At 41.7% G+C, this 72,089-nt stretch overlaps 2 protein-coding genes across 3 annotated transcripts; one reads left to right on the top strand and one right to left on the bottom strand.

The window, feature by feature from the left end:
* The first annotated feature begins 24,678 nt into the window (after positions 1 to 24,678).
* On the top strand, positions 24,679 to 42,909 carry LOC147891982 (uncharacterized). Of its 2 annotated transcripts, XM_087388836.1 has the most exons (4): positions 24,679 to 25,164; positions 42,178 to 42,307; positions 42,468 to 42,523; positions 42,700 to 42,907. In XM_087388836.1, the coding sequence occupies exons 1-4, from the start codon at positions 24,766 to 24,768 to the stop codon at positions 42,724 to 42,726; spliced, it is 612 nt and encodes a 203-aa protein (XP_087244962.1). In that variant the 5' UTR covers positions 24,679 to 24,765; the 3' UTR covers positions 42,727 to 42,907. The 2 variants fall into 2 exon arrangements, with proteins under 2 accessions (XP_087244962.1, XP_087244961.1); XM_087388835.1 differs by having other exon boundaries at positions 42,468 to 42,909.
* An 18,465-nt stretch (positions 42,910 to 61,374) lies between these two features.
* LOC147891981 (basic blue protein-like) lies at positions 61,375 to 62,720 on the bottom strand. The gene is made up of 2 exons (XM_087388610.1): positions 62,460 to 62,720; positions 61,375 to 62,174 (listed from the first exon to the last, which is right to left on the bottom strand). Exons 1-2 carry the CDS (start codon positions 62,650 to 62,652, stop codon positions 61,621 to 61,623), a joined length of 747 nt encoding a protein of 248 aa, XP_087244736.1. The 5' UTR covers positions 62,653 to 62,720; the 3' UTR covers positions 61,375 to 61,620.
* Between the last annotated feature and the right edge of the window lie 9,369 nt (positions 62,721 to 72,089).

Below are 72,089 nucleotides of genomic sequence, written 5' to 3'. Positions count from 1 at the left end.
AAACAAGCCAAGAGGGTGCGTGGGAATGCCCTCTAATTTTTCTCTTTGAACAGAGCTTCCATGTCTCATCGCAAGGAGCCTAAACTGTATACGGATGATGGAACTGTTGAAACATCTATTGTTCATTGCGGTAGTTTGGAGATGCCCCGTCTCAGCTTTCTCTTAGCCTACATCTTCCTGGCATATTCTTAGCTCATGTCTACTAACTGCTTAAAAGAACATTCCAAAGTTTTCACAGACATTGAGACTTACCTTAGATCGCTCGTCAGTTTTGATCTAACAAGATTGAAGCTCGTCAATGATCCAACAAGATTGTCACTCCTCAACAATTGAAGCTGCTCAATTATCCAGCAAGATTCAATCCATAAAATCAGTGCCATGTCGCTTAATGCATGGAAGGCAAGGCAAAATGAATCATACTCATCTAGTCTAGATCATGCATGGAAGGCAATGCAAGACATCGAGAGTTCTCTTGGATCGCTCCTTCAGCTCCCTTGGACCACTTGTTAGCTCCTTCAGCAAGATAAGTGCATTCAACAACTCCCTTAGACCGCTCATTAGCTCCTTTGAATGCATGGAAGGAAAGACGGATGTACTCATTAGTCATCCCAAAGACATGTACTCATTACTCATCAATATCAAGGCAAGGCAATAGGCTCTAGAGGAGCTCGTAAAGACGATGACAGGCTGTCCCAAAGACATGTAATCATTATGCATCAATATCAAGGCAAGGAAATAGGCTCTAGAGTAGCTCGTAAAGAAGATGACGGGCTGTCAAAGGCTGCACTACATGATCGAATGAGTACATGTCTTTGGGATTAGACTCTTAGGTGACACAAGCTATGAGGTGTAAAGCTATGAGGTGAGTGACGATGCCTTAGATTCTTTTCTATAACTTGTAAAATGTCTTAATTGATTTGATACATTCTCAGTTAACCTAGAACATGAGTATAAGCAGAGATGTTGGTATTTTATATCCATGCATATGTGCACAAAATGAATCATGAGCTGTGTGGGAGCCTTCACTCCTAATTTTTGAGCAATCTACTTCAATGGCCACAAGTAAGGTCATGGCAAAAGTCCATCATCCATTTGGACCAGCTCATGCATGGCTTTGAATCCTTACAATGCTCATAATGATTGACTACTAGCCCTAGCCATTGATGCAACATTTGCCTCACCAAGATCTACCCCTTTTTGGGTGGGATTATGTCTTCTAAGATGAGGGCAAATCTTGGTCATGAGGCCAAACACTTAGCAAGACACTAGTCCAATAAAATTGCCACCTTTGACGCTTGGCAGAGCTCTCCTCCTCCCAATTCTCTAGTACAATCTCAAAAAGGAAGGGACTTTGGGTCCTCAACCACTTGGAATCCATGAGTGTTGTAGCCTCTAATGTGGAGATTTCAAAACAAGTCCAGAGCATCCACTTGGAATCCATGAGTGTTGTAGCTTCTAATGTGGAGATTTCAAAACAAGTCCAAAGCATCCATCAATGGAGGGAAAGATGTCCTAATATACTCCTGGGGAAGGCTAAAAATATGTAGTCACAAGAAATCTCAATAGATGGTGCTTTGTTTTCATCGACATCATGGCATTATTGTAAAAGAAAAACCAATTGGAAACCTAAGAATTCTAAACTCTACTATTAGGAGTTGGGTAGTTGGTGGCGAGTCCCTTCCCCCATAGATGGTGACCTCTTGGATACGGGAGGGATACGGCCACTTGCCAAACTTATTTAGATCAATCACAAACCTAGTGAACTATGATTGTGAAACCTACAATGGATCCCACCGTTGCCATATCTTAAAGCTCTTTATCTATTGCTTGCCCTAAAGTGAAAATAAAATCTTGATGGAAGACAATAATAGCTTCCAGGTCGGAATGACAAGGAAGATGTGAGGAATGAAAGAAGAGTGAAAAAAAACACAATAGATGTGGAGTAGAGGCCACATCTATTGATAGGCCATAGGGCTTGGTAGTAGGTCTGGTACAAACATGGAGAGATTTGCAATTGGGTTCATTTTAGGTTGGATCTAGTTGGGTATGTTTATAGTTGGGTTGATTTTAGGTTGGCCTGGATCTAGTTGGGTATGTTTATAGTCTGAGGCTTAGTCACAGTGTTGGTTGCATATTTAAAAGGAGCCATAGGTGGCCCAATTCTTCATGCCATTGAAGCCCTTCACAAAAGAAATGCAAGAGTAAAACATGCCACCTTCCTTTGCCCTCATATCTTAGATTTGTGCATCCTTTCTCTGGCTAACTTTTGCCCAATAATTTGTTGGATGTTGTAGCTCTTTCTTGGAGCAATTTTCTTACACCTTTCTAGTTAGTATGATCCAAGAGTTGTAAGTTTTTATGATGCTCTATCTCTTTGTTATTTACAATCTGTGTCTCCAGGAATTTAGTGTGCATGTATGTAGAAGTGTTTGAAGAGAGTCATCTAGATCTATCTATTGGGTTGGAGGTTCAAGCATGGTATCGGAGACCGCAGTGTGACTCTTGTATTCACTTTGAAGGAAGGAGTCCCTCCAAGCTCAAAGGTGACCTGATTCAAGTTAGTGCATGTGCTTGTTTGGTTGCTATAGCAAGTTCTATTTTTTTTGTAATTCCAAAATTAATGGCATCTCAAACACCCATACTAAACTTCAAGGATGTGGGAAAGTTGGAAGGGACTATAATTGTCCCATTTGAAAAATCAAGCTCCAGAGCCAACTTGTGGCTAGGGGACTCTAGAAGGTGACAATAGGAACAATAATCAAGCCCGAAGATGCCAAGGATGCTCTAGGAAAGGTGATAGTGGCTATAGGTCCGAATGAGGCTAGGACAAAGACACAAGCCTTGTCAATGATCATAGGGACTACATTAGACTTCATTATTCTACACATCTGGATTTTGGATACATCTAATGAGGCATGGAGCATTCTAAAGGATCTTTATGAGACAAACAATTTGTTATACCTCCAAAATCAATTGTTCAACATAAGAATGGATAAGGTGGACTCGAGCTAGCTAGGAATGGTGGTTCTTTATTTTTTCAAGGTGTTTCAAAGACAGTTGAACAACTAGAGATGACCACGTCTCTTACATTTGAAGAGCACTTGTTATTTAGGAGGAAGCTTAGAAGAAAGAGAGGAGCAACAATGATAGACCCTGGAAAAGAGAGGGAAAAGACAAGGGCAATCCAAACAAAGAAAAAGTTTGATGGATTATACGTCGAAATAAAGTAAGTTGAAGGGGAGGGCCACTCTACCAAATGGCAATCCTCACGATAGTTTCCTTAGCCTAATAGCACGTAATTGGTATCTGGGTGATGGATTCTCGATGGAACGAGCAGATGGTGAGTTGGGCAACAAATCACAACACGTGGCTAATCAGCCCATGCAACCTCTACGTCTCGCTAGGTTAAGTCTCCTTCTTTAAGAACAACAATGAAAGATAATGCTAGGAAAATGCCTATTTTTGCTAATCTCTATGCACTGCTCTAAGATTTGGTTGATGTTGAGGAGTTTCCATTGGGATTCCAAACCCATCATGAAGTGTCCAGGTAGATGATGCCCATTCTTTAGTTGGAATGTGCATGGCATTTGCTCTGTTGCTTCAGAGACTGTCAACTAAATTCAGACATCTGTGCTTTTCAAGAGCTCAAGATGGGTGCTCAATCATTAGGTAATCTAAAGCTTCCAGGTTATTCTATTTTTGTGAATTGCCCCTCATGGGAGAAAGGTGGTACAACATTGCTAAGTAGGTAAAAATTCAAACGTCAACTACTTTGTTCACGTGTTGATCATTCGTTCCTTGCTATGGAGGTGATGATCCAAGCTCATATGATCTCTATATATGCCCCCAACCCTTCACAGAGCATAATTAGCTCTGGGAAGACATAGAGCAAGCACTTCAGGGCAAGACCGCTAGCCTAGTAGGGGACTAGAATATGACCCTCATGGAGGTGGGTCGGTAGCATCCCTCAGGAGAAATATGCACTACTGAGTTGGAGGCATGGAATAGTCTTGTCTTGTCTCTCGCCTTAATCAATAGGTGTATGATGTCCGAATCAAAGACGATGTAGAGGTTTGCTTGGCATAAGAAGCATGGGGAAAATTCATGGCATGCCACTAGGCTACATAGATTTTATTGCTCGAATCAATGATGGTGGATAGACCCTTGACTGCATGAAAAGTTATGTAACATTGTCACATCTAATTCGAGAATTATAACCTCAAAATGAGCTCTAGGAAATCTTTTAAAGATTCCCTTCTTTTCATGTGAGTTTTACATATTTTTTAAAAAGATGGCCATTTTGCACAATGTCTTTTGACAAAAGACATAAAAACCATCTTTTTTTGAAAAAAAATCGACAACGGTATTTCAGAAAACAGGCATGAAAACCTTTACTTAGAATACAAAATCCACATAAAATATAATAATGTCTCAAAACCATTACAATATGGACCTATGCATCCAATGCAAATAAAAGGGCCATGGCATGACATATTTCAAAAGACTAACATGCTAGAAATTACATTGCTTCACAAATATACATGCCATTGATTCTACAAAGAATAGTACTCATCCTTGGATCCCATACCTTCAAATGCCATTGATTCTACAAAGAATAGTACTCATCCTCGAATCCTATACCTTCAAATGCACTAGAGCTAAAGCTTTGTGGGGTAAAAGTTGTAAGAGCCTTCCTCCTCCAAACTATCCACTAGAACATTCTCTGAGTCAACCTAGCCAAGTTGATATGCCACCCTCTTTCTTGCATAATGTGTCTTGGCTTTAACTTGTGCACTGCATCCAATCAATGTCTTTGGAATCTTTTAGGATAATGTTATGTATTGTGTCACCTTTAGCAATTTCCCTACTTGTCTCAATTGAAATGCATATACCAAAATATCTAACCCAATTGCTCAGTCAATGATATCATCTACCAAGCTCTACCTTGCTTGCTTTATGCAACCAAGCTAGATGCTTGGTCAATGATATCATTGACTGAGTAAGGCAAAACCTTTGAACGCTTTAAATTATTTGGAAAAAAATGTAAACTTTTTGTAAATACATATTTTGGTACTTTTGACATGAGAAATGAGCGTGGAAGGCTAGAAAACCCTAAAACAGAGTGCAAACATGGGTACCTTCTAATGATTGTTTGAAAAAGCCCAGAGAAAAAAGCATGCGCCCACATGCTAGATCGATCATATCATCAACATGGCACGTGTTTGGTCGATCATATCATTGACCAAGAACGTTCTTGGTCGATCGACCAAACGCATGCCAAGTCGATGATATCATCGACTGAGAGCTGGGTGCATGCTTTCCAATTTGGGATTTTCAAAAAATCATGGAAAGGTATCCATGTTTGCAGATGTTTTCAGGGTTTTTTGGCCTTTCAAGATCATATGTAATGCCAAAAGTACCAAAATATGAATCTACAAAAAATTTACTTATTTTTCTCAAATAATTTAAAGGTTTTGGCTCACTCAAATAAAAACTTTCCATTCTTTCTTTATGTGTTTTAAACAATGGGTGAAAAGTCTCGTTTAGACAATAATGAGTAGAACATGCTATTAGGTGCAACAAGTTAAGATAATAAAAGTATTTTAAATTTGATAAAAATACAAAGGGCACGGGAAGGAAAAATCTTTAAGACTTTGAGAATATAGAAAATCGAAAGATATTTTGTGATATAGTGGAGGCCCTTTTTAATTTATAGGCATGATGTTTGAAAAATATATGAATTCTATAAGTTTTTAGTTTTTGACTACGTAAAATATAGCTTTTTTTTTTAAGTTAAAATTTTAATGAATTTTTTAGGGAATCTTGAAACAGGTACCAATATTGCGTACCTGAAATAGATGTTACACTATTATGTGATGCCACTGTTTCGTCCGATCATTTATCTATCTCCTTTTCTTTCCCCTGTATCAATCATTTGCGAGCAACAAATAGCCCTTTACCATTTAAGATGAACATTACATTTTTGGCATAAAGGATTTCTAAGAGGATATCACACACGCCTAGATCTTAGCTAGATAGAGGGTCATATGTCCAATTTGTTGACAAGAACTCTGCCTTTAGACCATTACACAAGTTTGAAAGCAATACGACAGGTCTCAAGCAAAGAAGAGGATGAACGAAGTAACATATATATGGTCTTCCCTGCTGGAACCGAATCCACACATCCTACAAATCCATTCATCTTGTAATAGTAGAAGCAAACCACCATGCTGGTCGTTGTTCATATCCTAGTGCAACCAACCACCATGTTGGCGATAACTTATCCTGCACTAATACCATGCTATCCCTACACTACGACCGTGCTATCCTAAAATTTGTTGCACAGTGCTAGTGCCCCTTAGACTAGTTATCGTTAACTGTTAGATTTCAACCACCCGGCTACTTAAAACATTTAAGTACTAACATGGAAGCAGGTCGATACAAAATCAGGTATTACGAGCACCATGAGAATATCCACAAGTCCAAGAAATGTCTATAAGATTTTTATTGTTTCAAAACACACCGACATTTTACTTTTTCAAGAAAATTCCAAACTCCCAACTATCTTATCAGCCTCTCTATGGCAAGCATCTCCCAGCTCCTGAGGCCAGTCTGTTGCACAATGGTAGCCCTCTGTACGCACTCAGTTACACACTGCTTGCTTGACTCTGCTGACTTATATGCCCATAGTACCTCCTCCTTTCGTTGGGGGTCCTCTTCATCCTGGTCCTCTATACATCTTCATGCCTCTATCATGTCCTACCAAAAGAAACCTACATCATGAGCTTGGCAAGTACCTTAAAGGAGCACAAAAAGCAATAGCCAAGGAAATTAATATTCACTGTCTCTGCCGACTCCAAGTAATACACGCACCATCGATGCAAGGCCCCCTTGTATCTATTTTCCTCCTTCTTCTCCGGGTTTGTTTCTGTGAGGATGCCATCCAACATCTTTTTCAGATAGAACAATAGCATTCCAAAGTTATTTGGCTATGCCATGTATTTGATGTAGGTGGATCGGTGTATAGAGTTTTGGGGCTAGATTTCGTACTGGGCTCTTAGTTGTGTCTACATTGCACTTAAATAGGGAGAGAGTTCATTGAGCCCGACCTTCTCAATCTTCAATCTCATGTTAGTTTGGTAATCGAAATCTTTAAGTTCATTGAGCCCGACCTTCTCAATCTTCAATCTCATGTTAGTTTGGTAATCGAAATCTTTAAGTTCAATCTCATGTTAGTTGTCTAATCAAAATCTTTCGTCTCACATTAGTTGTCTAATTGAATTGTTTCATCTCACATAAGTTCACTAATCGAAATCTTTTAGTCTCACATTAGTAATCTAATCAAAATCTTTCGTCTCACATTACTTGTCAAATCAAAATCTTTCGTCTCATTACTATCACCGTGCTAGCATGGATCAAAGGACACTATCTAGTCACATAACTAAGAAAACATTGCCCAAGTAAACTCTGGAGAAGATTAACAATTCAATAGATTACACACGTATTACATAGATTACAATCTCAAAGACTCATTTACTTCAGATTACATCTCAAGGACTCCTTGTTGAGCTCCTTAATTTTAGGCTTGGCCCTCCTTGTTCCTTTCCAGAATGGGGCTGGTTCCTTCCTGTAGGGGCCCGGTCCCTCCCTACATGCCACTTCCTCTTTCCTTGATTTGAGCTTCCTGGTTGCAGGCTCGCGGCCCTTCTTACTCCTTTCTTGAAGGGGGATGGTTCCTCCCTTCAAGCTCCTTTTCCTCGCAGTCAGTCTTGGCCTTCTTCAATTTGATCTCCTTGTCTTTTAGATCTTTTGCCCAAATGGCAAATTGAGCTGCAACATCTACTTTCTCGTCGTAGATAGTTGTAGCAAGTAGGAACATTTGATCTGTCCATGACCTGGGCAATGGCAAATATCATTATCTACAGCTAGATTTTGTATGCACAAACACTCCAAAGCAAAAAACGTGCACAAGGTGGTAGCATGTAGGCCATCGAATACAATAGTCATCTATGATGGGGGTATGGTAGACCATGCATTTTGGGCCTTGCTGCATAGCAGGATAGGCATCCAATTTAACTATTGCAGCCATCAATACCACAGTCTTGCTCTGTATAAGACGAAGTTACTTCTTGATTCCTTCCTCCCTCATCCTAAGGTTGCAAATGTTCTCCTTCATCCCCTCCACTTTTTTCTCACTCTATGCAATAGCTTCATCTAAATCCCTCATCATCTATTGAAGTTGCGTAAATTGCAAAAAAAATCTTCATTGGTGTTTCCAAGACTTCCACTCTAGTTTGGAAATCTCTCAAGACAATAGATTGCTTTTTATAACTGTCGAAAGCCATGAAAAGCTCGTGTAAACATCTATCCTGATCTTCTTGTAGGGTCTTGTAGCTTGCTCTTTGGACTTCCAACAGTGTTCCAAAAAAACAACCCTCACCATGGCTGTTGCAAATTGCTCCACCGTGGTGATTGGAACTTGCTCCACCATGGTGGCTGTGGATCTTGCTCCATTGTGGCTGCTCTCTACATCCTTCCTAGCCTGATGAGCTACCTCATTGTCTTCTCCACCCCGGCTGCTCTCTGTCCCATCCTTCCTAGCCTTGAAGCTCTCTTGCAGTTCCTGCATCACCTTTCTAGTTTCTACATTCTCCCTTTTCAACTCCTCCATCATCTGGTCTTTTTCAATGTTCAATGCGTTTTGCATTTTGCAGAGCCGTTTGTAAAGACCCTCCTTCTCGGCTCTTTGATCTTCAAGATCCTTTCGCATCTTTTTTAGCTCCTTGTCCACCATGTCCCTGTCATTTCTCACTTCTTCGAGCCTATTTTGGAGCTCCTTCATGCGCTTCTCTGCTTCTTCTCTTCTATGCCTTTCATGTCGATCAATTTTGTAGTGGTCTCAGCTTGCTCTTGTGCCTGCAAGGCCCCTTGTGCCTCCTCCAACCTTGGCTTATGCACCTTCCCTAAGACTTTTCTCAAGTTGCACTGCCTTTGCTCCATCGATGGCTTTCTCTTGTAGAAAAGTCATCTTTTGAGAAATCTGCTTATCGTATTGCTCAAAAATCCCTTTGGGGGTAAATGCCATCAGGTGCATTGCAACTCCAGTAGACTGAAATGACAATTGGGATTTGCCATCCACACAATTCTTTGGGTTGGTTAACATGGTCATGGAGATTGCCCTTGAGAAAGATACATCACGTCCTTTTAGTTGCTCTACTGCTGCTTGAACCTGCCAAAACTTGCCTCTTGTATCAAGAAATAAGTGGTCTTCTTCATCACATCTTGGAGGTCTATTGGCAAGCTCGAAATCTTGACTCCACCATCTTTACTAATCTGAGCGTTGGGGTATACGTCTAGAATATCCTATCTCTTTCACTACTTCTTGAAAAAGTGTGCTTGCAAACTGCCTCCAAAAATTCCTAGAGCATTTTCAATCACACTTTCATTGATGGTAATCTTTTGACCTTGACAGACTAGTTGCCCATCCTTCACGTTCACCTCTTGTACCAACCTAGTGAAGTTTTGGAGAGCATCCATATTGGGCTTTTGAAGAGTGAGAGGGGAGCTCCCATATGTCACGATTACAAGATTAGGGGAGGAGGGGCTCTCACACTATTCTACAAAGGGTGAGGAAAGATTGTGTGAGAAGTTCCCAGACTGTGCAGGGTCCATTACGAGAGGGGATAGAAGTTGCAGAAAGAGTGCAAGGGAGATAGAAATGGTCGATAGGGATAGAAGATGAAACAGTGAAGGAAATGGAATAGTGGAGGCTTGAGTTTGTAGTTTGATTGCAAGGGAGAAAGAAATGGTTGAGAGGGATAGAAGATGAAGCAGTGAAGGAAATGGAATAGTGGAGGCTTGAGATTGCAAGGGAGAACAAAACAGTCAAGAGGGATAGAAGACAAAATGGTTAAGAGAATGGAATAGTGGTTTGTAGCCCGACTACACTATCAAGGTGAGAGCCACCACAGTGATTGTAGCCCAACTACTGTCAAGCTAAGAGCCACCACAGTGGTTGGCCCAAATTTTGATTAATTCAAGGTGGCAGTACTGACTTTCATGGTAATGAATGATTAGAGGTGGTGGCATCTAAGATTCCCAGCCATGTCTGTGGTGCTGGCTAAGACCCACCGGGTTGGCAGTTAATTGCCAGCCATCGTAGTGGCCTATAATTACTCAACTTCTAGTTATAACCATTGGGCTTGCATGCATGATAACTATGAGTGCAATAAATTACCAGTCATCGAGCTTGCATACTCAGGAGAGTACTAGAGTGCATGGTAATGAGGGATTAGAGGTGATTAGGCTTCATGATTTACTTTTGTGGGAATTACTGCCCGACGATGGTGCATGTCATTAGCCATGTCTGTCATGGCTATGATTCCAACATGCCACCACTCACCCACCACCGATTTAAGCATGTATGATCACTACGAGTGTAGTAAAAATTACCAGTCACCAGGCTTGCATGCTTAGTAGCATACTAGAGTGTATGGTAACGAGTGATTACAGCCACGTCTATCGTGGCTATGATTCCACTGGGCTGGCAGTTAAAATTACCAACCACCATCACTGGGCTTAAGCATGCATGATCACTACGAGTGCAGTAAAAATTACCAGTCACCGGGCTTGCATGCTCAGTAGAGAACTAGATTGCATGGTAATGAGTGATTGGAGCTTCATGATTTACCTTTGTGGGAATTACTGCCCGATGGTGGTGGCTCTCATTAGCCATGTTTGCCTGGTTAAGATTCCACCGGGCTAGCAGTTAATTACCAAGGCAAACATAACAAACGAGAGGCAAACTATCACATCCTTACCAACTATCAGCTTCTAATCAAGAATTAAAAAGATCCAATGAAAGAGAATAATAAAAACAAAATTTAGGGGAGTAAATAGCTAAAATTAACAAAGAATTATGGAAGAGAACAAGAAATAGCTAGATTAACAAATTAAACAACCCAATGAGTTAACATCATAAATAATTACATCAGCTATATCATTAAAACGATAGGGATGAAGATAAGGGGTCCCACAAAGTTGTACTATCAATATGACAACCCAAGCCCAACTCCAATGGGTCATACTATGTCTCCCATATTTTGAAGGTAGGTTAGCTCACTTGCCAACACCCATTAGATGTGGGATAGTCCTATACATAACATGTGGGGAAGATAAGACCTGCAACTATTGTCCATGTCACCTAAGTAAGGAACACATGCTAGACTATAAGATTGAAGTAGCCACCATCTTCTTCATGATTAGCAGCCCCCGTCTGGAGTGGCGCCTAAGATTCCACCATGTGGCTTGCAATTAATATGGATGGAACCCCAAGCTCTAGCCGTCACAGTGGCTCGAACTTTATAATATATATAAGATCCGTGGCATTTGGCATTTTACTACATTGCTCTGATCCCCACCCATGCTCTGCTAGTTTGCTCCACACCCATCCTCTAGCTCTTTTCCGCCCCTGCTCTACTTCGTTCCACACTCCGTCCTCCAACTCTCATCACTCATCTGCTCCCCTACTCATCTGTTGCTCCCACTCATCTTTAGCATGCCTACTACCATCCCCCCTCGATGCTCTATGATCCCAATGTTATCTACCTTCTTATATAAGGTGATTGCATTGCACTCACCTGGAGTAGAAATGCTAGAACTATTGGAGACCCTTCGTTCCCACAGTCGATTCCCCACACATCTGCATGTTACCACCTTAAATGACATGCTCACAGAGGGCCTCTTTATAGTTGTGCTGTATGGGTTCCCCCTAGATGTTGAGGAAGGCCTCCGTATTTTCAGAGGAAATTACTCTTGACTTGCAATGTGCATGGTCTTCAACCTCTCCATTGTATTGTCCTTTTGCTCCCTAAAAATTTTTGATGCAACAAGCTAGACTGGCAAAAAACTGAGTTGTACAAATTCCCTCTTGCTTAGACGAGGCTCTTAGCAATGGTTGGATGTAATCTTTTGGGCTCTCAATGATCTTTTGGCTCACTATATGTAATGTTTTGGTCTCTAAGGCATTTATGTAATCTTTTTTTGTTCAATTTGAGGCTCTCAATATGCACTATTGTTAACCTTTATATTTGAATGATTATGACTGCTACCTATAATCTTTTGGTCTTTAAGCCTCTCAGCAATTGTCGAGTTTTTATAATTGTAAGATCCTCTATTCAATTTTTGCTCGGTATAAGTTCATAATTTTTATGTAACCTATTATTGGACGGAGATGTACATTGTAATCTCTCTTGCAAAATTTTCACTCAATAAATTGTACTTTTGTCCTCATTTATATTTACTACAACAAAGACTAAAATACTAGGAAAGAAGGACTACAATTTCCTTGGTTTATGACCAAAATAGCGCTAAAGTAACTCCAACAACCCCACCATTGTGGTTGCATGGAGATACATCTAGAAAAATACAATTAAACTTTCAAAAAATGCAATTGATGATATGGCCCTTGAGGGGTCCCCTCTAAGGGCAAGGCCCATATCGACGTGCATTATACAATATCAAGGATGCCACTAGACAGAAATGGCATGTCGATATGGCCCTTGCGCCTAAAGGGGACCCCTCAAGGGATATCGTCAATTGCATTTTTCTTGGTTGCACAACAGAATACATTTTTCTTGGTACACAAATATATAACTCAAATAATCATCACGGTGCCTTTCATAGATCTCCTTCTATTTTCCAGCATGCTGGTCATCATAGACCTCCTCCTGTAATACGTAAAAGTACGTAACAAAGCTATAACTCCAAGAACTAGTGCGGTGGTCTCTCTAAGACAACCTTGAATTTTGGGCGATGATAGGTCATCAGGCCAGAGTGGTATATAACTGTTGGTATAGACCGACGCTTTATAGAACTTGAAAAAAAATTTTGTGGGGTAGGACGAGGCTTGTTTCAACCCCATTGTATCCCATAATCATATGTTTTTTATTAAAATGGTATTACAAGATGCCAATGGAGCTTACATGAACTCTCAAATCATGCTACATGTTATAAAATTCCCCTTCAAAAGAGGATAATACAAATTTTGATTTGAGATACAAAATGGAAAATTTGCTAGCAAGTTCGCCAAATTACAAAATGACAAAATCCTAAATACACACTAAAATACTACTACTCCTGCTCTTGCAAACTCTCCTCATCCTCCAAACCCTCCTCCTTAGACTCCTCACCCTCCTGCATGTCCGTAGGCACTCTGCGTAGGCCTGATCCATTGCCCTCCTCCATGCTTGTGAACCTCTCCTCTTCTGCTTGAGCCTAAAAGTTTGGGTCTCTAGATGGGTCAAAATTGCCAACCTAAGAACAAAACTTAGAAAATGAGACAAGATCATCGATTGTAAGATCATTAGGAAAATACATCTAACAAACAATGAGGATTAGAGTATATTTACATGATGTTCTGCCATAATCAATTTCATATACATGATCCTGCATCTCCTTAAGAAGAATGGTTTGGCTCCAATATTCCATGCCCATCTATACTCCGCATTAGTTTTGGAAGCCTACCAATCATAGAAGACTATAGATCCAAATTTAGAGAGTTAGATATGAATGAAAAAATAGTTTAGATATATAGCAAAATATAAATATACTTACCACCCATGCCTCGTTGGCTAGTCTACCACTGCTCCCGAGGTGCAAAGTACCTATGGTCTCCAAGCATCTCCTCATCACTACCCTCCTCTAAGTCGACCACTTCTCTGGCTCCTTTTCAAACTCTTTATTCACCACCTTCCATTCTGATGGATCACACCACTATGGCTTCTTCTTAGCCTCCCTAGCGTCATCTCTTAATTCTAATCTATGATGTTTGAGGAGATCATCCATGCACCTAAGCATGTAATATCTATCAAACTCGCATTGCGGTAGGATATCTCTTCTTTATCCCATCTAAGACATCTTCCTTAGCTCGACCATCTTGATTGCACCAAGGTTTCAAGATATTCTTGGGAAAGAGGGTGCTCATCAATCACCTCATGTAATTGATGACAAGCGACCCTTTCTCATCCTCAATAATTTCTCTAAGATCATTAATGGTATAGAACAGGTCCTTGAGTAAAGCATAGTCTAAAGCATGCATATTGGAGGGAGTAGCAGAGCTAGATTGCAAGGTCGGAGTAGTGGAGCTAGAGCGAGGGGTGATGGAACAAGAAGGGGTGGTATAGGTGGTGGTGTGGGCTGTGGGAGGGATGGCCAAGGGGCTAGACTAGAGTTGTGTCTCATAAGGGGGAGACCTAGAATAATTAGAGTGTGCAGACTCATCTATATCTCCCATCTCACCACAATAGATATGACTCTTCTTGGACCTATAATATCTACCCCCAAGTGAAAATCCCTTAGAACCTACAATTGGGGATGGTTGTCTAGTAGGTAAAGCCATCGATGGACCCGACGCCCCCCCAAACATTGCGGGAGAGGGATAAATGAGAGGATATGAGAGAGACGTATCGATCCAGCTCATTGAGGCTCATTGATGTGACAAAATCCTTTGGACTCATGAAGCCATGGGCTCCAAGAAAATGGAGAGTCTACTAAGGAATCTACTAAGGGGGAGTGAAGTCCTTTGGACTATAGAGTCCATGGTGTCTCCTTGCATGGGGAGTCTCCCCACTAGGATTTTGCTCTCCAAACTTGCAATGTGATGACATGGCTAATTTAACGGGATTGGACAAGCAATTGCCAGAACACAAACATACAAAACAAAATAAGAAGCAAAAAAAACAAGAAATACTTACATGCAGAAAAAAACAAAATGAATAAATAAATACTTACCTAAAGAAAGAGAGGAAAGGTGGAAAATTGGAAAGAGAGGAAAGACACAAAGACGAAAAAGCAGAAAGGGTAGATATGCGGGAAGGTGGAATAGTGGAAAGAGAGGAAAAGTGGAAAGTAAAAAGATGGAAATGTGAAAATGAGGAAAGATGGAAAAGCGAAACGACAAAAATTCAAGCAATGCAAAAATGTAGAAATGTGGAAAAAGCTAAAAACCAGAAAAGCAAAAAGAGATGAAAGATGAAAAGACGAAAAAACCAAAAGACAAAAACTTGGAAAGACATTTGGCAGAAAGACTGATATGCAAGTAATGCAAAAATGCAAATAGACAAAAAAGAAAAAAAGCAAAAATAGAGGAAAGGAGAAAAGACGAAAAAGCAAAATGAAATATACACAAAAATGGGGAAATGCTAAAAATAGAGGATGACAAAAATGCAAAAATATGGGAAGGAGAAAAGAGAGAAGAGAAGAGAGAAGGGGGAAGGAGAGAAGAGGCAAGGAGAGAAGAGAAAAGAGAAGAGGGAAGGAGTAGAATAAGAATAAGAGGGAAGTGGAAGGGTTTCCTACGCCCATCACTGTGTCTCCTCGCATAGGGAGTTTGCTCACATGGAGTCTACTCAATAGGATTCTACTCTTTGGACTTGCAACATGATGGCATGGCTAATTTAATAGGATTGGACAAGAAGTGGAAACAAACACAAACAAAAGAATAGAATAAGATGAATTTTATAGAAAGCTTCTACAATATATATTAATGTGTATTCTAAAGCTGGAAGGGAAGTATCATCTTTACCATCAGAGGAGATTACTCAAAACATTGAAAGAATAGAAGAAGTGGAAAGAAAGAGTAGAAAGAAGAGAGTAGAGAAATAATAAAGAATAGAGACTAGAGAAGTAGAATAGAAGAGGGAAGAAGTAGAATAAGAAGAAGAGGTAAAAGAAGAGGGAAGGAGTAAAAAAAGAAGAAGAGGCAAGAGAAGAGGAAGGAGTAGAATAAGAAGAAGAGGAAAGAGAAGAAGAGGGAAGTGGAAGAGAAGAAGAAGAAGAAGAAGATGATGATGATGATGATGATGATGATGAGGAGGAGGAGGAGGAGGAGGAGGAGAAAAGAAAAGAAGAAGAGGAAAAGGGAAGAAGGAAGGAGACAAGAGAAGAGGGAAGGAGAAAAGAAAGAAGGGGAAGACAGAGGAAAGAGGGGAAAAGAGAGGAAATTTAAAGGAAGAGAATAAGAGAGGAAAAGAGAAGAATAAGTAAAGAGAGGGAAACAATAATAGAGAAGAAAAGAATGAAGAAGAAAGAGAGGGTAAAGAGAAGAGGGAAGAAATAAAATAAGAAGAAGAGGAAAGAGAAGAAGAGGGAAGTGGAAGAGAAGTAGAAGAAGAGAAGAAGAAGAAGAGAGGGAAAGAGAAGAAGAAAGGGAAAAGAGAGCAGAAGAGAGGGAAAGAGAGGAGAAAGAACAAGAGATGAGAGAAAGAATAAAGAATAAGATAGTAGAGAAGAGGGAAGGAGAGAAAGAAGAAATAATGGAGAGTAGAAAAGTAGAAGAGAGTAGAAAAGAGGAGTAGAAGAGAGGAAGAAAAGAGAAAGAAAGAGGAAAGAATATAGAGTAGAAAAGTACGAGTAGAAGAAAGAGAAGAGGGAAGGAGTAGAAGCAAAAAGAGAAGAACGAACGAGAAAAGAGAAGTGGGAAGGAGATTACTCAAAACATGGGAAGAGGAGAGTATAAGAGAGGAAGAGGAGAAAGAAAGACACAAATTGTCCCTAGTAAATAGTTAAAATTGCATGTCTAAGTATGGAATTGGAACAAAAATGGATCTTATATTTGGTCATTTTCATGTGACTATAAAGCTTCATGTGCATTGGACACCGATTGGAATAGTGGGCAATCAAAATGGTCCATTTTTGTACATGTGGGTGCCTCTCTATAGAAAACATAGGAATAGCTATATCATAGTTGCAAGTCTAAGTATGGGATTGGAATCAAACTTTGCACAACTCTCATTTATTGGTCATTTGAACATATTTGTAATTTCTCATGCACGCCAAACACTGATTGGAAGGATGGGCAATCAAAGTGGCCCATTTTTCTATGTGTGGGTGCGTCCATGTAAGAAAAAGGTGGAATGTTGCCACATGTCCAAGTATCCGATGAATACCAAACTTTGGATCACTCTTATTCTGATCATTTACATTCTCTTGCAAAGGTTCAAGTGCATAAAACACCAAATTTAAGGGTGGGAAATCAGAATGGCCCATTTTTGTACGCGTCAGTGCTACCATGTAGGAAAAAACTTGCATTTGTCGATCGTATCCACATGTCAAATTATCTATCAGATTTTGTAATTTAATGTGTGTTTTGAGGATCTTAAGTTCTATTGTGTAATGGAATTTCTATTGACGTCCTTTTTTGGAGCACTTTTGCACGGTATATGATTAAAAGCATGGGAATATGCATGTTTTATGACACAAATGATATTGAAATCAAACAAAACTTTGTGAGTGCATGCGTCTTAGTTATTTCAAGACTTGCGAAAAGTATTTTAGCCATAAACACATACACATGATTGTTGAATACATATTTTTTGCTGCATAATATAAGCTTGTTAATATATATAAACTTGTTATGAATTTTGGTCTTATGAATACTTACCAGTGGTCTTATTGTAGAATTTTGATATTTATATGGATCCAATCCTAGTTAAAAGCTTTAGTATTTCCCTTAAAGTCTTTAATTTAAGGGCTTAAGGAAATGTTTCGCATGGATCTGGCTAGTGGGCTTGACCATCGCATTGGTTGGCAAGGGCCACAATGCCTATAATAATTTATACAATCTTACTAATATATACAAAGTTGTTATGAACTTTGCATATATTTTGCATCATCTGCTATCACTGCTATGTTTCACATTGGGCCAAAGTCAATAAGTCACTGAGGGGTCTCCTTTAGATGCAAGAGACATATTAGCATGCGATATATGTTTAGTGGCATCATTCATGGTCTGCCAAAAATAAACAGCCATCTATTTTTTATCTATTGTGCTTTGTTATAGTTTCATTGATGTTCTCGGTTGCTTTTTTGGCTCAGTGTAATTTTTGTTCATTCAAGGATCTAAATTTGGTATTTGATATTTGGAATTTGAAAGCATTCAACTTCAAACTTGGACATTTCAATGTCATTTAAAGTTGGAAATGTTTAGTGTTAGAAATGTTTAGATAAAGGTGGCCATGTCAACTGTAAAGAACCACGTGCACAGTAGGTGTTGGGAAAGCAATCAACTTTCCCTAGCCCTAGGATCAGAGAGAGAGATATCAGAATTGAGCAGGAGGATGAAACACATTTTATGCAAATGGATCTCAAAGTGACTTTATAAAGCACTTGAGTGTTGCAGAAATGAGTGCAGCAATAGCTCCAAAGTTTTAGAAGTCCAAGTAAACATCTGAACCTGTAGTTAGCTGATTTTTTGCCATGGCTTCTTCTGAAGCCAACAAGAAGTAAGTCTATATGTACTCTCTAAGTACCTATATGTTCTCCCAGAACTACGTAGAGTACCAACCAATCTCTTTACAATTCTAGAAGGAAATATGCAATTAACACTCTTTGATCCATGGTCTCAAAGCCTTTGCCATGGTGTTACTTGATGTGTATCTCAAGACACATTTTGTTGTTCTTGACACCATGCAATCTGCAAACATGAAGGTTCTTTTGGTTTTCATCACTAACATCGATGCTAGCACTAAGGGCTCCAGTGGAGTTAAAGTGAACAATGTAGAGCATCCAAGTGTTGGAGAATATGATGCCACCATCTTGAACCTGCTTGATCATCTTATGTCAAAAGCCAAGACGGCGAGACGTGAGTCTGCCCGACATTGTCTACCATTCATGCAATAGAACTTTCATGGTCACTATCCCTTGGGGTGTTACGATAAGAATGATGCCTACATGACAAAATACAACCTTCCTATGGTAGAAGACTATCACTCAACAATTGCACACATCAGCATCATTCTACACAAATCTTGAGGCATTCAATGATTTCAAGAACCACATAGAATACATAATGAGTACCAAAGTCCTGATATGGGCATCCCATGGAAGCATGCATGTGAAACAATCATCTCCTTTGAGCCTCATAATGAATCCTTCAAACATATTGATATCTATTATGTAAATTGATGGTGCAATAGTACGAGTTCTTATATATCATATCTATCTTGGGTACCACTTCTAGTTTGGTAAGTACACAAGGAGGCACTAACTTTTTCACATCCTTATACGTGCAAAACTTTGAGTGCAATTCCATTGACGCCATCTTGATTCATAGCTATGGTACATCCTCAAGCGATGCTAAGTACAAAAACGTATTATTTTGGAGGAATTTGGTGCAATAATGACCAAGAGTAGCAGCAAATGGCAAATTTCTCTCCAACATCGCAAGCGCAATGAACTACCAAGGAGGGTTGTGCTTATTTTAGGAGGTAATGATGCCTAGCCAAGGAGCCTATGTCTTTTATAGCTTGATTCTTTTGTTCTATAATCATCTAGGATTATATCAAGGAAAGAAAGGTTTAATTTTTTCAAGAGTTTTTTATTTAATACTAACCCTAATGGGTAAGCCTTGATCTATTCTTGTTTCAAGTATAAGAAACGAGATTGGACATGTAATTGTAGCTCTCTTCACTTGGAGTCAATAAGAGGCTGCTAATGGTTACTTCCTTGGATGGACTATTGTCTCTTATTATATATGAGCCTTAGTCTTGGAAGTCAAGAGCCCATCAAGAGTCACTATAAAAATTCTTTATTTGGAGTCTTGGTTTGGAATGTTGGGTTTTACTAGAGTGCGGGTTTTGTCCAAAGGTCAATACTACCATTTTAATTATGATGAGGAATATTGAATATAAAATGCAATTAGGTTTATCCCAGCCAAGGAGAGTGACGTCATTCTCATGCCATTGGGGGGTGTTGGTGTTGAAGCCTTTGTCTCTTTTGATTTGGTTCCTTTGTGGATGCCTATGATGTGAATTCATTTAAGTTATGGTGTTTTATGCAAAATTTGCAACTATGTAAAATTCTAAGTTTATTAAGTTATTCGAGTGGAAATGATGCCTCTATATAAGTACATGTAGGATTTGAGGATCTTGACCCATTGGGCATTTGCTTTGTGACTTGGGGTTGGTTGGGCCTAATAGGCTGGGTTGGAAGTCATTTGGGAAGCGACATGCTCACTCTGGGCATAGGCATATAAGGGGTGGTTTTTGGGTATGGCATACCTCCCATGTCCTATGGCCAAGTACAAAATGATAGAACTTCCAATGTAGGGGTTCCCATTTGTGGACCTTTTGGATTACTCCTTTGCCTACTATGTTTCGGCATTTGAAACCGTTGGGGGAGTCTGGGGATAAATTCACCCCTATATGACTAGCTTTCATCAAACGATGGATATGATGGCAATTGATTGCTAGTAGATATAGGGGACTTGGCTCCATAAATATTGCTTCTAACACTGATGGTTGGTTTGATATCTAAGGTTCTACCGACACCCTATTTTGAGGTTCTATCGGCACCCTATCTGAGGTTCTATTGGCACCCTATTCCGGGTTTAGGATGTCTGTTGGTTCAGTTAGTCCAAGCCTACCCGTCATGGTGGAAAATTTTCCCCTTCATTCTAGCTGCTGTAGAAGGGGTAGCAGACTGGGGATCATTAAGGCTAGAGTTCAGGGACATTGAGACCCTAACATTGGAGGGTTATCCCATGTTTGCATCCAAGCTCATGGACTCTTTTGAGGTAGATAGGTCACCTTTTGGTGGTTCATGTAAGGCATAAGAATTGAATTTTGAGCTTGTTGACCCTAAGGATGTAGAGCTTTTGACCTAAGGATGTAGAGCTAGGTGTATAGGTTGACAAGAGGGTATTTGAGGCACTATCCTCAGGCTTAGGATCAGCTCTTAGGACTCTTCTTAATCGTAAGTGCATGTGTTGGTCAGCATAGTAGAGGCCCTAATTCTAAGTTGATTCCACTTTGCCATGAGGTTAAGGGGTGAAAGATCCTTGTTCAATGCAATCTGCATGCACAGCTGGCCAACTACCAAAATTTGGGGCTATTTTAGCTAATGCAATGATGTTGCATTATAAATAATGCACCGGAAACCACATTAGGAGTGTCACTATGGACATCGCGTTAAGATAATCACCCCCAAACATTGCATTACAAATAATGCACCGAGCACTACTTAAGGCTAATGCACAGATTCTATTAAGGCTAATGCAACGTGGGTTGACTTTTTATTGTGATGTGGATAGGTGACTGACGTCATCAATTGTGCATTAAATGCCAACTAGTAGTTGGTGGGAGATCTGTCAAGGTAATGCAATGTGACACTGCATTATAATGCAATATGGCATCGCGTTAGCGTTATTACAATGTGGCGTTGAATTATAATGTGATGTGGCATTGCGCTAGATCTATTGTAACGTGGTTTCACGGTAAGCTCAATGCAATGTGCCCTATTCCACGTAGCTTGTTGATGGGAGCTTGATGATTCTCTAATGTTTTTGAGTTTTTGTGTAGAGTTTTTTGTTTGTGGGGGTGCGATTCTACCTACTCAATGCAAAAAACAACAAGAACGAACAACTTTTGAAGGACAAATTGGGTGTTTTGCAAAAAGTGATAGTTTTCTCCTTTCAAATCACTTGTAGCATCATTTTTTAGTGTTTTGTTTGCATTTTCTATCACACACACCTTACCAATCACCTAAACAACCTTTCTACAAACTTTGAACACTAAAAAACAGTTGGGAAATGGGCAAATGATGAGAGAAGCAAATGCAATGCAAAAGTGCACCTGGAACTCCCAACAATGGTGCCAAAATTTGTAGTCCAACAGTGACTCATGTGTCGTGGGGAGCTTGTAGGAATGCCAATGGAGTACTCCTCCAAGCTACTCTGGGTTGAGATCAATGCATGCAAATGCCATCCACTAGTGTCACTCTAGTGACTCTCGACTTGTTGCGATCATGAATTCATAAGGAGAAGAAGAGGGAGGGGAGAGGGAAGTAGAGAAGGGAGAAGAGGAGAAGAAGAAAGAAAGAGGAGAAGAGAACATGGCATTCACAAAAGGCAATATGAGGGAACATGGGACATCTCCATAGAGGAAAAAGAGAGCTTCTATTCCAATGTGTGCAACCAACAAGTGAAGACTAAAGTCAACCATGTGGCCTTCTATACATGCCACCTTTTGAAGGGAGGGCCAACTCTATTTCCTTTATACCACTCTCTTTCCTCATTCTTTATAATCATTTTGGGCCCATTTGGTTCTAAGGAACAATCATAGCTCTACGAACTTGCCACTATCCATAAAATGACATTGCCAACTAATGTAGTAAATAGAAAATTTTCAACATTAGGGAGAAAATAATGCAATGAATGCAAAATTTTTATAAGATAATAATCTCCCAAAAAATTTCACATGTAATCATATAAGGCTAAATGACATGCTTGCACTTGGGACCATGCTTGATGAAGTAGAAGAATTCCTATTTGCTCCAAGGATTGCTTTGTCTCAAATCAAAGAGCTACCATTTAATGGGCAATACGGTGTTATAGGGAGCATAATCAATGTGTTGGCTAACACAAGTAAAATCCAAAGTATGCTCCCATATTTTTTGAAGGATGAGGCTTCCATAATCATTGGAATCAAAAGAAATTGGTATACAAATAGCATATTATTTACGAAATGTTGGTCCCTACATCCTCATGAAGGCATTGCATGAACTAATAAAAACACCATTGTATGTAGCTAATAATGTAACCATAAATCATGAGAGGTACAACCACAACAAAAAATTAAACAATTGGAAAGCATAGATGTGTCAGAGAATGAGGTCAAAGACATATAAATTGAAGAGGAGCAAATCAAAGAAGGTATGTTAGTGGAGCTTTTCTTAGGTAACATAAACCAACAAGGTGGTCTAGTGAACAGAGGGCGGATGGAATTTTCAAAGATGTGTCATCTTACAATAAAGAACATATTGCCTGGATATTATTTCAACAACAAAATGTTGACCTTCACACTAGAAGAGAATCCATTAATGCACATAAAGAAAGCATCCACAAGAGTTGGACACCAATCTGACAAACAACAAAGAAGTTCAAACACAGTCATCCAAAACTAGCATTTTGAGTGGCTAACAATTCCCAATACAACCAGTTATCGGGTGAACAATACCTAGAGCACAAGGACTTACTATGGAAAAAGTAGCATTCTCACCAAAAGGAGTTCGTGGACATGGTCTAGCATAGACATCATTCTCTCAGGTGAAGCAAATAGAAACCTTTACCTCATTGAAGCACTTGCTATGGAAAACTTCATCATTGACAAAGATGTGAAATTGGAAAGACTACAAACAACTTCTAGATGGCAAACAATAAATGAGAGTAGACAAAAGAACAAAAGACATCACAAAATAATAATTCAATCTTTGAATACAAGATCAACCTCAAGGTATAAAGACTATATAGGGAAAACAAAAATATTAATGCTTTCATACATAATTTACCTCAAAGAGACACGAACCAAGCCATCAAAGAATACATCAACTCCACTTTTACAAAACAATAGAAAACTTTGCAAGCATTGGTAGCTGTATGCTACTCAGAGACTCTCTACAAGGGATAGAAATCACATCTGTAGAGATACATGAACATGGACAAACATACATAATCCTAAACATCTATCGTCCACCCTCACGCAAATACAACACGTTCATCTAATAATAGTTGCAAACAAAAACCTTCATAATTCATTATTGGCACCTTCACTATAAACATGTGCCAACAAACCCCACAATCTAGCAGTTTGCATAATATGATGAGAGAATTCATCTTGCACCTACAATATCAAGAGCCTACGACAATGTATGGGTCGCACATAGGGTAAAGGGGCCAATAAAGAGGCGGGTGCCTTTAAAATGTCAGCAACTCTCGCAATAGGGAGACAGGTGTACCCAATACTCCTAATAGAAAAAGATGATGTGTCGAGCTCTCCTTTCATTATTTTTTGGTTGAAATAGTGCCTTAGTACTGGCCCTCACCTAACCTAAGCATTGGCTCTCATAGTTTTCTATGTTCCACAAAATTTTTGAAAAGTTTAAAAATAAAAGTTAGCACCCTATTACTACTACACAACTGCAATAACTTAGAATTTGAATTTCAAATTCCTTCCTTCCATGGATTAGTACTAAAAACTCAGCCCTCCATAGTATCGGCCCCCTCACCCTAGAGCATATTTGAAGAAACATACCTATGAAGAGTACAATAGCCAGGAAATAGATATGCATACTAGAGAGACCAGTCCATTGCTTACATGTACATATAGATAGGCCATGTGGTTTGCCACCTTTGTTTTGAACAAACGGCCATTCCTCCACAATAAATTGTCTGTTTTGAACAATTAATCGGCCATTCCTCCATAGTAAATCTAACAATGCCCTAAGCTCTTCTACTTAAGAAATGGTCAAGCATTTCAAATCGAACAAGAAGTGGAACCTCATTTGCATATTGGAGAGACCACTCCATGGCTTTCATATTTACATAGCTTGAAATCCTCATTAACCCATTTGCATGATGAAGAGACCACTCCATGGCTTTCATATCTACATATCCTCATTGACCTCATTTGCATATTGGAGAGACCACTCCATGGATTTCATATCTACATAGCTTGAAATCCATGGCTTCCATATCTACATAGCTTGAAATCCATTAACCTCATTTGCGTATTACTCCATGGCTTTCATATATACATAGCTAGAAATCCTCGGTAACTTGAATCCCCAACTTTGTCTTTCCTTTCGCAGGGCCGGTTTTGAAGGAAGAAATCCTCACAATCGGCCATTCCTACACACTCCACAGTAAATTTAACAAATGCCCGCAGCTCTGCTATTTGGGTAGCGGTCACCAGCACATGTGGGCGGATTGAAATGCTCAAGCACATCAGATTCTTGAAATGCAATCTTGACCCATTGTTGAATCGATTCTTTCTTCCATCTCCGAGAAGCTTTTCTCAGTCGAGTACATCTCACAACCCATCTCGTGAGCATTCTTCGAACCCAGAGACCCATCTCTGGGCTATGTACAGGCAGCGAGGGCAACTCCCAATGCTCAGGAACGCCGGGCTGATTCCAGGCATGATTTCTGATTATGAGTTGTCGACTGGGATGACGCATAATAAGCTTATTGCTCTAAAGCGAAAGGACGTCTGGGGTATCATCACTGAAATAGGCAAGCAAGACTTTATGTCTCGGTTCTACAATCTAGAAATCTACTCGGACCCTGAATCTCAGGAATTGATAACCAACGTCAGAGTCTTTCCAAGCAAGGTAACCGCTGCAAGCTTTAGTTTTCGGACTATGCATAGTCTTCGGGCTTCAACCCAATTTGTGTGAAGTGAACAAAATACTGTTCGTATTGATGTTGTCCTGTCGGGTATCGGTGGCATCCATGATTGCTTACTGTTCGGGTACACGGATTTTGTGTGCGTTCATTCTTGTATAAGCCTAACTGCAGTCCCATCTATTGTCGCCAATAGTTGTGAAAGGATGTTTTTAATGAAAGAGTGCCATATGGAGCTGAACTTTGTCTTTTGCCATTGAAGAAGAAGATGCTCAATAGGTGGGAATTATATTATCGTTTATTGCTAACTGCGAAGCTTTATGTCATCTTTTTGTTCTGTATAGCTGCATGCCATAACCTATTATAGGACATCCTGAGGATGGAATTAACTGGCGAAATGTGAGTGCTAGCTTCATGTCCATTTAGGACAGGTATGGCACTGTAAAGGAGAAAAAGTTTTTGCATAACGATATAAGCATGTAGGGGTTGAACGCCGTGGCATGTGCCCAGGGATAATTATTTTCAATGGGGGCTGGTGAGCTGTGTATTGTGGACGGGGACGGGGACAGGGCTTTGCGAGTATGGCCCAAATGTAGGGCTGGTAAGAGGGCAGTGGTGGGGTTTCCTCTTTTGTTGGCAGCCTTGAAAGTCCCTTTGTATAAAGAGGTATCAACCTTTCACGCGAAGGGACGTTTCCTTTGTGGATGGCCTTGGGTGCAACATCTTCTTTCACAAAGGCGTGTATGTGTATCCCTTTGTGAAAGCACAGGCCTTTTGGGTGAGGGGGTGTGTCTTGTTTATATAGACAGCCCTGTTTGTAATAAATCCTAGTAATCTGATATCATTAGTGACCTAGGGGATGGAGACTGTAACGATAACAAGGAATAAGAAATCTGCATTTCTTAACCAGATCCAATGGTTCGCCTCAAATTCCTGATTTCCACTCGATTTGTTGAGAAACTGACTCTTGACAGATCCTCGTACAGCATTCAAGCTGCGCCCCCATGACCTCGACATCAGGTATTTCTTTGCCTATCCTAATTCATTACCTACTCTAGGCTGACTAACTATGTGCGTAGTGTAAGAAATCCTAGACTTACTATATTTAGAAATGTGCTAAGGAACAAAAAGAAGACTGAAATAGCAGAGAACAAGGAATAATTGTATTGCTTGAGTGTCTGTAGTGTAGCTGTAGTGTGTCATCCATACAATTGGGCCTCTCTTATATAGAGAGTGAAGAGTCACACATGAAAAGGTGTGTACTCCAAAGTGTATGTGCATGAAGAGGTGTGTACCCCGTGTGAAGGGTGTGACCCTTGATGAGAGGGTACATTACAATAGGAATGTCTCTTCAATAGAATGTCTCTTCAATAGAATGTCTCTTGTGAAGGGTTGTGCCTCATAGGAAGTGTCCCGTCGAAAGGGCATACCCTTCCACAAGTGTCCATTCATCAAACCATCCATAAGTCTAGATATAGAGAAAGGAATACGTCACTCTTGTGAAGGGTTGTGCCTCATAGGAAGTGTCCCGTCGAAGGGGCATAGCCCTCCACAAGTGTCCATTCATCAAACCATCCATAAGTCTAGATATAGAGAAAGGAATACGTTACAGATCGTGACATCCCCTCCCACTCAAAAGAAGACCTTGGTGGAGATAATGAACTGATGTAGAAAATATCACGGTAAATTTTGAAAATATTGCTGTAAAATGTCAGGGTACTGTTGTAAGTCTTCATCAGATTGCCAAGTAGCGTTGGAGTCGTCCAGATCTCGCCAAAGAACAAGGAATTCTGTGATAAGTCAATGTCGACTCTCTCGCTGTCGATGGTCCAAAATACGCTCAGGAATAAGGAGAACATAATCGTCTTCGATTTCTGGGACATAATCATCAGCAGGAGGAATTGCTTCATCGCCTGGAATGTACGTCTTTAGCCAAGAAATATGAAATGTCGGATGGATTTTACCCCATGATGGTGGAAATTCCAATTTGTAACTTAAAGGTGAATTTTTCTAGATGATCCGGAAAGGTCCATAGTATCTTGGTCGCAACTTAGGAAACACAGACTTAACCGTCTTATAGCGATGTGGGGCTACAAATAATAGCACCATGTCACCAGTGTCAAATTCCAGGTGACGTCTATGTTTGTTGGCAGACCGTTGATACCGCTCTTGCGCTTTTCGCATATGATCCCTGACTTGGAGTAGAATGTCTTGCATTTCTTGAACGAGTTGATCAGCTAGGGCCACTCGATGTTGAAGTACAAAATTTGTTGGTACGATCTGGAGTGTGTCCATAAGCTGCTTGGAATGGAGTCATGCTGATGGCACTATGGAAAGAGTTATTATAAGCAAACTCAAGGAGTGGTAGATACTCTTCCCAAGCTGCTAGGCGTGACTGAATATAATGTCGAAGCATTTCTTCCAGAACTTGGTTGACTCTTTCAGTTTGGCCATCTGATTCTGGGTGGTAGGCTGAACTGAACAGTAGAGTTGTACCCAAAGATTCGAACAGTGAAATCCAAAAGTGATTGGTAAACTTAGGATCTCTGTCGGATATGATATTCTTGGGCAATCCATGGTGTCGGAAGATGTGTTGTATGAAGAGTTTGGCTATGTCCGCCCGGAGCCTGTGCACTACTTTTGCAAGCAACAAAGTGTGCCATTTTGGACAAGCAATTAACAATTACCATAATCTGAGTATTACCTCGAGAGGATCGTGGTAGTGTTGTAATGAAATCCATGGAAATACTTTCCCACCTTTCAGTTGGAACTGGAAGAGGCTGAAGAAGTCCTGCTGGAAGTCGTCGGCTTGCTTTCATTTGTTGACAAGATAAGCAAGATGTAACCATTTTGATGACGTCGCTTTTCATCTGAGGCTAGTAGTATGTTGCACCGAGTAACCTATAAGTCTTGTTGATGCCTGGATGGGCAGCATAAGGAACTACATGATGCTCTTTTAACAAAAGACGTCGAACATCCTTGTCATGTGGTACACAGACGCGATCTTGATAATACAGAAGGATGTCCGTATAAGAATAGGATGAGAAAATCTTTTGTTCGGAAGTCGAAGGTTGATCTTTTGAAAGAACTTGTACTGCTATGCCGAAGTCTTTATCATCGAAATACTTCCCTTTGAATGAATTCGAAACATCCACAGATAATGTAGAGATTACCATAGCTGATGCTAGAGTTAACTTGCTGAGAGCATCTGCAACTACATTGCGTAGTCCTGGAATGTACTCAATGGTCATGTGAAAGTTGGCCAGAAACTCAACCCAGCGTGCTTGTCGAGCGTTCATGACTGGCTGAGTTAAAGATATACTTTAAAGAGTGATGGTCTGTCTTGACCACCGAGTCGGCTCCCATGAGATAATGTTTCCAAGAGCGATAAGCATGTACAACGGCAAGAAACTCCTTATCATAAACCGGGTATGGGGTTTGAATCAATTCAAGATGAATGATGTGCTTTATGTCTTGCGAGGTGAAAAAGATATACCTCAGGGACCGTTGGTTTCCGTGATGGAAATCAGAAAGGCTCAAGTAGAGTTTTTATTCCTCTGCACAGCATCGGTAGAGCCGGTTGATGATTCTTCGGCTAGCACTGATGTTACGCAAAGTGGTGAGATGGCCAAGCTGGCTAATCTTATAACAGAGGAGTTCTCTGAATGTTTTAGGGATGAACTATCTTATGGGTTACCTCCAGAGCGGAAAGTTCAACATAAGATTGAACTGATCCTGGGGGCAGAACCTGTAAATAGACCTCCCTATAGAATGAGTTTTACCGAAGAGGCGGAGGTACGTAGACAACTGGAAGAATACCTCAAGTTGGGGCAAATTCAACCAAGTTTCTCACCTTTTGCTTCGCCAGTGATATTAAAGAGGAAAAAGGATGATACGTTTCGCCTCTGTATAGATTACAGAGCACTGAATAATATCACTGTTAGGCACAGGTATCGGATGGCTCGGATTGATGATTTGCTAGATGCATTACATGGAGCCATGATTTTCAGCAAGATAGATCTTAAGTGCGGCTACCATCAAATCCGGATTAGAGCCGAGGATGTGCATAAAACCGCTTTTAGAAGCAGGTTTGGTCATTATGAGTTTTTGGTAATGCCTTTCAGACTTACCAATGCTCCAGTGACCTTCGTCATGCTTATGAACAATTTACTACGTCCGTATATCGGAAAGTTCGTAGTACATTTTATTGACGATATCTTGATATTCAGTAAAAGTGTTACTGAGCATCGTGAACACTTAAGGATAGTGTTTAGTACTTTGAGGAAAGCCAGTCTTTATGTGAATAAGAAGAAAACTATACTATGTATGGTTAGGCTTGAATATTTAGGGTTCATAATTACTCTACAGGGGTAGAAATGGATCCGAAGAATGTGGCTGCGATACTAACTTGGCCAATCCCTCAGAGTCTGACCGCATTATTGCGATCATTCTTGGGATTTGTCCAGTTTTATAGAAGGCATATCAAAGGATATTCCGGAATAGTATTGCCATTGACTGATCTGACCTCAGATAAAGTACCTTTTATTTGGGGACAGAATCAACAAGAAAGTTTTAACACCATAAAACAAGCTGTGGTCTCAGGACCGGTGTTAAAAATAGTTGATCCCCAGAAACCGTTGTTCCTAGAAACCGATGCAAGTGGCATTGCGGTAGGAGCAGTCCTCCTTCAAGAGGGAAGGCCAGTAGCCTTTGAAAGCAAGAAGCTTTCTCCCTCTCAAAGGAATTGGCCAACTCATGAATTGGAGTTGTATGCTGTTATCCATGCTTTGAAAACATATTTGTATGGTTCAGAGTTTTATGTGGATGTGGATCATGATACTCTGAAACATTTTTGTAAACAGCCTGACTTGAGGGGCCGCCAAGCTAGGTGGGCTGAGCTCATGCAGGAGTTTAATCTAACGATTCGGTACCGAAGAGGAAAAGATAATAAGGTGGCTGATGCGTTGTCTCGCATTATGCACAACCTGAGTTTCACGGTATTAGAGAGTGCTCTAATGACCGAGATAAGGGAAACTCAAAGAGTGGACGAGTTTGTCCAGAGCTTGTGGCCTAAAGCTCATGTGTTAAAACCCGGGAAAAATGAAAAGGATGACCTGGCATCCAGAAAAGGCCAAACTTATGCAAGATATACCATAAGGGATGGTATGCTAGTTAGAAATGGCAAGGTTGTAGTACCTGGTCAGAATGATCTCAGGCAGAGAATCATTCGACAGTGCCATGATAGCCTGTGTGCGGGACATCCAGGAGTCGAGAAGACATATGATCCCGTGAAGCGAGATTTCTTTCGGCCAAAGATGAAAAAGCATATTCATGAATATGTGACACGGTGTTTCTCGTGTCAGGTAAGTAAGGCCGAGCGGGTGAAGCCACCCGGACTTTTACAGCCCTTGGAAGTACCACTAAGTAAGTGGGAGAGCATTTCCATGGACTTTATTGTAGGACTGCCTACGACACAAGGAGGATATAATTCTATCCTTGTGGTGGTTGATCGTCTAACCAAGATGGCTCACTTCATTCCGACTAGAGAGTCTGTTAGTGCCCCGCAAGTGGCGGATTTATTCATTAGACATATATTTCGTCTACATGGATTGCCTAGATCCATAGTGTCAGACAGAGATGTCAGATTTACCGGTCATTTTTGGACAGCGGTATTTGAGACACTAAGGACTGAGTTGGGAATGAGTAGTGGGGATCATCCGGAGACGGATGGTCAGACGGAGAGAGTCAACCAGACTTTAGAGGATATGCTGAGGGCATATGTGTCATTGAGGCAACATACGTGGGACAAGTGGTTGCCATTGTTGGAATTTGCCTACAATGATAGGAAACATTCCTCTACCGGGTTCAGTCCGTTTGAGCTGAACTATGGTTATAGACCAGCCAATCCAATTATAGTTGGAGTACCTCAGAAAGTGCCTAGTGCCGCGAACTTTGTAGTTCAGATGCGGGAGATGCTAGCACTTGCGAGAGCTAATATCCGCCAGGCTATGGATAGGGCCAAGGTATATGCGGATGAAAATCGGTCTATAAGAGTATTTAAAGAAGGAGAAAAAGTTTTTCTCAGAGTTCCTTCACACTCGAAGTCGTTGACTTCAGGAGAGTGTGCTAAGTTATCACCTCGATATTGTGGGCCGTGGTTAATTCTAAAAAGAATAGGCAGTGTAGCCTATAAATTAGAATTGCCACAGGGGTGTAAGGTGGATCCGGTTTTTCATGTTTCGCGCTTAAAGAAATTTTTGCATACATGTGACTTACTAATCGAAGGTGTGGTTTTGTTTCAGGAGATAGAGGATATTGCAAGGCGCAAGCCAACAAGAATCCTGGACCGAGGAACAATGCAAATACGAAATCGGAAGATACCCACGGTGTTGGTTGCATGGCATGGTCAGCCTCTATCGGAAGCTACCTGGGAATCCGTATACCAGTTACGGAGAGCGTTCCCAGATTTCATCATCGAGGACGCTGATGCTTGAAGAGGGAAGGAATGTTATGCTCTAGCCGAGATAGCATGACCTCGGATAGATCGGTGGGCATTTTCTCTTAGATGACCAACTTTTGTAATAGTTAATGTGCGTAATTGAAATGGTCAAGAGAAGTAACTGCCAAGGTCCTAGGTGAGGGTGGAATGGCATTGACTAGGTAGTTCTGAGTGCTAAGGCCTAGGTGCACCTAAATGTGCAATAATGCCAAGGGGCAAGTAGTTTTTAATGTGTCCCAAGAGAGGGGTAAAAAAAAAGGTGCACCAAGTGGAGAGGCTATAATGATGACATTTGGCAAGGAGAACTATCTAGGGAAATGAGGGTCTCATGGATAAGTATGAAAGAAACAACGAATAGATTTGACGATCTGCTATCCACGAGAGTTTGGCTGGGTGGAATAACAATAATGCCATCGCCCGTGAGCTGAGCTAATGTAGAAACAGAAAATCAGGCTAGAGAGATAAAGTTGTTTACAGAGGAGCTTGAAGCTTGGGAAGAAAGAGATGCCCATGCCCTGGCAATAATCATAGGGACTACGGCGGACTTTGTTCTTCCGCATATCCAGCTGGCCGAGACGTCAGTAGAGGCGTGGGCCACCCTGAAGGATCTGTACGAGACAGATAATACCTCCCAGATCGTGCTTCTTCAGCATCAACTCTACAATCTTGATATGGAAGAAGGCGATACGGTACATAGCCATCTGACAAAGGTCAAGGTGGTGCGGGATCAGTTGGCAGCAATTGGTCAGAAGACAGACTCATGCCATGTGGCCTTGATGGTACTGAGGAGATTGTCTCGGAGTTTCAAGAGCTTTGTTATGGCTGTGACAGCAGGACAGAGGACCAAACCTCTGACATTTGAGGAGTTGTGTCCATTACTGCTACAGGAGGAAGCTCGGGAGAAGCTCTACAACGGGGACAAAGATGACAAGGCGATGCTGGTGAAGGATTCCGTAGGTAAGGGAAAGGGCAAGCCTAACAGTGGCAAGTCCAATAAAGATGACTCTGATGACGAGGGGACTTCGAAGAGGAAGCACAAGAAGAAGTGTTTCTATTGTGATACGCCCAGACATTTTGCAAAGGACTGCAGAAAGAAAAAGGCGGATCTGAAAAACAAACAGGAGTCTGACCCAGATTCAGAGGCAAAGGCCAAAGCTAATGTGGTAATCGAAGAATTGTTCCTGGTGACATCATCGAGTGTTACCGAGGTCAGGTATGTTGATCCCGAAATCACAGTAAGGATGTCTGACATAGAGAGTTGGGTCGACGAGGAGTCAGATGCCTTTGTGAAGGTGAAGGACAGTATGGAGTGCTTGGTACCTTCCAGGTGTGTAGCTGTTGACACTGACACGAGGGTGGATTCCATGGAAAGCCCTGGGGTCTCATGGTCAGATGGATGCTGGACTTCAGAAGGGGACAGTACAGGATTACATAGGATCTTGGCAGGTGCCTCATTGAGGTACAGGGTTTGCTTTCAGAGCGAACATTCAGGCAGTACAACAGTCTGGTATGTTTTGATATTCTGCATTTGAGCCTTTATAGCATGCTGTGGAGAGATTCTGCTCTTCATTTGTCTCAGGTGATAAGAGATTGGAAGGAATTGGCCTTCTTCGAAGGCAGAAGGGGAAGTTTTGGTGCTTCTTCAAATCTCGGACGCAGATTGCTAGAAGGTGGTGGACAAAGAGTACTGAAGCCAGAAGAGTACCTGCTTGAGAACTCAGCGAGAGTTCGTGGTTTAGGTTATCTGGAAATATTCATTGGTTGCAGACCTTGCCAAAGGAAGGACGGGTTGAAACAGACCCTCAGAGCATGGTGCCTGGAAGACTCCAGGTTGTTCACTCATTATGAGGGGGACGACTGGAAGATTGTGATGGCTGGGTTGCTCAAGTTCAGAGGCGGGAATGCGACTGAAGGAGGTGGTACCAGGAGGTGCTACCAGAGATGGACCTGTGTACCAGGATGGTGTGCGGAAGCAAAACCGGACCTGGTGGAGCAGGAGCCACTGGATGAAAAGCCAGGAAAAGATTACGACACCGAAAGGTTCCAGAGGACTACGACCAGGGAGTTACTGGAGCATCTTCATCGACGTGTTGGCATTGGGCTGAGATGTGTCGGTGAGAGGGGGTGTTGGAAAGGTCACCTCCCCATCTGTAAGCCCCCATATGAGGAGAGCATGGGGGAGGGAGACCTAGGGCAGTACCCAACAGGAAATGAGAGAAAGGGCCTGCCACATAGACAGCATCATGGTTGGCATGAGGGCAGCACATCTAGGACTGTTAAGGGCAGGACACAGGGCCAGGAAAGTACGGAGTAGAAGCAAGACAGTCTGGGACAGATTGTGGAGGATCTAGGACATGGAGGCGCACTGTTTGCAGAGGCGCAGACATGGCAGGGAGTTTAGGCTCAGATCTGCAGCAAGGAATGTGACTGTCAGTGGGCAGGTGGCAGGCCTTTTATAGGCTGCATATTTGCCTTGAATGGAGGGCCAAAAGCCCTGGAAGTTTGGGCCATAAAAGGCCTGACTTGTGAGCCCTTTAAGGGTGGTTTTTACAGACTGAGTCGGTTTTTACAGACTGGTCGGTTTTTTGGTGCAGGCCTTGAGGCCTATATAAGGAGGCCATTCAGGCCTCATTTCTACATCACTTGTAGCAGCAGATCCAGAGCAGAAAGGAGCAGCAGGTAGCCACCCTCTGGACCTACATTCAGAAGGATAGAGAGGTGCTAGCAGGGCTGCAGACTTAGCCAGGAAGCTGCCCACCTAGACTGGTTTCCAGACAGCAAGGTGGAGAGGATCATCCTAGACGGAAAGTTTACTTACGCTCGAGGTGGAGCACGCGGACTCTAGTCTAGAGATAGCCAGCAGATAGGAGAAGGACTTTGTGGTAAGATCAGAGGACCACACCATTGGTGGGACTCTGGATCTGTCACTCTTGTATTGTGTCCATAGTTGTGGACGGAAATATATTATTTGGTGGTTTCTCTATCTAGTTTGGTTCATTGTCTAGTGATGAGTCTGCACACCTATTGAATGCACATAAGTAAAGAAGTTTGTGATTCCACACCCATACCGCACACTGTGTGAGCTCCTGGGCATTATTTCCGCTGCGTGTACTCTCTGTTGGGTCTTTTCTAACAAAGTTATGAGAGCAGCCACTGTCCAGAGGTTAGTGACTGTTGTTCCACGAATCGTTCCTTGAACACAAAGTACTTGAGTGGCCAGGGAAGGTTCGGGGTTGTTGGCAAGGCTCAGGTGGATGGTATTTGCCATTCGAACAGCTTTGCCTTTCTTGTCTTGTGCTGGGGTAGCATCTTCTGTTTGGGAAGTGCTAGTTTCCATATTGGAATTTTGCTTTTGTTGCTTGGGACAATTGAACCATCTATGGTCGCCTGTGCAGATGGTACAAAGTCCTTTTGTGTTGGAGTTGTTCTTCTTGTCAGTGGCCGCACCTTTATTTTGGGGATGACGGTGATGACTTTGTGAAGAAGAAGAGGCGCGATCCTTGGAGGAGTGCTTCTGTTGGAATCCAGCATACGATTTCTGAGACTTCTGGGGATCTTGAGACTATCGTTGACCTTGATGACCCGAGTTTTTTCGAAACCTGAGGTTACCTTGAGGGCGAGCACCTTTGGCCATAGTAGAGTTCTGTGTGCGATTAGCACTCTGCTTCCCTGTGTTTTGGAAATTTGTAATGCGCTCTGCGTAAGCAATAGCGTCAGCTGTGGTGGTGATGTTTGCTTTAAGGACATCAATGCGTAACGAGGGATTTAGGTGTGAGATGAAAGCATGAAGGCGATCATCCTCAGTTAAACCATCAATCTCCAACACCAATGTGGTGAACTGAGAGATGTAGGAAGATAGGGAGCCTGTTTGCTCCACTCATAGGAGCAGTAATACTCGAAGAGAGCACCTAAGATATGTCTAATGTCACGGTCTGTGACGTATTCCTTTCTCTATATCTAGACTTATGGATGGTTTGATGAATGGACACTTGTGGAAGGGTATGCCCTTTCCACGGGACACTTTCCATGAGGCACAACCCTTTACAAGAGTGACGTAATCCTTTCTCTATATCTAGACTTATGGATGGTTTGATGAATGGACACTTGTGGAAGGGTATGCCCTTTCGACGGGACACTTCCTATGAGGCACAACCCTTCACAAGAGACATTCTATTAAAGAGACATTCCTATTGTAATCTACCCTCTCATCATGGGTCACACCCTTCACAAGAAGTACACACCTCTTCATGCACATACACTTTGGAGTACACACCTTTTCATGTGTGACTCTTCACTCTCTATATAAGAGAGGCCCAATTGTATGGATGACACACTACAGACACTCAAGCAATACAATTATTCCTTGTTCTCTGCTATTTCAGTCTCCTTTCTGTTCCTTAGCACATTTCTAAATATAGTAAATCTAGGATTTCTTACAGTGGTATCAGAGCAAATTTCGCTCCTGCCTGTAGGAAATGCCCCCCACCTTCTAGCGCCTATCTGATACATCTCTTTCCGCTAGAAGGATATCCGTGCACAGTGTGCATGGAAGAGATGGAGAGAATGAGCGCAAAAATTTTTAGCGCCAACCCTACCTAAAGTCATCAATGGCCTCTCCATCTCCCACACATCACGAGTTGATGTGAATGGACACGACAAAAATCGTGTCTTTTCATGTGCTTGGGCTGTCCCAAAACCAAGGGGCGCACCTTTTCCACCATCAGACACACCTTTTGATGAAGAGTCTTGACTCCTCACCCAAGGGACACACCCCATCATGGCAAAAAGGACACACCTATTCATGTGGGGACACCCCTTTTACAAACAGGGACACACCCCTTCATGAAAAGGTGCACCTATTCCAAGGGTCACACCCCTTCGAATAGGCACACCTTTTGGAACCAAGCACCTTATATAAAAGGGTACCTAGAGGGGTTAAAAAGGAAAACCCAGCCCCAAACCTTAGGTCTACCCTAGATTACCCAAGGGTCAAATAAACCCACCCTTTAAATTTTTTGGGCAACCACCCAACGTAGGCAGCACAAACGAAAAGACAAAAGGGACGATCCATTTCAACGCCCGTACAGATTTTCGTCAAACATGTTGGCCTGCCTGCGCAGCCCCTGCCCTCGACATTTCGCTGCCCTACTCCCCTCGCCATATGCAGCCCCTAGCCTCGCCAGTTTTCGGCCCTGGTTCCCTGCCAGCCTGCAGCGCTAGATCAGCGTCAGCCTGCCATATCTGCCGCAAATCAGCCTTGGAAGTTGCAGCCTGGTTTCGCCAGCCTCCATCGTGATCCAGCCTGCAGCCTTTGACGCCTTTTATCGCGATCCAGCCTGCAGCCTGTTTCGCCATTGACAGCCTGCCCTCCCCCCTTGTTTCGCCACCTTATCTACCAGTTCAGCAGCGGTTCAGCCCTCCTATCGCGATGAACACAGCCTGTTAAATGCGCCCTGTTCCTGTTTTCCAATCCGGACCAGCCAGGCCCAGATCTGCTCCTTGCAACCCACTGCAACAAGGACCTCCGGACAGAAATCTGCAGGCCTTTTCTACGCAACAAATTGGCAGATTACATCAATGCCAGGTGGATTCTTTCCATTCTACTTTTAAGGATTCTCTTGTCATTATCCAATTACAGCAAATGAAAGACGCTCCCTTAAAGCATGGAAACCCCTGGTAATTCACCCGGCCTTTCAAGGACACCTCGAGCATCATCTACCACACAATATCGTGTTGAGATTGCACAACCAGCCCATTTCAGAGCTTTGGCATCGTGGGTCTTCTGTGTCACGTGCCCTCCTAGTGATTTGGACCACAACCTATACCTTCTGCGTGAGGCACCTCAGTTACATTACTTCCTCAGCACAGTCCAGGTTATGTTCCACGAGACACGAAGATACCCAAAACCCAATATTCCGCAAGAGTTTACTGTCCATCTTTCAAGAGAATTTTACCCCTCACCTTCAGCATCTCCAGGGTACTCTCCACCTCCTTCAGCTCCCAGATATCCTCCTATACAGGTTGTACCTTCCCCAAGACAGTATTTACACTCTGAAGGCACTCCTTCTCTTGGATATCCTCCACTTCTGACAGCAGCTCCCTATCCCTTCTCAGATCCGTGGACTCTGCAACCTACTCCTGTACTCTCACGAGCAGTAACACCCATTTCGGCATCACCAGTGTTACCTCAGACAGGACCTCCTTTACCAGATTTCCACGGGTGGTTTTATCCTGCCTCGCCTGCCCCCTCCAACATGAGCAACCTCAGGGAGCAGCCCGAATCTTCTTCCAGGAATGGTACAAACTAGAGCGCAGGTTCGTGCTTTTCTCACTGGGACCTCAGATATGTCGCAACGCTCGCGTGCAGCCTCTCCAGAGATCAAAGACTCAAGTCCAAAAAAGACCCCTGAGGTCAACATACAAGGCGAAACACTACTGCAACTTCAAATTTCCCAGCTTCAGGACAGCATCTCCGACTTGGTCCAGAAAGTCCAACAACTCCAAGAGTCTCGCAGTACCACACATACAGAGGATGACGTGACGCAACCAGACGACTATGCGGATTCATTCCCACCAAAGGTAGAAAACAGTGAACTCCGTGCCCTCTACTGTTTACTCCAAGCTTCCAAAACTAAAAGACTTGACATCAAACTTCCGGAAGCCTACACTGGTCAACGCAATCGCCGAACAGTTGACCAATGGCTCGCAAAATTGCGCATGTAATTTGATACTGTTGACCTCACTGAAGGCAAAAAGATCGCCTTGGCAGCCTCCCTCCTCAAGGATACAGCTTTTCTATGGTGACAAAGACGCTTAAAGGACGGCAAAAGTGTGTTAACCTGGGAACGTTTTGAACACGTGCTCCGTAAGCAGTTCATACCTGCCAATGCGGACTTCCAAGCACGTTCAAAACTCCAATAGTAAGGAGCATCCTCTCATTAGAAGGGTTGGAAGATGGGATGTGTTCATGAGATTGAAACTGCACTATGTTGTGTTTTTAGAGGATGAGTTTGGGAATGTTCCTGGATTCATCTAGGTATATGCTTCTGCCGTATTAGCGGACATGCAAATTTCACCTTGTGCTTCTCCTGGCTGAGTCCACCCTTCACCTCCGGAGTGCTGACAGTAACGGAGTATGAAGACTTTGTATAAATGGATGCTCAAGTATGTGTGGGTGTGTGGATTTGTATGTGTGAGAGCATATTTTTATACTATGGTCTACACCCACTGTTGGGCACTGATGATGTCAGTGGGGATGTCATAGTAGCTAGTCCTTGCTATGCGTGATGGAGTTTATGGTTTTCAACCTTATGAGTGACTATCATGAGATTGAAACTGCACTATGTTGTGTTTTTAGAGGATGAGTTTGGGAATGTTCCTGAATTCATCTAGGTATATGTGATCACACCAGTGGTCACACCTTATTAGATGCGCTCTTTCAATTCTAGCAGGACTATCACAATAGGGCTCCCCGTGCACAAGGGGAGTACGCATTAACTTTAGTCACCCAGTCCCATGCAATGCATTGAGGTGCTGACAGAGTGAAGGTGGGGTATAAGGAAGTTGTGAGGGTTGTGCTAGGCACAATTGTGGGAGGGTCTGTAATAGCTTTAGTGTCTTTCCCTACACCAAATGGCCAATAAAATGGCTAGCATTGTGTACAATGGTCATTTGTCATAGCACAGAACTTTTTCAGTACATCCAACTGAAGAAAATAAGGTGCTGCTCCTTAAATGAATGTTAGCGCAGCTTGTTTTGCAAAGTGTATCATGCCATATGTGACCAGTACTAACTGGCTGCTAATGAAATTGTTAGTGATGCACATCCTTGATCAGGTTTATGTTCTTTGTTAGGAACAGCAAAGGACTAAAGTGCTTTGCAGATAACGAAGTTGCTGAGGGAGAAAACATGGAAGCAGAGTATGCAAAACAGTGTGTAGGTAGAGGAGGCCAGTTCCTGGGGGAGGGGAGGGTAATGAGTTATTCAGAGTTGCTTCATGCCCAGTACAATGTGTAGTATTGACTGGGAGAAACACGGGTTGCACACAAATCCTGCAATGGTGAGAAACTGAGGAGGTTAGGTGTTAACTTGACTGTTTTTTCTTGCACCAACAAACCAACTTGGGCTGTGTTAGTAGAAGCCTCAGTCAAGAAAACAATGTGCTGCCTGTGAATGGCGATTCTTGCAGCTTCTTTTCCGATTTGCATACGGTTGTGCAAGCTAGATGATTCTGAGGTGTACTGAATGACTGTTGATGCAGCTTCTTTAAAATTGCCTCTGGAGTCTCCACCCTCTGGAGTCTCCATGTCTGGCTGACATGCCAAGCATGCACTTTGAGGCAGAGAAGTGGGGGTCTTGAGCAGGAGCGAAAGCTGCACAGGGTGGCTGTGAAAGTTAGCAAAACTCCACACACCTCTGTCTCAACAAAGAGACACAGGTTGCTTGCTGTAGCCAACAATCCCGCGGCACTTTTATTCAAATCTCATTCCGCACACAAGTATGTAGATAGAGATAGATGCAGACAGTTATTGAACCATGCACAGTAAAGTAGAAACAGTAAAACAGATTGCTCCAATAGATGGACGAAACATCATACAAAGGTGTGCTCAGTGTGCTGCCATCTGGCAGATATGGTGCTGCCTAGCTGCTCTCCTACCTCCTGGTGCCTCCAAAACTCTGTCAGCCTGCATGCTCCTATGGATCTTCAGTGGGCTGAGTAGATGCCCTCCTACAGGCGTCTTTGCTGCTCTAATGGACAGCCAAAGGTGAGGCACTGTACTGTTCCGTTCCTGGACCTCCTTGCTGCTCTGGATGCAGCCCACGCGTGAAGCGCGAGGTGAACCTGACTCCTGGCCTCCGTGCTGCAGCCAAAGTGAGGCTCTCAGTGGATCCCTGGACCTCCCTGCTGCTGGAACTGCAGCCTCAATCTGAGGCACCAAAGAATACTTGGATCCCCAACAATTAGGCACAATGCCATCCAGGTCTGGCTACCAGATCTGCCAACTGGCCGATCAGTCTTTCGAGCAGATCCGCAGACTGGGCCGGCCCAGTCTGTGATACCAACCTCAACAGCTGACCAGCCTTCCACGTGGCAGGCTCTGATGGTTGCAAACTGTTGTCGACTGGGAGTCTCTTCTGCATCCACGTGCAGGGCCTATGTTTTGGCCCTGGCTGCCCTATGTGGTGCCCTTGCAGAGCCTGCTGCTGCCTGCAGCTCAGCCCTCTTCCAGATCCCTATGCTGCTCCTAGGAAGTCCTTGCATGCCGCCACATGCCCTGTTCTTTCCGCCCAAATGACAGCCTGCATGCTGTTCATGTGGCAGCTCCCCCTTCTCTCTAAATCTTCCCCTGTGGCAGCCTTTTTCCCTGCCTGCGTCGCATCACTCTGACCCCTCTTTTGCTGCGGGTTTACCTGTCTCATGTCCTCGTTTGCGGGTCTACTTCCCCCATGTCCTCCTCAGCTCACAGGTGGAGAGGTGACCCCTAAAATCCCAACAGGAAGCTTTGGGTCTGCAGGTCAGGTCACGGTCTTGAAGTTTCATGATTACAGAATTTCAATTGTTCTTTTGGCCATACCTTAACGAAGTGTTGAATAGTGTTCAAGAACTTTGCATATGCATGTCTGTGGGGTTTCAAGTGCATTTTGTACCTAAATTTAGAATGTGATGAGAAAGCCGTTTGCAGATGGAAAGAGCTGTCTATTCAAATGACTTTATGAGAGTCCGTCCAATGCATGAGGAACAGACAGTAAGTGGTTGTCTCCTTATAAGGGCATACTGACACCATAAGAGTACCCTCCAAAAAACATTCGTAGATTTCCTCCAAGATGTCCAGTGCTATTGGCTGCAGAAACATCGGTTACTGATGAGTTGACTCTTTTTACATGTATAATCAGATTTCTGCTCCTGACTTCCAGCAATTCGATCTGTAGAAAAGGAAAAAGCTCACTCTTAGTGTGTTGATCTATGCCCACAATAGGATATTGGAAACCAGTTGCTGATCATACTTGTAAATAATTTGGCTACTAGTACTATGGGGTAGACTGCTACTTACATGATGCTATGTTGGTCAGATATAGCAGAGTTCCATGCTCTGCACAAAATACAAAGGAAGTACAAAGAAGGCCATGCCATCAAGTTATCAAGAGGCCTTGTTCTCATGAACCATATACAGTGATTCTTGAGGAGAGGTTTTGCTTCTAATGCTTCTTACAAGACCAACGTAGTTTTTGTTATGGTTCTTTTTCACATTTTCATGGGTTGGTGGATGCCAGCTTTGGTCCCTCAGCTTAATCCTCAGTTCCTTGTATAGGATTGCCTTTGTCTAGCATCTTTGCAACAACTTAAAATGGCTATTTGTCAAGAGGCAGGCTGCTCAATAATCAAAATTTGAAGTTAATTTACTTTTGGTAGCATGATTTCTGGTGTTCCACTTTGGGTACAGGTTCTCTCTACATCGGCAGGTCTGAGAGTGGGATTCTGGTGCTTGCTGGGGTTTTGCAGCTCTATCTTTTGAACGGAAGACGTGAGATATTCAATTTGGCCTTCGTGAGAGTCCGGCGTGATGTGAAGCTAAAGATGTATATTCCTTTAAAGTTTAGAGGCCGCACAGTATGTCCCGGTCTAATAGAAGGTATTATGTCTCTGTTGAATGAGGCGACCTCTTAGCTGATGGATGTCTGATATTCAGAATGCCTGATCCTTTCGTTGACCATACAGCTGCAACTGGCTTTGTTTGTTAAAGCCTTCACGGTGGCTCACATCTTTCTATTCCTTTTTTTGTTGCTGTACAGGGGGCATTTTGAAGGTGTTGAAGAAAGGTGTGAGCTGTTATTGTTTTCCTGATAAGGTACCTTCCTTTTTTGAAGTTGATGTTAGCAAGTTAAAAGTAGGCGAGAGAATTCTACTTCAAGATCTCAAGGTGGATTTACAATTCAAACGGCAAGCATCACATGTTGTTTGTGAGATTGTCAAGAGATATAAAGCTGTAAAGCGAAAGCGCCCTGAACTTTTGAATGTGTCCAGGGAGTACATACCCCCAAGCCCTCATAGTAAGAGAATTCGGTTCTGTGCCAAAATGCAACCTAAATGTTTTGTGCCAAAGGTTCATATTCCATGAGGGGGCCTAATTTGAAGAATAAGCTGTGTTTGATTAAAACCTTCAAAAGTCATCACAATTGTGTAGCCTTCATCATGATTAGTTCTGCCCTTCCATTTTGGGGTTTTGACAGAATTGCAGTATGAACAACTTTAGGTATAAATGAGTGATCAGGTTTTGTGGTGTGCATGTGTGAGGGCATATGTGTATACTATGTTGTGCATGTGTGATTCTAGTCGTACAAAGGTATATACTATGGTGTGCATGTGTGAGGGCATTAGTTTTGACAGAAATGCACTATGAACAACTTTAGGATAAATGAACGGTTGGTTTTGTGGTGTGCATGTGTGGGCATATGTTTATACTATGGTCCATGAAGATAGGATTGTAATGGCGTTTTACATTCTTAGGATGAGTTTGGCATATTCGTGGATCCATCTAGATTTTGTTCAATAGCTTTGAACGATTGGGCTTTTGTTGTGCATGTGTGCGGGGCGAGGCCATATGCTCATTCAATGGTTTATGATGTTAAGAATGCAATGGCATTTTAAGAAGTGGCATGTTTGTGGATCCATTAGATATATATAGATAGGTGTATGATACATGTGATTTGTTCAATGTTCAAGTTCCACTTTCTTGAGAGAGTGATTGATTGGTTTTATTGTCACAACAAGGCCTAACACGGTGAGCGTTGACGGAAAAAGATGTGCAAGATGAACCCTAACTACACATTGAATACATGAGAGACTACATCTTGCTCAAGACTATTTCCCATCTCAACGAATAACCCCATGATTCTCTCCAAGAGTCACTCACCTCACAGCTTTACACCTCATAGCTTGTGTCACCTAAGATTCCAATCCCAAAGACATGTACTCATCAGTCATCCTATCAAGGTTTGCCTTTCCAACATCCCCCTCAAATCGAAGATAGGGGTTTACATAAAATGGCAAATTGTTCCAAATGGCTTTACCCTTGACAAAATAGTGAATGCTCAAAATCAAAAGAGCTTCATAAAACAAAGTCGGTGTAAAAGCCCAAAACGGTGGATCACTGAAAGAAACATCCCTCACATAACAAATTGAGGATTTTACGAAAGAGTCTTCAACCCAAACATGACAATCTGTTAAATCTCAAAGCTGAAAGGCTAATCAAAACTCAAACCCCCTTGCTCACATGATTATTACCCAACGTATAATAATCATGTCTATCACGATATTAATATCAGGGCAAGGCAATAGGCTTTGGAGCAGCTCGTAAAGAAGATGACGGGATGTGAGAGGCTACAGTACATGATAGGATGACTAATGAGTACATGTCTTTGGGATTGGAATCTTAGGTGACACAAGCAATGAGGTGTGAAGCTGTGAGGTGAGTGACTCTTGGAGAGAATTATGGGGTTCGTTGAGATGATCATGGATCTGAGAAGTCTTTATATGTATTCATTTGGATAATGGAAAATAGCCTTGAGCAAGATGTAGTCTCTCGTGCATTCGGTGCGTAGTTAGGGTTCATCTTGCACAACTTTTTCCTTTAGTGGTATCAAAGCTTGGACACGGGACGGTGCACTTTGGCGGCTGTTGTGTGACTGACGCATGGCGCTATCTTTCCTTTGTCTCAAGATGTGGTAGACTTTTAGCGGCGATTGTTGCTTGCACCGGCGTAGCTAGCGTCTTTAGTGTTGACATGACTTTGAAGGCACTTTGGGAACAGCTTTGATTGCACGTACCCCCCATGCAGTTTGTTGCGTCACACTTGGTTTGGTGGTTGGCCTTTGGTTTGGTCAACCCCATCTTTCATGGTGCTTGGCCCTGTGGGGTGTTGGATATGGGCCAATCACCCTTGGCACCTCCTTATGTGGCTTGATTAATATGAAGATATTGGGGCTTTGTGGCGCTGGCTGACACGTGGAATTGTGGGAGTCCAATCCCATAAGCAATATGGAAAGGATTGGATCCCTTGCATATATTCAAGGATGTAGTCCCCTCTCTCTCATCCTGTTGGCCTTTATGGGGGGGAGAGAAGGCTTGACATGGCTATGGGGCGAGGGAGAGGGATCCCCCCGTACTCAATGTCCTCTTGCCATGTGGCACGCTCCGCGAGACACAACATGGTATCAGAGCTGTTGTCCTTTCAGCTTCTTCACAGTCCACTCTCTCATTAGCCTTTGCTACCTACGCATGTTCCTAGAGTAGATGCTTTTTTTTTTGTTTCAAAGAAAGGAACCTTCTATTAATGCTTGAAAGACTTCATACAAAACAGTAGCCTTGAAGGTGCTGAGTATGGAAAAAAATAAAAAAAGGCTAAAAAGAAAAGACTGGTCTGTTCCAAAGAAACCCAGCTCATTGCCTCGGGGATCTCTGGTATTGGGGCTAACAGCTAGGTGGGGGGACTATACAACCAGTGAATCCCTCGTAGAGTGAAGATGTAGAAAACTCCTACAAGCCGAGCCTTGCAGAATTGAGCACACCTTGGAGCAGATACTTTGCCAACTGCCTTACTGTTCTAGCTATCTTATTGTGGCATTCCTCATATGGTTGTCGTACTGCTTTTTATTGTTATTTTTAGTCGCTTCTGATGGTATGTCGCCTTTGCTTCCCACTTTTGAATCTAAGGCTCTCATATACTCAGCACTACAACAAGCAATACAGTAGTACATGTCACTGGTGGCCCACTGGAGCAAAAAGCCATTACTAAAGACTCACAACATAACCATGCGGGTGCTACATCCTTCAATAGATGCAAGGGATCCAAGCCTTTCCACATTGCTTATGGGATTGGACTCCCATAATTCCACGTGTCAGCCAGTGCCACAAGGCCTCGATATCTTCATATTAATCAAGCCACACAAGGGGGTGCCAAGGGTGATTGGCCCACATCCAACACCCCTCGTGGGCCAAGCACCATGAAAGATGGGCTTGACCAAACCAAAGGCCAGCCACCAAACCAAGTGTGACAGGACAGATTGGACGGGGGTATGTGCAAATTAAAGCCGCTCCCAAAGTGCCTTCAAAGTAGTGTCAACACTAAAGACACCATCCGTTGTCGGTGCAAGCAATAGTCGTCGTCGAAAGTCCACCACATCCTCAAGACAGATGAAAGGTAGTGCCATGTGTCAGTTGCGCAACAGTCGCCAAAGTGCACAATCCCATGTCCAGGCTCTGGTACCATGTGTCTCGTAGAGCATGCCACATGGCAGGACACTGGGTACGGGGGGTTTTCATTGCCTCGCCCCATAGCGATCTCAAGCCTTCTCTCCCCCCCAAAAAGGCCGGCGGGATGAGAGAGAGGGGACATCCTTCAATATATGCAAGGGATCCAATCCTTTCCACATTGCTTATGGGATTGGACTCCCACAATTCCACGTGTCAGCCAACGCCATAAGGCCCCAATATCTTCATGTTAATTAAGCGACACAAGGGGGTGTTGAGGGTGATTGGCCCATATCCAACAAGCATTTGACCATGAAGAGTCACATCATCAAAACCATGACATTGAGTGAGTATTGTATCTTTAGTGCAACCTAGAAGTTTTAGACAAAACAGTTCTCTCTACTACGTACAAGCAAGAGCATACACATTCAAAATCCCAATCGTAAGATCATCTACTCTCAATCCCGTGTAGATTGTGCAACCTTCAATGATCTTGTGAGAAGGGGAGAGAGAGAGAGCAAAGGTGAGAACAAGAGCAGGAGAGTGTGAGAGCTGAAAACGTAGTTGCAATTAAATGAGAGTGTGTTACAACTGAATGGAGTGATGGGTTTTGTCTAAGTGACAAAACCTTATCACTTCACTAACCATAGTTAGTGAACTAACTGTGGTTAGGGGAAAAAACCTCTAAGTGAGGAAAAAGTGCCCCTAACCTACTTATTACATTACATTGGTCACTGCTAAATTATAGCAATAATTCTAACACCCCCCTGTAGTGCCAATGTCATGTACAAGGAAAAGATCAATCACCAAAAGGAGATAAGTTCAGGGCACTGCGAAATGCCTCAAACTTTTCACGTGGAAGTGCTTTGGTGAAAATGTCTGCAACATTGTCATGTGTTGACACATAGATCATGCTGATCTCTCCTGCATGCAACTTCTCTCTGACGTAGTGATGATGAACCTCGATATGCTTCGTGCGAGCATGAAACACAGGATTCTTTGCCACTGCAATAGCACTCTGACTATCAGTGAGAATTGGAGAAGGACCCTCCGATGAAAGATGAAGATTAGCAAATAAACGACGCAGCCAAACACATTCAAGTGTCACTGTGAAAGCTGCCCTGTACTCAGCTTCACATGAAGAGGTAGCCACTGTAGATTGTTTCTTACTCAACTAAGAAATACAAGCTTTACCCAAAAAGAAACAATTGCCACTTGTGGACTGCCTAGTGTCATAATCTCCAGTCCAATCTGAGTCACTGTAGGCATGCATCTGCAAGTCACCCCCCTTGGGAAACATCAAGCCAAAAGACTTGGGTACCTTGCAAATAACGGAAGATGCGTTTTACAGCCTGCCAATGCATAGTCTTTGGGCTGTGCATATATCTGCTCACCTGAGAAACTGCAAACTGAATATTAGGTCGTGTATTGCAGAGATAAATGAGGCATCCAACAGCCTGACTGTAGAGTGTGACATCAAATGATTCACCTGCTTCATGCATTGTAAGCTTCAGCCCCGGCTCCATGGGAGTAGCTATGGGCTTATGTTGAATCTATCCAAGAGTTTTTGCACATACTTGGATTGAGACATACTGATGCCACGTGAACTGGATCCCCAAATAAAAGTGTAGCAGCCCCAAATCTGACATGTCAAAAGTGGTCTGCAATTCAGCTTTAAAATCTGCAATATTCTCTTCATTTAACCCTGTGAGCAGTAAGTCATCTACATAAATAATGATGACTAAAATATCCCCCCCATCCTTCTTGATGTAGAGGGTGCTTTCAGTTGGACTGTTGTGCAGCCCCTTGCTGGTCAGAAAGGCATGAATCTTTGCATACCATGCACGTGGGGCCTGTTTCAGCCCATACAAAGCTTTATTCAGCTTGCATACCTGAAGTGCATTTCCTGAAATTTCAAAGCTTGGAGGTTGTTTGACATAAACCTTTTCCAACAAGTCTCCATTAAGGAAGGCTGTTTTTATGTCCAACTGATGAACATTCCACTGAAAATTTGCAGCCATTGCAATAACTGAGCGGATGGTTGTCATTCTGGATGTAGGAGCAAAAGTCTCCTCATAGTCTATGCTCTTTTTCTGAGCATATCCTTTTGCGACCAGCCTTGCCTTGTACCTGTCAATGGTGCCATCGGGCTTTCTTTTAACTTTGAAAACCCACCGTGTACCTATTACCTGGTGGCAAATCGACAACTTCCCATGTCTGATTTTTTTGAATGGACTGCAACTCATCGTGCATGGCATTCATCCAATGCACATTATCCTGTGCCTCTTCAAATGTCTCAGGTTCCTCCTCATCAAGAAGAGTACCTGCATAAGCTGATTCAACTGAAAGAGCACCTCCCCCATGCCTTACTGCACTCCGAGTTCTGCCAGGTACTGGAGCATCAATTTTACTCTCCTTGAGAGTCTGTAACAACCAATTTGGGACTGTTTTTGCTGCATGTATATCTGCAATTTCTTGCTGAACAACCTCTTCCACGGCTTGTGGAGGTGGTATGACATCCTGTGGCTGAATCGGAGCATGTGGAGGTATCTGAAAATTCTGATTTTCATCAGATATATCAGCAGGGGAACCCAAGGCAATGGGTAATAACCCCTCAAAGACATCACCGGAAGAAGAAGGCATATCAAATTCAGCTTTTGTGTGAGCTGAATTTTCTGAAAATATTACATCTCTACTGACAATGATCTTGCGTGTGACAGGATTGTAGAGACGGTAGCCCTTGCTCTCTGCATTGTACCCAACAAAAATGCATTTGATTGCTTTATCAGACAATTTATGTCGGAACTCAACAGGCACATGAGCATAAGCAAGGCATCCAAAGACACGGAAATGATCCACAGAAGGCTTTCTCCCTTGCCAAACTTCATAGGGAGTCTTGGTCTTCAAAGCTTTTGTGGGTGCCCAATTCAAAACATAGTTGGCACACATGAGACCTTCAAGCCAAAATTTGTGAGGTAATTTTTTGCTTTTCAGCATACATCTATCCATCTCCATAAGAGTACGATTTTTTCTCTCAGCTTTCCCATTTTTCTGAGGAGTTAGCCTCACTATAAGCTGATATACAATGCCCTTGTCTTTCAAAAAAGCATCAAAATCTGCAGACAAGTACTCCCCTCCTCTATCTGTGCGTAATGTCTGTATCTTGAGTCCGGATTCATTCTCAACCATGGCTGCAAAGTGTTTGAAGACCATAAACACTTCTGATTTGCGTTTCAGCCCATAAACCCAAGTGTAGTTGGAGTAGTCATCTATAAAAGTGACAAAGTAAAGATGACCACCCAATGATGGAGTCCTCATGGGACCACAGACATCACTATGGATAAGCTGTAATTTTCGAACAGCTTTAACTGATCCATCCTTCTTAAAAGGAGATCTGTGCATTTTACCAAGAATGCACCCTTCACAGGCATGTGGAGGAGGTGTTTCAAGAGGAGGCAATGCATCAACCATGGCATGTTTTTGAAGCGTCATCAAGCTGCCATAATGCATGTGTCCATATCTCGCGTGCCATAACTCCGCATTCTGCATAGCAGTAGTAGGAGTGGAAACTGCAAGAGCATGTGCTGGTCTTTTCTCATACATGTCAAGCTGAAAAAGACCTCGCAACAAAGTGCCAGACAATCTCAAGGCATAGTCATGCTCTCTATCATGGACTGCACACTTGTCATCTTCAAAAATGACATGAAATCCAGCTCTGTTAAGAGTGGACACTGAAAGTAGATTTTTTGTGATACCAGGCACATACAAGACATCATAAATTTTGAATGTTGAGCCATCAATGGCTGTAAGTTCAACTTCTCCTGTACCATGAACGGAATAGGAGTTGTTGGCACATGTGACCTTTTTACCAACGGGTGGTGGATGCAGAGATGTAAAGAGACACTTCTTGGAAGTGAGATGCTTTGAGGCACCGCTGTCAAAATACCATGTATTATGTGTCTCATTGACACTGAAAGCTGATGCATCCTTGGAAGAATCATAACTGCATGTCAGAAAAGCATAAGTGTCATCATTACAAGTGGCTGTACTATCCTGAGCAGCCAACTGAGAGTCTGAAATACAAGACAAGAAGGCATAGTCGTGCTCCACAAAGTTGGCTGTAGCTTGCTCATTGTCAGATGCATGAGGAGCTAAATCTGAGACAGCCATTCCGGAGCTGTTTTTCTTTTCTTTTGCAAGCCTTTTCTTGCATTCTCCAATGGAGTGACCTGGCTTTTCCTTTCTTCTTGGGCTTGCCTGCATCACCCTTAGCCTTTTGAGAAGGCTGTCCTGAACCACTGGAAGGCTGATTTGCTGAAGTCTTTGCCTGTCCCTTTACTTTAGGCTTGAATTTTGAGAGCATGGCATGTTCACCTGCTCGTGAAGCCATGTTTTTCCTGGTCTGCTCTTCCTTCAGCAGAAGTCCTATCAACTCGTGAAAAGTGAGAGGAGTTGCACCCCCCCTCAAAGACATTTAGCGAGGTATGAAAGCTGAGATAAGACTCAGGAAGAGAATTCAGAGTAGTGGTAATCATCTCTGAATCAGGAATGATCTCATCAATATTCAGCAACTGCTCTCGTAAATCCTGTAGCTTTGTGAGGTGCACTGACATGGAGTCACCCTCTTCCATATGTGTATGAGACAATTCTCTTTTCAAAAAAGACACCTTGGCATCATTCCGAGCTGCATACATGCTCTCCAAAATATCCCATGCTGCCTTTGAGGTCTTACACGACCGGATATGCGGAATGATGAATCTTTTCATTGAAAGAGAAATACACGACAAAACTAAAGCATCATGTGAATCCCATCTCTTCTACTCTGGAGTGGTAGGTATAACTACACCAATAACTTGTGCTGCAGCTGTACCCTGTGCATGACCTCTGCCTCCTTCTTGTTGGGGAGGGGTATTAGGTGCCACATTTGCTGGCCGGAACTCATCCCTACTTACATAGTCCCATAAATTACGAGAAATCAGAATATTGCGTATCATAAAACTCCAGAGGGAGTAGTTGGTACCATCCAACTTATCCTCTCGTGAGAGACCACTGAAACCGAAATCATTCTGATTTTGTTGGGCCATGTCTGAGAAAGAAAATACAGCAAATGCAAATCTGAATTCCCTTGCTGGGAATGGAGTGCACAAATCCCAAAAAACAAAGCCAAACACTGGCTAAAAATGCAACTCAAATCTCTGTAATGTCTCTGTCAGAAATCTGCTAGAGCATCCAATCTCTCCCAAAACCTGCCTAGAGTGCTTCAAAACACTCACAGAAAGGCAGTGTGAACTGAAATCTATCAAATTGCTCTCCCAACACAAAAGCTCCAATTTGTGGCTTGAAATTGCAACAAAAAAGGGGCAAATTTACTAAAGCCCCAAATCTGCAATTTCTGAACAAAAGCCCCAAATTTTACAAAATGCCCAATTCAAAAAATATGCCCAAATCTGTCCTAAAAACCGCTCTGCTAAACAATGGCTTCCTGCAAAGAAATGTCTGCCAAACAATATCCTTCTGCAAAGCAAATCCTGCAAAAATGCGACTTTCCAAGCCCACCTTCAATTTGTACGGACTAACAGTACAGAATTGTTAGTCCGGCTGTACGGCAGTTGTACGGAACTGTCAGAGATGTACGGTCGAAATCCGTACACCTGTACGGACGATCGAACACCTGTACGGACGAGTTGGTACGGACGATTGACACGTGCATGTATAGTACGGAACATGTAGTACGGCGCAAGTACGCGCAGGTACGGACGACTTATACGCAGGAGCTGTATGGAATGTACGGTGAACCAGTACGGAGCTAGTGCGTAGAGTTGTACGACAGCATACGAAATCCGTACAAGATATGGATGACGAGCAGATTAGGTACGACGATACGGCGTACGGAGCACTGGTACGGACTGTGCTCCACGGAAGGGCTGACTACGGTTCCATACAATCGTACAGACTATTCGGACGACGATTGTATGGATGGCGATCTCCAACGAGAGCTATATGGACTGCTTTGAGCTGTACGGAATGCTACAAGCATACGGACGGGATGTAGCAGCAAGAGCACAAACTGTACGGGCACGAGGAGCTTGGGCTGGAGGCAAGAGCTCAACGAGGCTCTGATACCAAATGTGAGAAGGGGAGAGAGAGAGCAAAGGTGAGAACAAGAGCAAGAGAGTGTGAGAGCTGAAAACGTAGTTGCAATTAGATGAGAGGGTGTTACAACTGAATGGAGTGATGGGTTTTGTTTAAGTGACAAAACCTTATCACTTCACTAACCATAGTTAGTGAACTAACTGTGGTTAGGGGGAAAAACCTCTAAGTGAGGGAAAAGTGTCCCTAACCTACTTATTACATTACATTGGTCATTGCTAAATTATAGCAATAATTCTAACAGATCTTTCCTTGATTAAAAACACATGTAGAGATTGGTTAATCAAAATGCAAACACCTCCACTTGTCCCTACTGCTAGGGGTCAATCTTTGGTCTGAAGAAGACAATACGAACATCTATTGCTCAAGACATGCCCGTTGAAGGATAGGAATGCCTATTGGGTTGCCTAAGGCATGCTACAATTCTTGCTTAAGGGTGAAGAAGACAACCTTTCCTACAAATATCTATTGCTCAAGACATGTTCGTTGAAGGATAGGAATGTCTATCGGGTTGCCTAAGGCATGCTACAATTCTTGCTTAAGGGTATGTTTGTGACTATTGTCTTGCTTAGTTTTGGATCTCATGCACATTATAGCTCACTTTGCTCCAACTCACAAGGAAGATGGGGGGTGATAAACAAGAACCTCTTGGAACTTGAGGCCTAGAGGACCCCTCCAATTTGATAGAATTAGATGGGGGTTTGGAAGGTGCCTTAGATTCTTTTCTATAACTTGTAAAATGACTTAATAGATTTGATACGTTCTAAGTTAATCATTGGCAAAATTCCACCGTCCATTTGGATCAGCTCGTGCATGGCTTTGAATCCTTACAATGCTCACAATGATTGGCTACTAGCCCTAGCCATTGATGCAGCATTTGCCTCACCAAGATAAACTTGCCACCTCTATCGTTTGGCAGAGCTCTCCTTCTCCCAAGTCTCTAGTACAATCTAAAAAAGGAAGGGACTTTGGGTCCTCAACCACTTGGAATCCATGAGTGTTGTAGCTTCTAATGTGGAGATTTCCAGACAAGTCCAAAGCATCCATCAATGGAGGGAAGGATGTCCTAATATACACCTAGGAAAGACCAAAAAGATGTAGTCATGAGAAATCTCAACACATGGTGCTTTGTTTGCATCAACATCATGGCATTATTGTAAAAGAAAAACCGATTGGAAGCGTAAGAGTTCTAAACTCTGCTATTTGGGAGTTGGGTAGTTGGTGGCGAGTCCCTCCCCCCATAGATGGTGACCTCTTGAATACGGTCACTTGCCAAACTCGCCTAGAGAAGAGCACGATAGGGTGATGTACTCTCTTGCAGTAGATGTGGAGTAGGGGCCATGTCTATTGATAGGCCATAGGGCTTGGTAGTAGGTCTGATACAAACACAGAGAGATTTGCAGTTGGGTTGATTTTGATAGACCTAGGTTGCCGTGGATCTAGTCAAGTCAGTTTATAGTCTGAGGCTTGGTCAGGGTGTTGGTTGCATATAAAAGGAGTGAGGCCCAATTCTTCATTCCATCGAAGCCCTTCACAAAAGGCATGCAAGAATAAAACAGGCCACCTTCCTTGGCCCTCATATCTTAGATTTGCACATCCTTTCTCTGGCTGACTTTTGCCCAATAATTTGTTGGATGTTGTAGCTCTTTCTTGGAGCAGTTTTCTTACACCTTTGTGGTTAGTATGATCCGAGAGTTGTAAGTTTTTATGATGCTCTATCTCTTTGTTCTTTACAATCTGTGTCCCTAGGAATTCAGTGTGCATGTATGTAGAAGTGTTTGAAGAGAGTCATCCGGATCTATCTATTGGGTTGGAGGTTCAAGCATGGTATCGGAGCTTGCAGTGTGACTCTTGTATTCACTTTGAAGGAAGGAGTCCCTCCAAGCTCAAAGGTGACCTAATTCAAGTTAGTGCATGTGCTTGTTTGGTTGGTATAGCAGGTTCTATTTTCTAATTTTTATAATTCCAAAATTAATGGCATCTCACACACCCATTCTAAACTGCGGGGATTTGGGAAGGTTGGATGTGACTATAATTGTCCCATCTGAAAGATCAAGCTTCGGAGCCAACTTGTGGCTAGGGGACTCTTGAAGGTGACAATAGGAACCATAATCAAGCCTGAGGATGCCAAGGATGCTTTAGGAAAGGTAATAGTGGCTATAGGTCCGGATGAGGCTTGGACAAAGAAAGAAGCCTTGTCAATGATCATAGGGACTACATTAGACTTCACTATTCCACACATTTGGAATTTGGATATGTCTAATGAGGCATGGAGCATTCTAAAGGATCTTTATGAGACAAACAATTTGTTAAGAATTCTATACCTCCAAAATCAATTGTTCAACATGAGAATGGATAAGGTGAACTCGAGCTAGCTAGGAATGTTGGTTCTTTATTTTTTCAAGGTGTTTCAAAGATGACTGGACAACTAGAGACGACCACGTCTCTTACATTTGAAGAGCTTAGGCACTTGTTATGTAGGAGCAGGACACAAGCAAGCCGAGCCCAAGATGACAATCACTCCGCTTGGTGCTCAGAACTTAGTTTTCAAACCAACCAAGGAACTCAGTTTGGGTATAGACATAGAGCCATGCACAGTGCAGGTAAGCGAGAATGTGTCTACTACCCAACCTCTTGCACTCAAAAGTTTATTCATACAATACAAATATGTGTTCATTTGGAGCTATATTAGTTTGCATGCGGTGCTACTCTAGATCTATCAAGATTGAATTTTGTTGGCAATGCCAACCCAGTCCATCAACAAAGGTATAGGATGAACCCAAATTACACGAGCTTGACCAATTGATCAACAGCGGGTTCATCTATGCAATCGATCAAAATAACCAGTGATTATTCCTGATTATAGTGGCATGTATGAAGAACATGAAGATTTGGATGTGTGAAAGCTCAATGCTCATGTGATACTCGATCCATTTTGTGATCCCTTTCATTGACTACATTTTGGACCAAGTAGCAATACACAAGACGTACCCATTCATGGATGGGTATAGTACTCATAACAAATCTTGTTGAAGATTGAGAATAACAAAATACCATGCTCATCTATGAGTGGGATGTGTATGCATGCAAAGTAATGCCATTTGATCTATGAAATGCAAGGGAAATGCATCATCGATATTCTAGAGGCTCATGGTCGAGTTGTGAGTAGTTGAGCGAATTCATTGCAATCTATTTGGATGACTTCTTGTTTACTCAGTAATGACAAGGGTCACCTTGCTTGGCTCAAAAAAGTATTTGCTAGGTGTGGGTAGATGCGAATCTCATAAACCTAGGAAAGTTTGTCTTTTGTGTCAATATGGCATCCTACTCGAGCACATCATATCCAAGGAAGGCATTAAAATTCAGCCATCCAAGATCCAAGCGATTGAGCAGATGACCAAACCCAAGAATCCCATGCAACTTCAATCATTTACTAGATTCATTAGCTTCTATAGCTGGTTTTTGAAGGACTTTGATAAAATTGTTTCACCATTGTATGAAGTCACCAAAAGGATACGAAGCTCCACCAAAACGAGGAACTGTCATAAGATTTCCATTCTCTCATGGACCGAGAAACCACAACAGTAAGTCTAGCTTGGGTGGCATGTAAACTTCCATACTCATGTGGATGCATTGGTATACATCATTGGTATAACCGGATGGTAGACTGGATTACTTGGTTTATATGCTAGACATTTTATAACCCTACCCCCTCCCCTTGTAAGTACAACTATAGTACTATTGATTGAGCAGAAGTCCATCAAAAGGGTTTATAGTTTCCAAAAACATTGACACATTTTGCTTGACAATCCTTTTATTTTCTATATTGATCACCAAGCATTGTTGTATTGGATCAACGAAATAGCCATTCAAGGGACGATAGTTGCATTGGATGTTATTATTATAGGAGTCCAACTTCAAGATCATCCAAAAATTAGGAAAGTTACATGTAGATGCCTTTCATATCTACCTATACCATACCAAGCACAAAGAGTGATTGCCAAGCTTGAAGATGCTTAGCTATTTGTAGCAAGTGACATCTCCAAAACCATGTTTCTAGATGCTTAGCTATTTGCAGCTCTAACATCTCCAAAACTAAGTATGATGAGATGCTACAGTACCTATTATCATAGGCCATGTTTCTAGAGAACATGCCCCGAGACAAGCAGAGACAACTTGCACTAAAGCCTTGGAGATATAGCTTAATTGGTGACCAACTCTCTTGCCAAGGAGTAGACGTGGTCCTGTGTAGCTCATGAGCAGCACTCATGCTCACCAAGGCATATACACGGCTCATTGGAGGTCAATTTAGTAGACACTTATAGCTCCAAAAATACTTCATGCAGGATTTTGGTGGAGCACCCTATTCCAAGATGCTCATGCTTGCTACATGGAATGTGATGTATGTCAAAGGATGGGTTGCTTGTTGTCACATCACAAGCCTCTCAACCCAAGCCAAACTTGGGACGAATTCTAGCATTGGGGCTAGAGTTTATGGGTCCATTAAATTTTTTTTGGCTCTATATAAAAGACAAGTACATACTTGTCGCCACTGATTATGCCATCACGTGGGCAGAAGCAAAGGCATTGTGGGACAAGTTTGGCTCAGAGCATGGCTAAATTTATCTAAGAGTATATCATTTCCAGGTATGGTTTCCTGATTGAGTTTCTAAGTGGCTAAGAAACCCATTTTATGAATGGGATCTTCTCTCATTAACGATTGAGTTTATGATCAGTCACTGAGTGCCGACCACTTATTATGCATGTTGCAATGGCCAAGTTGAGTTGACCAACATAGTTCTCAAGTCAATTCTCACCAAGATGGTCATAAAAACATGGGACACTATGGGTGTACAAGATGGCCTACAAGGTCACTAGAAACCTAACCCCATTCAAGATGGCTTATGGGGTGGAAGCCATTGGTTCCTTTGGAATTCCTAGTACCAAGTCTCTGAGTAGTAGCTAAGCATCAACTTAAAGAATAGGATGCTAGCAAACAATGCATTTACCCAACAACTCAAAGACCTCGATGAACTCCAAGCTCTCGATCAATCTAGTCTCACTAGGTGATCCAACAATATTGAAAAGCCTAGCATGACATGCACCTTGCTAAGAAAAATCTAAAGGAAGGAATTCTTGTTCTTTTATGCAATACCAAGTTGGGACCCCTCAAGATAAGTCAAGTTAGAATGGAATGGCTTTCACTGATAGAACAGTCCAACTAATCTATTTGTAGAGCTGAGTCATCCGACTATTCTTGTTCTGTGATAGTAGCCGAGTAAAATCTTACCATGTGGCATCTTGTCTTGTCTCACGTTCAAAGCACACTCAGCATTGGGTGCCTCCATGTGAGATGATTACTCCATCATCATGACACAGGAATGAAATGTTTCTTCCCTGGTTGCAATCGACTAGATGGCAACTAGTAAATAAATGATTAAAAAGTATCTATGCGCGTTTGCTAAGCTTCCATGGGATATTTCTTGGAATGTTGTCGAAGGTAATAGACTCCTCACTTCCTATTGCATCTCCAATCATAATCTCTTCATCATAGGTCACTTAGCCCCATCACCAAGCATCTCCTCCGTTTTGTTTCTCTCTTCCCCCCTCTTTTCCAGAAGTGTTTCTTCTCCCATTACCTTCCCAGCCCACTCTGGTGCAACAACTAAGCATTGCGATACATATTTCCACAAAGGTAACTACAATGCATCACAAGGCTACCTCGTCAATCAAACATGTGATGAGAACATATGTCATTCTTCCAATTCCTGTGCAAGTAAATGTGCAAGTAAATAGTGCATAGGGGCACATTGCAGGTGATGGCCTTGGATAGTTTTGAAAGAAAGCACACAATGGATTGGCTCAACATCTTCATCAATAATTTTGAGAGCTAGCTCTAGTTCATTGCTTAAGTCCAAGTTCATTGTAATCTTGGACCTCATCTTTCTATACTATGGCACTAGCTTTACTCAAGCTTGACGGCTTGGCTGGTAATACTCAAACCCCCTTTAGCCATGCCTCAAACTGTGCCATGATTCATTGTGATAGCCCCACTTCCCAAACCAAGACAATAACTATTCCTTCATTTGCAGAGACTCTCTCCAATGAGACAAAGGAGAACGAGAGCGATAAGGAACTTATAAAGACCAAGCAACTAGGGAGTAGTCCATCCCAACATTGACTCTACACATCGACACACTCATGGAGCACTTTTAGGACAATTTAGGTAGGCATAGTTGAGTTGAGTTAACACTATGGTAATTAAAAATCCAAGATCGTGGCAAGTGACGAGGTAGCTAACAATATAAAATCATGGGCAAGTGGTGAAGCAAGTTGGTAATGGATGCTTAGAGGACCACATAGCCGATCTAATGATCGACATTCCCTTTTTGTTTAAGTTTCCAATCTGATGCAAAACCAGTTAACTTTTTCTAAGAGTAACGCTTGGTCACAGTTATATATATGGAGCAACTTTTTCTCGTAGTTGTTCATTGTGAATAGTAGAGTTATTGCTCAAACTTGAGATAAAGGCTAATGTCTTGAGCCATGGCTATTACTACAAGCGAGTGATCCGAGCGTTTGAGGGTGACTTGTGGCCTCCTAAGACGTACACATCAACATGTGTTTGTATGGATGACTACACTCAAGCTATTTGCAAAGTACTTGGAGATTTAGCAAATGTTTGAGACACGCTCCAGCCATCAGTGATACACGGCTAGGAAAGAAGAGCACCTGCACCTAGTAGAACTAGGCTTATCTGAGACCAAAAATGAGCTCAAAGCCAGGGATGGATGATTGGTAGAAAAGATCAAAAGTAGTCCTAGCAACAATGAAGCGCAAGAAGAGTGAGAAGACCCAACCTCGCTAGGAGGGAGGCATCATATGACTATTATGTCAAATCTAGGAGTGAACCTATCCCCAAATTGCGACCAATGTATCTCAAGGAGTAGGACACAAAAGGACCCATGAGGTTGTCACCTATTGAAGACTGAGCATTCTTCTACGGAGAGCTATGATTCAAAGGACTTCCAAGAACCCACCTATGAGTTAAGCTATGAGTGCACCCATTAACTAATTGAGTGAGTATCAAGCCATCTTAGCTCAGATTGAGAACATCACACTAGAGAAGACAAGCTATGAGCGAGCCTTTTGTGATTGATGAGTACAAGAAAGAATCAAGACCTAAAAACTTGGAGAGAGTCGAGTTATGAGCAAGGCCACGTAAGAGTATACCACAGAAAGACAGAGAGAGAGAGAGAGAGAGAGAGAGAGAGAGAGAGAGAGAGAGAGAGAGAGAGAGAGATTATATTAAAAGCCATTGAAAGGCCGAAGGGTCTTTGAGATTGAAGGACCTAGATACATGTGGAACCTTGATGGCAATCTACACCTAAGACAAGTGCAACCTAAATACAAGAAAGCTAGTACAAATTTTTCGAGTCAGTGGAGAGGATGGACCTGTGGTGTGGCATCCCCAATCTTGGATATGAGCTGTAGGCACATTCAGAGACAACTAGGGGGGAGTAATAATGATTCTATATCTATAGAGACCATGATCCAATAATGCGGAAGGTTTTATCATTCCATCCATCATCTAGTAGAATGGAACCCTTTGAAAAAAGAGAGCTTGAGTTCCCAAGGAATCTCTAGTCCCTAGGCAAATGAGTTCTCAAAGGGTCAATTGCTTCTACAACTCTATTAAGCAATCCCTCCCTTCTGGTCAATGCCCTTTTCCTTTTCCACCAATTATTTTTCTACCATGGAGTTTCTCACAAGAATAATGACAAATTACGAATATTCTTTCTTAACAAAAAGAATAAAGGAAATGTTAAAATATTTAATTGAATGTGTTTCAGTTTTGACATTCAACAATACTTTAGACAATCTAGTGGAATATGACAAACTGTGAGCTTACTTGTAAAAGTAGCAAAAGAAAGGCAATTAAACCTTAAATTAAGGAGTTACAAAACTCTTGATGAAGGTAACTCATGAAATGCTATATCCACTACATACTTTAATTTCCAAATATATATTTATGTATTCTTAATCACATTATATAATAGAGAATGGGGCTTGAATGAGGTAGACATATTAGACTTTCATCCTTTTCCCAAAACCAAGACCGCATCTCCCATTCATAATGACTAGTACAAAAAGCACATTTTCATAAGAAAAGTAAATAATAATAAATAAGAGAAAAAGCTAGAGCAAATAGCAGTTTCAAGGAGCCACAAAAAATTACATGTGCGAAAATAAGGGAGAATAGAGAGAGAGAGAGAGAGAGAGAGAGAGAGAGATCCCCTCCCTTCAAGCCTCCTTTGACTCTATAACCTCGAAATGTGTTGCCCCTCCAAGCCCCTTCTTGTCTAGCAAATGTGTTGCCCTATTATTTCCCCTCTAACCAAGATTCTACCCCTCCCCATACACACAAAATAGTAATGACTAGGAAATTATCACAAGGACGGGAGAGATACGGTGTACACATCCTCTTTAAGTTCCACTGGAACTAAAAGGAGGGGAAGATAATGCTCCCATCATAACTGCCAATGCCATCATGATTCTCTCACGACACAAGGAAAAAAATCAACTCTTAAAATCAAGATCTATATCAATATTGAAGGATCTATGCCATGTCACTAAAGATGAAATAAACAAGAAGTGCCTTTCTTCCACTAAAGAACAAGATGAATTTTATTCATGTAGCCTGCCAAGAGAGAGAGAAAAAGAAGAGAGAAAGAGAAGAAAGAGATGAGAGAGAGAGAGACGAGAGAGAGAGAGAGAGAGAGAGAGAGAGAGAGAGAGAGAGACGTGAACGTTGCCCAATGTGAGAGATGGAGAGAAATGGAAGAGGAGAGAGAGGGAATGTTCAATGAATACACGTCCAAATTTTAACAGAAACGTGAAAGAGGAGAGAGAGGGAATGAATGCACTTCCAAAAAAGCAAACCCTAATTTGAAAGAGATGCTCTAAAGTCAACACACCAACCAATCAAAGAATTTGAAAGAAAAACACCTGAAAAATGCTAGAAATTACTTTTACTTTTGAAAGTGTTGGACCTTCACTAAGGCGGCAGGCCAAAAATTAAGTGTAGACTTGTAAATGATTGCCAATTGCAAGGAAAAAATAAAGTCTACGTCTAAAGCTATATACTAGTGGAAGAAAGGGTATCGACTTGTAAATGATCGCCAATTAGAAGGAAAAAATAAAGTCTACGTCTAAAGCTATATACTAGTGGAAGAAAGGCACTTTACTTTTGGTCCTTTTTTAAAAGAGTATTGAAAAGAATTTATCCCAAAAAAAAAGTTATCAAGAATTATAATTTATCACTTTAGTCCACTAATAAAAAATGGGACTTTGAACAACCTGGAGTACTCTTAGACCCTGCAAACATCTCGAAATGGCCTGCAAACATCTCCCAAAGGGCAGAACGGATGAAACAATCATCAACCATACCTAGATCGTGATCAACAGGATTACTAATTCGTGAAACGCACTCAGATTTGGCTATGGCCTTGACCTGCTATGCCATATATGCATAACGGTTGCTGCCTACGCTATCAAAATCGTGTACCCCAACAAAATGGACAAGAAAGCTGCGACAGCCGCACCGGCTTGAAGGGATGGGGCGGAGCTGGGCGGTGGCGGGGGCGGTGTACTGGGCGCAGAGGAAGAGGTGACGGGGGGGGGAGGCGGAGATGCTGAAGAGGATGGACTACTGCTCGGGGAAGATGGGGGTGGAGCTGCTGAAGAGGACGGACTTCCGCTCGGGGAAGATGTTGGAGGAGCAGCTGAAGAGGATGGACTCTGACTAGACGAAGGTGTGGGGGATTTGGCGGGCGAGGATTTGGGCGCTGGAGTGTGTGAAGGAGTGGGTGCTTTGGTGGGCGAGCTGATAGGAGCGGATGCAGCAACGACATCAATAGCTAGCTTCATTCCTGCGGTACAGTGGCCAGGAATCGTGCATATGTAGAAGCTCTGGCCGGTGCTATTCAGGGTGATGTTGGTGTTTCCATTTGAGTATGTACTTCCGCTGGATGTGCAGGAGGCATACTCGCTCTGACTGACCACTGCCACATCATGTTGTCCCACTGTGTATGGAAAGACTGCAAAACCAAACATCGTTGAATTAGTGGGATTGGTGCAGCGAATGCTGAGCTACCGAGTACTGAGCAACAACGAGGTGAAGAACATTTGCTCGAGTAGAACGAAATGAAGAAACGAGTGTTGAGAGCAACAATTCGCTCGCAAAAGAGAGATGAATTCAGACGGATTAATAATGAAACTGGCGTGCAACCAGTATGAATGAACAATCCAGCAAGCAAGAATTTGCGAGTCAAAGAGACGATCGAAAAGTTGGGCGATGGGCGAGGGATGAAGGAGCAACTCACAAAGAACGTCCCCTTCTTTGAAGGTTTTGCCGGCAGCCCAAGTGGTGTAATTGAAAGAGAGAGTCCAGCCGCTGGAGCCACCGACGGTCCATAGGGTGGCTGAGGCAGGCAAGCTACAGAAACACAAAGCGGCGTAGAGACAGAAGAAGATGGTTGCGAGGGGTGCACTACCTCGTCCCTGGGAGAGACCCATGATGGTCTCTGTGCTGTGTAGAGTGTATGAGAGACAGAGAGACAGTCTGTGTGTGTGTGGAGAGAATATTACTTTGTTGATGAGGAAGGGAAGCTTTTATGCATGCACTAGATAGAGCCGTGAACGTTTAAGTCTTAGGACTGGTCAACACCTTGTTTTTTTCCCATTCTGGGCGGTGTCGATTATGACTCTCTCCCCCCTTGCTTTTTCCTCTGCTTTGCGCCCAGCCCAAGCGCTCTCTGCCTAAAGCCTTGCTAGCTTAGCATTCGAATGCCCACAGGCACACGGACCCCTCCACAGACACTCATCTTAGATATGTTGGCCGAAACTTGAATCCCACAACCTTTCATGGGAATCTGGTTTTGCAATGCCATATCCCACTGCTACCGTTTCAACCTTGGCAACATCTTGGTGGGGAGCTCCTCTTCAGGCCCTCCATCAAACCAATCAACCAACACAGTTTTTGTGGACAACTTCAAGAAGGCCAAGCCCCTTGCCACTTGGCATCTCACATCTTCAAATCCAAGTATGTCATGGATTGAAAATGTCTTCCATAGTTTTAGTTTCATTGTCACTTTGACTCATTCATATTTCCATATTACACGCGTCAAACTCCATAGTTTGGATTTAACTCCATCTTTGACCCATTCACATTTCTATCTTAAAATCAAGCATTAAAAAACCTCATACTCATGTATGCTTAACACACACTCAATTCAATTTTCTAATCCTCTCCAAGACACTCCAAACTCCACAGGAGTGGAGCTATGTGTTTGAATAATCTCATGTTCTAAACATCCTTATATGTTTTTTCTCCTCATGTGCAAGAACTTTCAACAACTACCCACCCTTGTGTCAAATCAATCCTCATCCACTAGAACCTTCTTCTTGCCTTTATTAAATAAATCCCTTTCATCCCACCAAAATCAATGCCCACACGAGAAGTCAAGGCGTAAGGGACTAAAATATCTTCTCCTTACAAGCCCTTTTAAGGACTTCCTTTAGTCTTTCAAACGTGTGCCTCCCCCTTGGCATCACTTTTGAATTCTTTGTAATAATGGGGAGACCTATTAACCCTCACCTAATTCTTTTCAATAGGGGGAGCCCTATTGGCTCTCACTTGATTCATCCATTAATTTTCTCATTTATATGTCCCATGCACCTAATATAAACTCTTGTAATCTCCACATGATAATTACATACATAAAACTAAACCTAAGGGGAAAGGTAATTGAAAATGCCTTTGGTTTTCAAGTGAGATATTTCTTAGGTGTAAAAGTGAAGGATCCGAATTAAGCTAAGGTCAAATGGATAGCTTCCAAAGTTCATGGAAAGGGGGGATTTGAACTCAAGACGTCCATTATCCATTGATGAGGTCTTACACCAACCTACATGAAACAACTATGAAAAAGGTAGAATAAAATGATTTTAAATTAAAATACCGTCATAATTAAGAGAGGAGGGGGACCTCCTCTCATAATAGAGGGACTCTCTCATTAATTAACTCTCCTCTCCTAGCTTTTCTACTTACTTTTTTAATTCTCTTCAATTGAGGGACATATTAAGGGTACATCATTTGTTGTCGAATCAAATCCTCTTCTTTTTAGAAGGAAGACAACTATAGAGGCATGTAACCCTTTCCTATTCACATCAACAAAATGCATGACAATATCAACAAACTTGAGCCTAACATAAATTCAAATGCAACCAAGAGGTTGACATAAACATTGAAATCTTCATAGCTTGTGCCAATCAAGTGACTAGAGATTGCTAAGTCTCCCTCATGCAGTAAAGGCACCCTTCAAGGGCTGTATATATCTGTTGGGGTTTTCATACCGAGGATAATTATTTTCACATATATCTTTTCTAATTTGGTAAGCACCCATCGTGCCTTTAATAACATCACCTCTTGATTTGTTGTTGTTGGCCACAAGATCCTTTTCATTCCCATCGTCTTCAAGTCTTCATGGGCTTTCAACGTGTCTCCATCACCAATCATATTCCTCCATATACTTTTAGCCACATTCTTGAATATAAGCATCATATCCAAAAGATAAGTAACTTTCAAATGCTTCCAATAAGGAAGGCTATAAAATATGGAGAGTCGGCGCATGTCGAGTGAAGGCGTCAAGATGATAGGATCCATCAAAAGTTGCAACAAATCCCTGGATTTCATGACTAGAGGAATATTAGACTCCTTGCAACTCCTCTGATTTTTATACAAAACCCTGCCTAGATTTTTGGAGTGGCAATCATGTAAACTATCTCCCACAAAGGGCAAGCAGAGTATCCTAAGATAGTGAGTCTTGAAAAATGAAAAACATGAGTCATTGTACAACACCTATGATCCATGTGTTTGAAAACAATGCAATCATATGGTTGTAGTATGTATCTGAGTAATTAAGCAAGCTAGGATAATTGTGATAGTCAACCTCTTAGTTGAAGATTTTGTTGGTTAATTAGCTTGAGATATTGACTTGAAAGCCATTCCATAAAGTTTGCAACTCATCCACTAAACGAGCAAGATACACATCCATGTTCTTCACCTTATTCTTCCCTTAGAACAATAAGTGCCAACATCATATGTCCCTTCTTTATTATGAGCCATGGAGAAATATAATAGCTCACCACTACAACTAGCCAAGTACACTAGGATGTGGATGTAGGGTCACACAATCCATTGCTAATCCAAGCCATAGATGATGAGGTTCATCCTTAAATTCTAGCCAATTTTTCTCCACATGTCTCCATGCTTTCCATCAGCTAGAATCCTAATGTTCCATCCATGGAGAATGGGTCGGGTCATGCCATTCCATAAGCTCGGCCCATGATGGACATTGAAACAGATATTTTATGGATTTAGGATCAACATGTGTCATAAAACCTTCTTAGGTACCTCCAAACCTTGTGTGTCTTCCTTGTAGCATGATTTGCCATATTTGGACCAACTCTAGCATGCTTGTATGTAACCCAAAAAGGAAGCAATCATTAGAACATGTATGAATGTAGTTATACTCCATTAGCAATGCACTTATCTATGCTTCATTATCGATGATGGGATGGTATTTCCATTTGGAAGCAATGTCTGAAGTAGCCTACAAAGAAAATTTGATGAAAACATTTAAAGAAGGTTGTAAGGCTTTGTATGTTTGAACAAGACCAAGCTTGGCATGATTACTGGTTTTAACTTATAAATAGCTCTAGAATCTTTACCACGTTTTGTTCCATTTGGATCATTGTAGCCCAACTTGCCCTTGATGCACCCTAATTTAGTGCCTACGTGGGATAGGGACTAACCAACATGACATTTTATCAAAATTTGAGGCTTTGTATGTCTAAATGGGACCAGATCGAGTAGGATTATTGACTTCAATATCTTCCTAAATCCTTACCAAGGTTTCTTCCATTTGGATCATTGTAGTTGAACATGCCACTGATGCACCCAATTTACGACATCCATGGTGGGGTATGGATTAAAAAATGATACCATCTAATAAAATGTGAGGCTTCGTATGTCTAAATGGGAAAAAAATTGGTAGGATTATTAGTTGAAATGTCTTCTCAATCATTACTAAATTTTGTTCTATTTCAATCAATTTATCCCAACTTGCCCTTAATGCACCACAATTTTGTACCAAGGTAGGTATTGATTAAAAACAATGACATCAATTACAATATGACACTTTGTAAGTTTAAATGGTACCAAAATTCTTAGTATGGTTGGTTTCACCTTTTTTCTAATTTCTTACTAAGTTCTAATCCATTTGGGTCAAATAGGTTATTGCCTAGCCAGGATATGGACTCAAAAACAATGCCATGCATTAAAATGTGAGGCTTTTGTATGTATAAATGGGCCCAAACTTAATAGGATTATTGGTTACAATATCTTATAAATCCCTAATAAGCTTTCAAGTCTTGTTGCATTTGGATCATTGCATCCTAACTTGCCCTTGATGCATTGCAATGTAGTGCCTAGGTGGGGTATGGATTAAACAACAACAATATATATTAAAATATGAGGCTTTGTAAGTCTAAATGGGACCAAACTTGGTAGGATTATTTGTTTCATCTTCTTCTAAATACTTACCAACTTTTGCTCCATTTGGGTCAAATTTGTAGCTTAACATGCTAATGATGCACCCCAATTTAGTGCCTGGGTAGGATTCAGATAAAAAATGATGTCATCCATAAAAAATGTACATCTCTACAAATAAAAATAAAACCAAATTTGGTATGATTCTAGAGGTAGCCATGCACTTGATTCCCACCAAGTATGGACTTTCAATTAAGAATGCAAGTTGACATGCAGAGCACATTTGTTTTTAAAAAACAAATGTTGATATAAATGTTCTTGAAAACTTTGAAAATAGAAAGTGAAAGCATCGAAATAAGCATTTAAAAATAGCATACACAATGTCGATATAAGCATTAAAAATTTGGCCCAAAACTATTTTGATGTTTTGCTAATGTTTTTCTAGATACAGGGTTTTGACGTTTATATGGATGCTTTCTCAGGGGGGTAAAGCTACATGTTGCCACATCGCCCATCATTTTCAACCTATCTTACTCATTCTTTGCTCACCTTCTTCCTCACCCATCACCTGGAGCTCTCAATGCACTTGCTCCCACACCCAATACTGATTTTTCAGCTCGAAAGGCAAGAGGCAAAGCCCCTTTGAAAATAGGTGTTTGCTTCTATTTTCCATATTTTTCAGGCTTTTGGCCTTCTTTTCTAAGTTTTTGCTTTGCAACCACACACACCTCACACTCTCCAAGAGGTGAAACTTCTCATTATTTCATACAGATGTTAAGGCCCAAAACTATTTTCATGTTTTGGTATTTTTTTCAACATTTTTGCTTTAAAAACACAATTCAAGAGGTGAATGTGTCCAATATGTTTGCTTCTACTCTCTCAACAGTTTTTATATTGATCGGGTCTCTTTTCAAAATTTTTTGCGTCAAAAATACATTCACACACCTCGTACTTTGAATGTTTTCAATAATTTTGGCAAAAGCCAAAGTTTCTATGTTAAGGGTTTTTGCAAAAGAAAAGGTTTTCAGATTTCTATGCATATGACTTTTGGGGCTGCTTGCATTTATATGTTTTTAAGTTTGGAGTCCTTATATGTCTATTTTTCTCTATTAGAATGGCATCTAGTGGTTTGGATGGTGGTAAAAGGTCGCATAACACCTTGGGTAGTAGCACAAAGAAGGTTAGGAAAATTTGCTCAGGAGCTACATCCCAATGACAAGGAGAGGCTTATGCAAGAGTTTCAAGTGGATCGAGAAAGTACCCATAGTATGAGCCAAGGGGTTTGTATCTTAGTCTCCCAACAATATAGTCGAAGCATCCACAAACATTTCATATACAATAGATGATTAAAAACAAGTAGTAATAGATGGTGATGGCAAGGCCATAATAAACCATATACATCAACTATGGACTATGAAATTTAACCATGTAATGATGGATTGGTGATGCCAACTGGCATCCAAAAACAATAATGTGCTTGATAAGCTGCATGTTGATTTTTAAATGGGATATAAGGAGTACAAATTTTATAGTTCATGAGTGCTACCAAAGATGTGCTAGGTTGTGAAGAGTCATAAAGACTTGATTCAGAGGGCTTTGAAGGAGAATTAATCAAAACCAACATGGTCTCACAGGGAGGATTGGAAGGCATCCAGTTTTGGGTTCAAGAAGATGCCTAACTTGCACAAGAAAAAGAGTGAGGCCACTGTATAGTGAGGATAGAAAAAGTGGGACAATGCCACTTGGGATTGGGTGGCAAGGCTAGATTCCACACATACTTTGTAATTGTTCTAATACTTTATTCTTGTACACATAGTTTGTAAGTGCTCTAAAACTTCAAGAAGATTCCTAACTTGCACAAGCAAAAGCGTGAGGCTGCTATAGAGCAATGGTGGAGAAAGTGGGACAATGCCACTTGGGATTCGGTGGAATGGCTATATTCCACATCTACTTTGTATGTGTTCTAAAACTTTATTCTTGTAAGAACATAATAATGCTTTGGAATTGCATACATTTGACTTATATTGTGTGTTGTACTCCCAGTGCCACATTTTAATAGGGATTGCATGGAGGAGGAGTTAAGATATGAATACACCAATGGCACAAAATCATGGTTCAATTGAGTACAAAATTTTGGAGATGCAATTTTTGCCGTTAATGATGTAAGTGAAACTATGAATCTATGTTATGCTTGTAGTTATAAAACTTTCATGAAAGTTCTTTGTACTACCTTACGATATGCATCTTTCATAAGAGAGAGAACTTACTCTATGTTGAGCAAGAATGAGAATGTGATACAATGTTGGGGGAAGATTGTAATTAGATGGGAGAAACCGACGGTGGGGATGATGAAACTAAGAGGAAGGCAAAGGACAGGATGAGGGTTTGAAAGACAAGATGGCATTAAAAACTTGTGTACAACATCGATATAAAAGTCCATAAAGCCATACATTAAAAAATCAAAATTATAGGCACATCCACTGATAGCAATGTTAGTTTCCATGCTTGAAACTAATTCAAATGGATCTATATTGATGCTTCTTCCAACATTCATATCGATGCTAATCCAAAATGTGAAAAACAAAATATAAGTCATTTGGCATTAAACATAGGGGGAATTGTAGTAGTGATTCATTGATTGATCAATGGATTCATTTCTTCATTCATTGATTGAAAAATAGATAGATAGATAGATGGATGGAGGGAAGAATGGACATACTGGAGGAACTAGTCCTAGGAGGATAACACTCCCTGTATAGCAACCCAGCATGCATGGGGACCACAATGTTGGAATAGGTAAGGCCAACATGAGTGCAGGGTTAAAAGATGACATGAGTGCAGTTATCGAGTGCAGTCTTGCTCGAAATTGGGGGATGCAATAGAACATTTTTGACCAAGCACTGTTCATAGCTAGAGGCGTAGGTGATTGTGGGTGGTTCAACCAATATCAGTATAGCAATGTGGCACACCAAGCATGATGAATTTTAGAAGGGAGTTTGCATAGTTAGTAAGAAAAAAACCCTATAATAGGGATAAGGGTAGAGAGAGAATAGAGTATGACAAGTACTCTCCCTCTTACTTGAGCTTGCTAGGTTAGGAATCTGCTACCAAGTGTTCATTGCAAGCCAAGGAGGCTTGGTTATAAGGAGTATATCAATACAAGTTGATTTCCTTTGTCTTATGCATTGTCTATTCATTTATGGTGTCGAGCACTTAGAGATTTTTTCTTAAGTAATGTGAACAGTAATTGTTACTTGCCATTATCCCATCACCTTATGGTTCTCCCTTTAACAACTATCCCCAAAATCCAAGTGTTAATGTTGGCATCTATTCTATCACCCAAGCATGTTGCACTAAGGACTCTAAGAGCAAGAATCTTCATTGAGCACTGCACAGGGATGGGATATCATCGAGCACCTCATGTTAGTCATGGGTGAGTGAGCTGAGATGTCAATATTTTAGCATTCCTACTGGGTAGGGTCCATTGAATTATGAGTTGATGAGTTGTTAGTCCGAGAGATCTAGAGAGCTGAAATAGTAAGCCTAGAATTGAGATGTTATAAAAAGGTTCATGTTGACTAGTGATGATGAAGTGAAACAGTTGGCTGCTGGAAAGTGTGGGCTATTAGAAGAAATTTACTCAAGTAACTCTAGACGAGAGTGGTGTAGTCTAGTGATGTGCTTGTTTGAAGACTATCATGTGGGATATACAAAGTATTTAGATAGTTACTTGGATACTTTCTACCATATTCAATGGTTGACACACATTCAAAAAGAAGATGAAGATATGGGGCCAGGAACGTAGAGTTATTGAGGCAAAGGAATTGGCTACTCTTCACCATGAGAAGTGGAGCGGTCTAAAAAATGGAGTTCAATTGCCGAAGGAGATTGGGAGCAGCATATTTTCCCAACAAAAGCAGAGAGCACGAGGAGAGAGACTCGACAATGCTACCCCAAGGGTGGGAGTTTGACTACTATACATAGCCAGAAGGAACGAACATGAGTTTTCAATTGAGGTGTCCTAGGAGATTGGCAGATGAAGGTCGTCATGGCAGGTGGAGTTGGATAATTTGTCTATAGAAAGCTTGGATTTTGAGAAGTTGGCCATTTCTTCCATGGAACATCAAAATGAGCATGAGGACCACGTTATAGAATGAAGAGAATGACTTCAACAATACTCAACCGGAATTGAGAGGAATTATGGTGAGAAAGATATGAAAGAAGAAGACCAACCATAGTAGATCATGAGAAAGATACGACCAGAATTATGGCTAGAAAGATACGATCAAAATTATGGTGAGAAAGATATGAAGGAAGAAGACCAACCATAGTTGATGGCCAAATAATTAATCAACACAAAGAGCGGCGTGCTTCCGATGGAGAAAGACGACACCGAAGACATGAAGTGAACATGGATCAGCTTACACAATTTTCTCAAGTTCCTCTCACTATGGATAAAAGTTATACTCAGCCTATGAATGTTCAATGACTTGCAACCCTAAGGCCCAAAGATAGTGTGATGAACTGATAGTCAATAGCGACCCCATATGCGGGAAGTAAGGTATGATAGGTGGAGAATCATTGATCTGTCTATCTGGGGTATGAGCAAGTAGGATGGAACTGTAGAAAAGTCAAAGTCTAGCACCAACATCAAGGTAACTTCAAGGGCACTGATGATGAAGATCCATATAGTCATCGTTTGTAGAGTTTCTTGTGAGTTTGTCACATCAATGGTGCCATGACAGATGAGGAATACATGGACTATTTCCCATGTATTCTAATAAAAAATACTCAGATATGGTTCAAGCAACTCCCAATTGGGTATTTTCTTAATTGGTATATGATGTCTAAAGCATTCATGCAGAGGTTTAGGTAAGATATTAATGAAGAAGATGTTCACACAAAGTTAAGTGAGTTGACGAAAAATAAAGGAAAGTTTGAGTTTGTGCTTAAGATACAAGCTCTTATCAATCAGTTGAGAATTGTACCAGATGATAAGTCTATGCGAGCTTGGCTGATCACAGGGTGTGCTGAGGTATACCTATGTAAGCCAAAGATAGTCAATCCGACTAAGACCTATGAAGAATTGATAGACTGAGTTGTTTCTTTGGAAAATAGTGAACGTTTAACAAACAAGACAAAGAAGAAAGATGTTGTCAGCAATACTGAGGAGATGCCAACAAATAAAGATAAGATTAAAATTGAGCTAAAGAAGTCCTTGAAAGAATTGGACATCAAGCAACACTGAGAAACGGTTCAATAAGTATTCTAGGGGTGGAGACATAGAAGAGGAATGAAAAACTAAGTATTTCAATATCTATATAGGTAAGAATGGTAAAGAGAAAGCAAATCCATCAAAGATCAAGTGTTTTTATTGTGGAGAAATCTTCTAGGTTCTGATTGT

Source organism: Dipteris shenzhenensis, chromosome 17 (genome assembly GCF_047967505.1).
Source record: "Dipteris shenzhenensis isolate YYH24624 ecotype China chromosome 17, Dip_SZ_1.0, whole genome shotgun sequence".
In the NCBI taxonomy this organism is placed as follows: domain Eukaryota; kingdom Viridiplantae; phylum Streptophyta; class Polypodiopsida; order Gleicheniales; family Dipteridaceae; genus Dipteris; species Dipteris shenzhenensis.
The sequence above is the reverse complement of the archived record's forward strand: the minus strand, read 5'-3'. Positions and strand labels throughout refer to the sequence as shown.

Bases quoted from the DNA above. Each gene is read 5' to 3' on its own strand.
- LOC147891982 (XM_087388835.1), top strand. From the start codon at position 24,766: ATGCTCAAGCACATCAGATTCTTGAAATGCAATCTTGACCCATTGTTG. The intron at 25,165-42,177 runs GTAACCGCTGCA...GGGGTTTTGCAG, and splicing joins TCAGAGTCTTTCCAAGCAAG to CTCTATCTTTTGAACGGAAG. The intron at 42,308-42,467 runs GTATTATGTCTC...GTTGCTGTACAG, and splicing joins ATGTCCCGGTCTAATAGAAG to GGGGCATTTTGAAGGTGTTG.
- LOC147891981 (XM_087388610.1), bottom strand. From the start codon at position 62,652: ATGGGTCTCTCCCAGGGACGAGGTAGTGCACCCCTCGCAACCATCTTC. The intron at 62,175-62,459 runs GTGAGTTGCTCC...TTGGTTTTGCAG, and splicing joins CAAAGAAGGGGACGTTCTTT to TCTTTCCATACACAGTGGGA.